Source organism: Peromyscus californicus, unplaced genomic scaffold, assembly GCF_007827085.1.
Source record: "Peromyscus californicus insignis strain IS unplaced genomic scaffold, ASM782708v3 Scaffold_11__1_contigs__length_118956290, whole genome shotgun sequence".
Classification (NCBI taxonomy): domain Eukaryota; kingdom Metazoa; phylum Chordata; class Mammalia; order Rodentia; family Cricetidae; genus Peromyscus; species Peromyscus californicus.
Window position 1 is genome coordinate 37757636 of NW_026294402.1, and position 72089 is coordinate 37829724.

At 47.2% G+C, this 72089-nt stretch overlaps 1 long non-coding RNA gene across 1 annotated transcript; it reads right to left on the bottom strand.

The window, feature by feature from the left end:
* Nucleotides 1–13954: 13954 nt before the first annotated feature.
* Nucleotides 13955–58783, bottom strand: LOC128122254 (uncharacterized). The gene is made up of 3 exons (XR_008222373.1): nucleotides 58567–58783; nucleotides 18048–18152; nucleotides 13955–14131 (listed from the first exon to the last, which is right to left on the bottom strand). It is a non-coding gene; the product is annotated as an uncharacterized LOC128122254 (long non-coding RNA).
* Nucleotides 58784–72089: the final 13306 nt, after the last annotated feature.

The window sequence follows — 72089 nt, forward strand, 5'->3', positions numbered from 1 at the left end:
CTGCCCCAAAGGCATCCTTCAGAGTACAGGCTGAAGGCTACACTCACCAGAAGAGATTGGGGTAGATACTGATGGGGTCCTAGGCATTGAGATCCACATCTTACAGTCTCTTCCTCTGTGAGTATGAACAGTGATTGGGATTTATCTCCCCTAACCCCCTTTTGCTTTTTTCACTATGTAGCCCAGCCCTGAACTCCTGATTCTCCTGCCTTTGTCTCAAATTTTGAGTAGCACAGTCTCCATTGCTCAGCCCTGCTTTCACAACCCTTGGCCATCAGGGTACCTGCCTACTTTTACCTATATGCCCTGTACTCCAACCCCACTCTTCTTTTTACTTCAGACTCTAACCGCAAGAGGCAGTCTCCACTTTCCTGAACACATTCTCTCTTTCCACGTCTGCCTGTCTGTCCATGGTGACTTCCCAGACTGGGTGGAAGCCTGTTCCTCACTTGTTTACCTTTGGGAAACACTTTCTGTGTGCATATGTGCATGAGTGCATATGAGAGATGTGGGGTGTGTGTGTGTGTGTGTGTGTGTGTGTGTGTGTGTGTGTGTGTGTGTGTGTGTGATGTGCAGGTGTGTGTTTGTGCACACGTAGTAGAGGCCAGAGGAGGGCATCTGATGTCTTGATCTATCACTCTCCACCTTGTTTTCTTGAGACAGAGTGTCTCACTGAACCTGGAGCCAGGCTGGCACTGCAGCAATCCTCCTGTCTCTGCCCCTCATGACACTTGGGTAACAGTTGCACTCACTGTGTCACATTCAACTTTTAAGGTGGGTATTGGGGATTTGAACTCAGATTCTCACACTTGTGCAGCAAATGCTCTTGCCAGCTGAGCCATCTCCCCAGCCCCAAGAGAAATACGTTTGCTACACGTGATCCTTGGGAACGATATGGTTGTTGCCTTTCAGTAGGGGGTCTGGAACCCAGAACCACTCAGTGCAATGCTGATTCTTGCATCACCTAAATTCCAAGCCCAGAGCTCTTTCCCCACTGTGGGGGTTCCAGACTCTTAACTTCCCAGGATCCCTTTTATTGTTTTTCCTTCCACAACCCTATGATTTCATCCACAGCCAATCTTAGCTCCCAACTAGCATGAGCTAACCACTGGTAGCATGCTGCTGAGTGGACACAATCCCGGTTTAAAAGCAGAGAAAGATGATGCTTTAGTTCATCTGTGTAGCCTGGGCGCAGATGACAGTACAATTTCCTCGGGACTATTTCAGACATTGTCAGAAGCCCTTGGAACCTTATTACTGCTTCCCCTAGGGGTCCAAACACCTGACATCGTTAGCTACTGTACTCTTTCTGAAGTGGCCGCAATTTTCAAGAGAAAACCGGGACCCATGGTGTGACAGCTCTGAGCACACGTGGGGGATGGGACAGGCTGGACAGCAGCCATGCTGTTTCAGAACCCTGGGGCATACGATGCTGTGGTCTGATCTGTAATGTTCCCCTCCAGGTTCCCAGCATGGTACTCCTAAGCAGTGGTGTCGCTTTTTAGGGGTGGGGCCTAGTGGGAGGCTTGAGGCCACCAAGATGTGCTCTTCAGAGGGATTATGGGATGTGGGTCTCTTTCCTTTCTCTTTTATCAAAGTTTCAGCTATAAAGTGAAGTAGTCTCCACTGCCTATGTCCCCTGCTATGATGTGCTGCACACCCCACACAGATCCAAAGCACTTAAGCCAAGAGGCCATGATATTAAACTCTGAAACCGTGAGCTAAAGTAATCATTTCCTCTTCCTGCAATGACACACTTTTGAAACAACAGTCATTTGTGGCGATATAGTGTGGATCAAATAAAGCTTGCCTGGGGATCAGAGGACAGAGCCAGCCACTAGATTAAACACAGAGGCCAGGTAGTGGTGGCACGCACCTTTAATCCTAGCACTTGGGAGGCAGAGATTTATCTGGATCTCTGTGAGTTCAAAGCCACCCTGGACTATATGAGATTGATTCAGTCTAGGAGAGAAACAGAGTCAGGCAGTGGTGGCACACACCTTTAATCCCAGTACTTGGGAGTCACATGCCTTTAATCCCAGCACTTGAGATCTCATGCTTTTGTTACCAGTATTTGGGAAGCACGCATGCCATTAATCCCAGCACTAGGAAGGAAGAGATATGGCTGGGTGAAGAAAGGCATATACACCGTGAGGAGACAGGAACTGAGAGTCTGGCTGAGGACTCAAGGCCTTTTCGGTGGAGGACTCAGAGGCTTGCAGTCTGAGGATTCATGGAGATAGGATCTCGTCTTCTATTCGGCCTAAGGATTCAGTAGTGGCGAGAAGTTTCTCTAGTGGCTTGTTCCTTTGTCTCTCTGACCTTTCAGCACTTACCCCACTATCTGGCTCTGGGTTTTTATTAAGATGAATTAGAATTCGTGCAGCAGTCATTCATGAACTCACCCATTCACTCATTTATAGGCATCTGCTGTGTGCTAAGTGCTGTGGCAGTTACTATTGGCACAGTGAAGGGTGGGGCCTGGCTTGTTCATAGACTGGCTATGAACTAGGTAGTTTATGAACTACCTTCCTATGCTGCATAGAACAAGAGGAGGAGGGAAACATCCAGGGGACGTTATGAAAGGCCACCAGAGAAAGTGATATCTAGTTTTGGGAAATAAGCAAAAATTCCCCCACAGGTAAGCACATAAGGTAAAGAAGGAAGAACATTAATAACATCTCAGGGATATGAAATAATAAACACCTAAGAGGCACAGCAGCTTCAGGGATACAGGATAGAGACAGAGATGAAGGGAGTTGTTGATAGGATTGAGGGATAGGAGTTAGGTGTGAAAGGTCACAAATGCCAAGAGTCCCCATGAAACTTCTCCAGTCTCCACACATGCACAGCATCTTGACTGACACAGAGAACCCAGTCTTTATGTGTGTGATCATGTGTGTGCAGGTGCATGTGTGTCCGTGTCTGTGTCCGTGTGTGTGTGTCCGTGTGTGTGTGTGTGTGTGTGTGTGTGTGTGTGTGTGTGTGTGTGTGTAGGCCAGAGGTGTCATTTCCCAGGATCCAGCCACCTTGTTTTTTGAGATAAGGTCTCTCATTGGCCTGGAGCTTGTTGATCAGACCAGGCTAGCTGACCAGTGAGCCCCAAGGATCAACCCTTCCCTCCCAAGTCTGGAATCACAAGCAAGTGCCACCACATTCAGATTTTTTATGTGGATTCTGGGGATCAAAATAAATTCCTAGTACCTGAAAGGGAAGCAGTTTACTCATTGGACCATCTCCCCAGGCTCCCCCCACCCTCACCTGTGTTCAGATGTGTGTGGAGCCCAGTGCTGAACAAGTGTCCCAGATGCTCATTCCTGCCCTCAATCACTCTGTGCTATTCTTCCTTTACCTCTGGGATTCCTGATCCTCATTAATTCATTCATTTAATCCATTCATTCCTTCCTTACAGCTTAAAACAAAACAGAAGTGGCCCCTCCCTCATGTAGCTTTTTCAGTCTAAACAAGAAGACAAGCACTCATCTAGTAGTCAATTGTATAAATAACAGCTTCCAAATGTTAAATGCAGATTATAAGTACTAAAAAGGTGAGCTGTGCACCTGGTCGCTGTGACAGACGGACTTAACCTACTCAGAGAAGTGGGCAAGGCTTCTGGAAGAAACGAAAACAAAGCTGGGAACTGTTGGACAAACAGAAGTGACTGTAGCATTGGTTACTTTTATATTGTTGTGATAAAGTACCCAACAGAAAAGAACTTGGGGGAGAGCCGTGGCCAGCATGACTTGGTCCTGGGAACCTGACTAGTGATCAGAAAATAAAAGGCAGACATGCAGACACAGGTACAGAGAAGCTGGGACTGGGTGGCCTGTGCTCACCCTGATGGAGGGCACCAGTTACTACAAAACAACCAGGAACCTCAGCCAGTTTGTTATGTAAGGCACAGGAAGGAGGATTTGGCTAGTTAGAGGAGATGTCTCTGAAGGAAGCAGTCTGATGTGGGATGTCCTTCTGTATTCTGAGAATATGTGTTGTTTTTATTGGTTGATGAATAATAAGGTACAATATTATATCTACTTGTAAACTACATCAGTAACTATCAGCTTTAGATAATTGGTTTTGGTATGGATTCTTGTATATTGATATAAATATAAAATTATTTTTCTATTCCTGTTTAAGATAATTTGTATATTGACACAAATATACAACTATACTTGTCATGTTGTACATATGTTCCTACTCCTGTTTGAAATATTTTGTATATTGCTTCAAATGTAAAATTATATTTGTCATACTGTATGTATGTTCTACCTCTGTTTAGGATATTTTGTATATTTATACATATTAAAGATGTTGTTGTCATATTGCACTATACATTTCTACCTCTGATCAAGATATTTTTGTATATTGTCACAACTTCAAGGTCATTGTCCCTACACTGTACTTCTATTTACAGATTGTTTATTTTTATAAATGTGAAGCCTTAGTCTTTAAGTTATTTAGATTGATAAGAATTACAGGTTAATAGTCACCCATGCTTGTCATATTTATAGTCATGTTAGTTAGGTTTTCTAGATACACAGAAATACATGTCAGAAGAATAGGTAATCTTCAAACACTTCATAGACCTAGAGAATATGGCATTTAAATGTTTTGAGAACTTAGACTTTTCTCCACAGTGAGACACGTCTGCTCCTGGCAGCACCAATTACTTCAAAGAGGATTATTAGCATCAAAGAAACTCCTTATGGAGTTTGTTTTCATTGTGGCAAGATTGGCCATTTGGCAAGAAACTGCTTTTGCCTTGACTGTTTGACTGTATGTTGTATAAACTGGACATGCAGGACCCACAGGAAAGCAACTGCTGAACTTTGCCAAAACAAGGTGGGACAGTCTTTCAGGGTTCCTGCTTCACAGAAGAAACTGCCAGACATTCTGCAGGACACAGAGGAAAGTGACTGATGAAATTTGCCAAAATAAGCAGGACAGTCCTTCAAATTTCCTGCTTCACTAAAAAGTCTGCCAGATACTCTAGGCCTGTAGGCTAAAGACAGATGCTCCAATGTTACAAAAGAACTTTGGGTATCTGTCCATGCAGCCAGATGTCTCTGTCATTTCTAGAGTTTTGGAAGTTGCTTACAATGCACTTCTTGTTTACTCAGATAACATTATATCCTTCTGGGGTCTTTAATGGAGTTGAAGATTAAATAGTTATAATTATAGTTTTCCTTAGTTATGATAAAAGATAAATTAAATATGAAACTTTAGACTCACAAAGTTAGGATAGATGATAGAGTATTTTTTTAATTTTGTAAAATACAAGTAGACTAAATATTCTAACTGTAATTCTTGTTTGATAACTGTTTTGTTATATGTAATTTTACTATGTTGAAGTTAAAACCTTCATTTTTGATTAGACAGAAAAGGGGAAATGATGTAGGATGCCCTTCTGTACACTGTGAATATGTGTTGCTTTTATTGGTTGATGAATAAAGCTGCTTTGACCTATGGCAGGGCAGAATATAGCTAGGTGGGAAAGCCAAACTGAATATAGGGAGAAAGAAAGTCAGAGTCAAGAGAGATGACATCCAGCCACCCAAGGAGCAAGATGCCAGCAGACTGGTAATGCCATGGCCACGTGGCAAAATATAGATTAATATAAATGGGTTAATGCAAGATGTTAGAGCTAGCTAGCAATAAGCCTGAGCCATAGACCAAACAGTTTGTAATTAATAATAAGCCTCTGTATATTTATTTGGGACTGAGTGACTGTGGGACACAGGAAAACTTCCAGCTACAAGTCATCCAATAGGAAGCCACAGTTGTTTACACACTGCCAACATCTGCACACTGACCAGAGGAAGGATTTGCCCATCCTCATGGGTCTGAGGTATTGGTCCTTATCAATAACACACATTCACTGAAACCCTCACAGGCTTTTTAACCATTCACTCGGGGCTTCCTTACCTCCTCACATGGGGGCAAAGGTTTATTTCAGCCCACAGTTTCAGAGGGTCTCAGTCCATCATGGCAGGAGAGGCATGGCAGATTTCATGGAGCAGAGCCTATGGTGGGAGCTCTTCCATCATGGAGGAGCAGGCAACAGAGGGCAGTGATGCAGAGCCAGGGGCTGGGCCATAATCTTTCAAGGCTCACTCCTAGTGACTGACTCACCAGCCAGGCCCTCCTCTTCCAAAAAGTTCCACAGCCTCCCAGAACAACTGAAAACATGAGCCCACAGGAATGTTCCAGATCCAGCTCTCATATTTGCTTTGGGCACTTTTGATGACCAGAATCTGTTTGACTCCCTCCTTTCATTTTGGCCTTTGCTTCCCACTAGGTTCTGGGTTTTATTCAATCCAGACTTTTCCAGTATCCCCAGCCTGGGCTAAGACAGCCCTTTCTCCTGGTGTCCCTGCCACCTTCGCAACCCCAAGGGTAGAGTAATCCTGTGGTAAAGGGGCACAGGAGGGCTTTGAGCAAGACTGCAGTGTCCAACTCATTTCCTCCCTATACGCCTTACTGGGTCTCCAGATACACTCCAGTGGGGTTTGTTCTCACCTCTAACCTGCCATAATCAAACTTCTTCATGGCCCAGCCCCACTCACTGGCTGACCACTGGCCCTTCTTCACCAGCCCTACCCAAACCCTTGCTCAGCCAGAAGCCCTAGCCCAGTGGTTCTCAACCTTCCTAACGCTGTGATCCTTTAATACAGTTCCTCATGTTGTAGTGACCCCCCCAACCATAGAATTATTTTCACTGCTACTTTGTAATTTTGCTACTGTAATGTAAATATCTGAGTTTTCCAATGGCCTTAGGCAACTCCTGCGAAAGTATTGTCTCACCCCAAGGGGTAGCGATGCACAGGTTGAGAACCTTTTCAGAGGTGGAAGCACTTGGAACTACTGAGTTGGAGACAGAAAGAAGAAGGACTGAGTCTCTGACTCAAAAGCCAAGGAGCCAGCGACACCTCTGGCCTAGAAACAGGAGGCAGGTTCAAGAGGTTTGGTTGTGAGATGTCTCAGGGATGCCAAGTTCCTGTGCTTGAAAAGTGGAGGCATGACAAAATGTCAAAGTCAGCCTGGGCTAGGTGAGACCCTGTCACAAGTAACAACAGAAAAGCCAAGCATGCAATGACAATGGACATCCAGGAGGAGGCAGTCAAAAAGGACAAATGGGCCTGGGTCTCAGCCTCATGCTGGAAGTGGAGCTCTGCATCATCAGCACAATGTTGGCATCTCACACACTCTTACAATGGGTACATAATCAATTGTCTAGGAAGATAGCCTGATCCAACCAGCAGCAGCTGGACAAATCCACTGTGTTGTAGGGGACAGAGGAGAGACTGACACTGGCCAGTCCAAGTGGATCAGTGAAGGGAGCCTTTCTGGAGGAAGGGAAACTTAAGAAGAATGTTGAAGAATGCAGAGCTCTAGAAAAGACCTAGTGTTTGGAGCCTTAGAGAGACACAGAGAGGGAGTATAGAAGGAGCACTCAGTGCAGATGATATGAATGTGAGCAATGATGGGAAGATGCCGACTTCACAGCTGGCAGTTACCAACCGAATGTATGACTTGAGCAAGTGACTTAGTGTCTCAGTGCCTTTGCTTCCTCTTTTATAAACCACGGATGATGATGCAGGACAAGTGTTTGGCACTATCACTTTCAGGCACTTGCTGCATGACTCCTGAGTCAGTGGAGGTGTCCCAGTGGATAGACAGACAGCTAGAGTTAGGGTGTGCAAACAATATTTATCACCTAAAACTATTTCCCACTTTAACAGGAAACACAACTTGGCCACTTTTGCCTCTGAAGCAAGAAACTGGTGCAGTTGCTCATTTCTGAAGTCTCCATCCTCAAATGTGGGGCATCCAGGTGGCTGCTTAGCCTGTGGGAACGGAAGGGCTGACAAGAACTTCCAAGTGCTATGTATCTCAACTGTCACCTTCTCTGCAAGCCTTTGGCTCAAAGAAATACAGTAATAAAGGGCTTGGAGATCCAACAGAAAGACATGAGGATCTTGGCCAATCTCTCCTCCTTCCCCACCGCCCTTTACTCCCATGGCAGATGCTGGTTTTCTTTCAGTGTTTATTTTTTTTTCTCCTTCCAAAGCAATAGAACTGTCATAAGCATGTATGATCACCAGACAGTAAAATCTGCCTAAACCGTCTGCATCCCTTGCAGCTAGGTGTGCCTATGGAACCAAGTTCTGGCCAAGGGCATGCAAGCAGATATGTGGAGCAGGCTTTCTGGCTGTTGAAAGCTTTGCCCTTTCTTACTTGGCCATTTCTTCCAGAAGCCATGTGGAACAAGGATGCCTTAAATTTCAGGTCAGAGATTTCAGAAATGAGTAATATTACCAGTTTCCCATCTCAGGGGCAAATGTGGCCAAACTATGTATCCTGGTGATGGTAGCCATCTTGAACACCGAAGACAGAGAGGTACCATGGAGATTCTGGAATAGTTGATTGGCAGAACTATGAATCCCTGAAGAGTGTGTGGGCCATCGCTTCTCTCTTCAATATTCCCTGCTGCTTCCAGATGTTCATGTGAGAGCAATGTAAACTCCCATCTACAGAAGCCACTGCTATTTTGGGTACTTCAGCTGAATCCATTCCTAAATACAGCCCCCAGGCAGCCCACGTTCCCAATTACTTTGTAGAACTATCTCAATTGCTACTAATTTAAACCAAGTGAATGAGAGAGGTTCTACTGCTTCTGACCCCAGTCTCCATCTGGCCAGAAATTCCACCAGAATCATAATAACAACCTGCGTTTATGAAGTACTTTCTTCAAGAGTGAGCTCATCAGAGTCTCATCACAGAAGCTCTGTGATGAAGCCAGGGCTGCTAGCTCCATGCACTCCGTTTGGAAGATAAAGAACCTCGGGGGAAGGGGTGCAGTCATTTTGCAAACATTACACAGGTGCAGAGGCAGAGAGCTGCAGCTTAGGGCTCTTAACAGGACACAGAGCTGCCAGCCTGCAGATGGTCCTGGGGCAAGGAAGGTACAAGGTAGGATGGGGCCGAGGGCCCAGGTTTTTAAAAACAGACAGGTGTGTTTTTAATTCCTTTATAGATGCTGCTATGTTTTTATTGGGACAGAAATCCCTACACATAGCATGAGATATATTGTCTTAATATTTTTTTAGTACACAATGCATTGCCAATGATAAGCACAATGGTGTACAGTGGGCCTCTAGAATTTGAACCATATGTGACAAAATCTAAATCCATTGGACAGCAGCTTCTCATTCCCTCCTCCCTGAGCCCTTGGAACCCACCATTCTGTCCATTTCCATTTCCTGTGAGTTTGACTACTGGAGATACCTCATCCAAGTGGGGCCATGTAGTGCTTGTCTTTCAATGACTGGCTTATTCACTTAGCACAGTGTTCTCAAAGTTCACCCATGTTTTCCCACAGGACAGGACTTCTGTGTGGTGATATTGTGTTCCCCAAAATAAATTGTGCACCATAATAAACTTATCTGGGGTCAGACAACAGAACAGCCACTAGATATAGAGGTCAGAAAATGGTGGCAGTCACACCTTTAATCCTAGCATTCCGAAGACAGAGATCCATCTGGATCTCTGTAAGTTCAAGGCCATACTGGAAACAGCCAGGCATGGTGACTCATGCCTTTAATCCCAGGAAGTGATGACAGGAAGCAGAAAGGTATATAAGGCATGAAAACCAGGAACTAGGCTGGTTAAGCTTTTAGGTTTTTGAGCAGCACAGCTCAGCTGAGATTCATTCTGGATGAGGACTCAGAGGCATCCAGTCTGAGGAAACAGGATCAGCTGAGGAATTGGCAAGGTGAGGTAGCTGTGGCTTGTTCTGCTTCTCTGATCTTATAGCATTCACCCCAATACCTGGTTTCAGGTTTCATTTTATTAATGAGGCCTTTTAAGATTCATGCTACACTTCTGTCTCTTGTTAAGGCTGAACAATAGTCCATTTCAGCATCATTCCCAAGAGCCAGGCTGTAGATGCTACCCACACACCCGTCAGTGTAAGAACGGACAGAAAGCTTGTGGTATTTATGTTTCCTCGGGAGCTGTTGAACTCTGCCCAGGTGGCATGTCCCACTTTGCATTCCTGCTGTGGGTTCCCTTTGCAGACAGACTCCCAAGATGTCTCAAGGCTTCTTCCAGGATCATCGAAATGTTTGGCATTTATAGCAGGTTCCCTGCGAGATGTTGCTGGGGAGACAATACTCTGAGCAGGCTGCAGAGTGAGAATACCATTTATAACACAAGTCAGAAAGCAGCGAACGACACTGAAGAGGAAAAGATGAAGTTCAAAGCAATCTGACTCAGCCAATATCTTCTGTCCTATCTGTGCCAAGTGTGGTACAAGGACCTGAGAACACAAGGACAGTATGGTCCTTGCCTCCTGGATTTTATTTAACTCTGTTAACTTCCCAAGAGTCAACAGGTTCCAGGAGAGTTGCTTCAATGCCTGAGAGACACCTAGACATGTGAAAATGGGTGCAGAGTAGGAAATACAGAAGCAAGCCATGCATCCAAAGAGGAAGGAGGTAGGAAGAAATCTTCTAAGTCCTGCAGGAACTTGGTAACACAACACCAGCAACATGCCGAGTGCCCAGGGATAGTTCAGCTATCGTGCATGTGACCGGAGCCCTAGAAATAGGGGCTGTATTGGAGTGGTCAAAGAGGGCTTCATGGGGGAGGCAAGAGCTCAGCTGGGAACCACAGAGGGGAGAGGGTTTTGAAGAGGTAGAAAAGAGAAGAGAAGTTCATACTATTACGAACAAAAGCTGAAATACACAGAGGGTAGAGAACAAGGAGAAGACCCAGTTGGCCTGAACAAGGGTTTTAGGCTAGAGAGTCAATACCCTGCCTGGTTATTTGGGCTTGAACACTAGGAATCTTGGTCTTCATTCTCTGTGTGATGGGGAGCCACTGGAAATGGATTTGTGTCAGAAGGAATCTAATCAGGATGGTGTGTTTCAAAGAGGCCTCTGACAGGATGAGTAGGCTGGGCTGAGGCAGAACAGTGAGTGACAGTCTAGGGGGCTGGGTGTGTGGCTGGGGTCCTCAAGTGGCTAGCTGTAGGGCTGGGTATGGGAGACAACAGGAATGATAAACCCACAGGCCCCAGGATACTGCCATCAAAGGGGACATCATTGCTGACCAGACAGCTTCCAGGGGAGGATTCTGCGGGACAGAACGCTCCAAAGCTTGGCTTTCAGCAGCTGGCAGCTCCCACCCAGCAGGAATCACAGGAGCTGGTACCTCTGGAGCCACTGTGTTTCCCACGGGACTCAGCTCACCTGTGCACCAGCTGCATCAAGTAGATCCCTACAGGGCTCCTGCAGCAGAGTTCGAGTTCCTCCACCTCAGAGGCCCCGGGGAGTCAGAGGGGAGTAGAGTCTTTTAGGCGCATCCAAGAGAGACACCAACCTCCTCCCTCAAAGTGACACTTCATCGCTCCCACCTACCCATCTGCCTCCTGCCTCCACCCTAGGGGTGTTCACCTCGGCCAGGTCCAAGTTCAGGCTCAAGGAGGCGGGGAGATGCAAACAGCCTGAAAAGCCCTGCCCAGAGTGGTGGCCTGTCCATTCATCTCTGCCAGCATTCGACAGTGGGAGCCCTAAGGAGGGGTCCCCTGTGATGGATGATGTTTCCAGAGCTTATTAACTGAGCTAGACTGGGTCTCTTCCAGCTGATCTATGATCCAGGGACAGTTTTAAAGTATGTGGCTTTCCAGACCTGCATTATCGAAAGGAGTTAAAATTGAAGTCGTCACTCAAGCCACTACCATCTGTCACGCGCTGCCGTCTATGCCAACGCAGGGCCAGATGGGAAGGTAGGTAATGAGCCTTACTCCCATGTCACATCTTAGAACATTAAGAATTTCTGTTGTCCTCCTTGCCCCCCCCCCCCGGGGTATGTGCAGTGGATGGTTCATCCCTGGCAAAGATGGGGTAGAGCCTGGCAAGGTGCAGGAGTGGGCACCTCAAGCCAGCTTTCTGTAAAGCAGTTTCTCATCTGGGCGTCACTGCGGCGCGTTCTGACAGATCATGTGGTATCCATGAGGCAGTCCTGGTTAGCATTTACCGAGAATCTGTTCTTCACCAATGCCTGGATGCTGTCCTTGAATCCCAGGAACCCTGTCATGTGGGTACTATAACTAATATCTTGCGAAGGAGGAACCCAGGGCATAGAGCTGGGGTAAGAGGATACATGTAGGCCACACTGCAGGAAGACACAGTGCACGCACGTGCGCGTGTGCACACAAACACACACACACACACACACACACACACACACACACACACACACACACACACACAAGAGAAGAAAGGAGAGAAGAGACAAGACGAGACGAGACAAGAGTGACTTCTTTCACTGGTCCTCTCCCTCAGGGCTCCAGAAGGCTATCACCTCCCATGCCCAGCTCTGCAGCTTACACACAGCCTCTGCCCCTCTCCCTCCTCTCCCTCCTCTCCCTTCCCTTTCTCCTCTCCCTCCCCTCTACCACACTTCATTCCTGGCCACAGATTTAGCTCTGTGTGTGTTTGTTAAATTTCTGCCTTCCCTACTGGACTGGTACCTCAAACGGTCAGCAGCAGCACACATAGGGCTCACAAAGGTGCAGCCAGACAGCCCAGTTGAACAGAGGTCCCATTGCCACGCCCTGCTCCCTTCTGCCCAGCACAGGGCACGGAGTGAGGAGCAGCAGGTGGGTGGTAGGAGCTGAAGATCCTGGACCCAGGGTGATCCATGGGCAACTCTGTAGCTCATTGTCATTAACAACTGCCCATCCCCTCCAGGCCCCCAGGGGACAGACCCAAGCAATTACAGGCCTCTATGTCACCACACACACACACACACACACACACACACACACACACACACACACTCCAGACACTCCAGCAGAAGCAGGGAATATTAACCAGGGATTAGCACAGTGGGTTGCTCATCTCCACACCAGGCAGAGACCCTGTGATGAGGGGAGGGAGACTCAGGAGCCCACAGGGAACAAAGACCAGGCTGACCACTGGTCACCAACAGTTTGTGCAGGTCAAGTGGCCTTCTGAGGCCACTGTCATGGTTTCTGACACAGGCAGTGCCCTGGGGTGGAGACTGGGTGGCTTTAAGCCCTGAATAAGCTCCATTAGTTGCTCACATCGAAGTGCTAATGTGTGCTCCCTGGTGCTGGCAACTGACACCCACCCCTCAATCTTAGTTGAAGCTGGTGAATACGAGCATTTCTGTGTTTCTTCCTCAGATCCCTTTTGTCTATTTATGACAATCTGTGTTTACAACAGCTGTGTTACCTGGGATGCCAATGCAGCTTTGGGGCAAGATGCGGAGCCCAGCCCTCCCTACCCGCCCCAACCCTCCCCACTCCACTCCCAGCTCGCCCTGCCCGTCTCAGCCTAACCGAGGGGAAGCTGTTCTGGCTCCTCCATTCACTGTGTCCCCGGCTGGTGAAGGACCAGCCAGTACCCCTAGGTACTCACTCTTTGAGGGCAAATGTTCTAGCCACCAGTGACCCTGCCCTCGACATGACAAGAGTCTCATACCTTGTCCCCCTTCCCTCTGATTCCACCATCCCCCCAGTTCCTTCTGCTTCCCCTGCTCTGGTCTCTCTGTTTCCTCTCTCTCTTTCTGCCTCATCTGTTCCCATTCTCTCTCTCACCTCTGCTCCCAAGCCTTCCTCCCAACTCCCTGCTCTATTTGGTTCAGAGATAACTAGTTAGAATGATGAACTGGTTTTGTTTTTTGTTTTTGGGTTTTTTTTTTTTTTTTTTGAAGCCCAACCGCAAGCCGTTGATTGAAATCTTTCATCTAATTAGTTTTAAGCTAATTTTCAAAACAAAAAAATGATAGAAAACATTGCCAAAAAAAGCCAAGTAGAACAAGTTAAGATAAATTGTAAATGTTTTAAAGGGGGGGAAGGACCCCAAATTGAACGTTTTTCAAATCTTTAGAGCTTCTTTCATAGCTTTGTTTTATTTTTTTATCTAGTAATTTTACCGTCTAAATGAACATTACAGAAAGTACATGGGCAAAAATGAGGAACCCACCCACTCACAGCTACTCCGAGCACCTTGAGATCCACTCTTCCAGATTCTTCTCTGTGTATATGTGTGCATTTTATGACTTCCCAAAGAAAGTTCCAGCACGTCAGTCCCTTGAGCTGTAAAACAAGAACACGAAAGAACTTCGGTCCCTCGAGCTGTAAATTAAGAATGCTAATAGCAACAGAAACCTGGTCACATTTTTCAAATTATTATATAGTCCTCATCTTCCTGAGGCTTCAGATATCCATGGTAATGAATATTTATTGTAATATTCATTGTAAATGAATTTACAGCCTTGGAGAGATCGTCAGTTAAGAAACCTGATAACTTTGTTGTTCCTTGGAATAACTGATTCCAAAGCTGTCTGTTCACCTGTCAGGTACTAATGTCCAGAATCATGTTTCTGGAAAAAAAAAAAAACAATTTGCTGAATGCTGAGGGATAAATATCTTTGTCTGTACCTACAGATTTTGTTTACAAAAATGGAATCATCTCAACTATGCTGTCTTGTGACTCTGGTTTCCTCTAATCCCTAGTACTGGATATTTGAAAATGTCCCAATCTTTGCTACCTTTTATATTATCATAACTAGCGAAGACAGGAGCAAGAGGTAGAAGGTGAAGTAGACATTCAAAAACATAAAAGGATGTGGTGGTGGCAGCACGTATCTGTGATCCCAGCACTCGAGAAGCTGAGGTAAGAGGATAGAAAATTTGAGGCTAGTCTGGGCTGAATAAGAAGACCTTATTTCAAGAAAGAAAAAAGGAAGGGAGGGAGGGAGAGAGGGAGAGAGTAAGGGAGGGAGGGAAAGGGAAGGAGAGGGAAGGGAAGGGGAAGGGAAAGGGCACAAAAAAAATTCTGAAAAATAATAATGTTTAAAACCAAATAAAGCTTACAAAAACTATCCCACGGTTCATAAAAATTTATGATCCAAGACAAAAAGAATATCCATTTTGTTTAACAAATATATTTGGAGTGCCCACAATGCACTTGGTTCTACATGAGGTTCAGGGGCACACTAAGTATGAAAGAGAAATCCCTGTTCCCACAGTCCTGACAGGCAGGGAGGAAGCTGTGATAAACTGATTCGATGGGGGAGGGGAAGGAGGACCGAGGGACTGGCTGGTGGGACAAGCTGAGGTGATGCTGCTCACTGATAGCATTTGGGGCAGGAGAGAAGGAGTGGTCCAGACAGGAAGGGCAGGAGCAGAGGCCCTACATGGCAGCCAGGCCCATGCTGTCCCCAACCCCTCCTAAAATCCAGGATCCCTAGAAGGAGGATGGGGAGGAGCTGGTTTGGACCTGCTGCTGTCTGGGAGGGTGTCAGGGTGAGCCTGCTCTTGAGCATCTGTTGTCGGGGCGGGGGAGGCATAAAGGGACACAGCTATTGCATTCCATCCTGTTAATGGAGCCAAAAATAGTGATATTTGACTGATCATTGTTTCAAACCAGACTTTTACTGTTATTATCTTTGACTGAATTCCTTCTTGTGTCTCCCCAGCCCATTACTCCTTTCTTCCCTCCAAAGGCCAAGAATGCTGATTGGTGTGGATGTCACTCCATTAACACTAAATAGCTCTGTGGGCATGGGCTCCATGCTGATGGACCGTGTTGGAAGCCCTTGGCCCCCAGATGAAACAGCGTAGAGACTGCACAGTAGAAGGGTGGGTACCAAGAGGAACAGACTGACCAGGAAGCAAGACGAAGCCAGGAGGAGGGGAGAAAGATCAGGCTGAGGCTGGATGCTGGGTCCACGTGGGCCAGGAGGAGAGACTGGGCCAAATGCAGGTGACCCAGAGGCTGAGAAGAACGGCAGCTCCAGGAACCACTGAGCTGCTGCCCTCGGTCCTTCCTCTACCGTCCCAGCCCCCAGCAACCTCCTTCAGGGAAGGGGAGACCTGGGGCCTGGGGTGGGAGAGCTGGTGTGCAGGAAGCCAAGCTCTACAGACGCTGGGGAAGGATTCAGTGGCACCGTAAGACCATCTGCAAATGGGAAGTCTAAAGAGCCCAGGGATCTTCCTTCATCAAAGCCAACATGAGGAGCGGACTAAGGCTTCATGCCAGGCCTAGGCTGCCTGGGTTCATACCCTGGTGTTATGTTCACATCCTGGTTCATCTCCTTCAAAACTGTGTGACCTTAGGCCGGTTTCCTCAGCTCTCTGTGTGCCATCTCCTCTTTAAACAGGGCACAGTAGTTGTTGCATGGCTCAAATACAACCAAGCACCAAGTACTCAAGAGGCATGCAAGGCACGTCATGATACCAGCAGCTGAAGACGGGGAGACACATGGCTCTCCCCAACTGTGGAGCCTCATCTTTTTCCAAACGTGAGAGCGCCGGGGAGATCTGGATGCCCCTCCTCTGTCAGCTCTCTCGTACTCTCTACTGGCACCAGCACCAAGGCCAGCTTCCAGGAGGACCCTGCGGACGTGCTGGTCTTGAGCCCCTGCCCAAAGAGTCCTGCCCCTGATGCCGAAGCCCTCTGGTCCTAAGCTGCCTGTGCCCCTCCATCACACAGGATAATCCCCTCTTCAATATCCTATAAAGGATGCCGTCATGAGTTCAAGCCCCCTTCCTGAGACTTGACAGAGCCTCTCTCCCTCCACTGCTCAGTGGACTGAGTCTGTTTCTCCAGCTGAGTAAGAGGAAGGCTCCCCCGTGCCTGAGGATGGCTAGCAAAGGAGGACCCTGGGTGCCTGGGTTACATCTACGGCTTGCTGTTTCTGACTCTTCTTCCTCCGTGTTCGGATAGGGTGGCCAGTTGGGGCCTGCTCAGCACTCAGGCCCCCTACATGAAGACCTAAGTTCTCATCTGCTCAGCACTCGGCCCCCTCCATGAAGACCTAAGTTCTCATCTGCTCAGCACTCAGGCCCCTCCATGAAGACCTAAGTTCTCATCTGCTCAGCACTCGGCCCCCTCCATGAAGACCTAAGTTCTCATCTGTTCAGCATTCAGCCAGCATTGTCCTGTGTATCTGTCTTCCTTTCCTTTCACTTCCCAACAACCCTAGGTTCGTCCCAGCTCTCCGGGAACAAGAAGTCAGTGTCCCTTCACACAGCCAGCAGGAGAACCCCAGACTGAAGTAAATTAGGACTCCAGCTTACGTCGTCTGTTGGTCTGTGTGTCCATCCGGCCCCCTGGTGCTTCTCAAAGCTTCACTGTTCCTCCTGGACTCCACTCGTCCCCATCTCGGTCTCCCGCCATCCTCCACACCCCCTCTCCTGGACTCCACTCATCCCCATCTCGGTCTCCCGCCATCCTCCACACCCCCTCTCCCCGAGTCGCGGTTGTCAAGTATTTCCACCGTCAGCACTTGTCGAGTGGAACTGGAAGTTCTTCCACTTGCGCAGCGAGCCGCGTGGGCAGGTGGGTAATGTCTGTTTTACTCTCTGTAATGAATCCCATCTTCTCCTCTTCGCTGTGATGGTTATTGATTCTGTCTTGACACCTTGGTTTGTTTTCCGCCAGCTCCTGCCTTCCCTTCATCTTGCTGTGGCCATTTCTCCACTCTTATCTGTAATTTCCTCTCTTGTTGCGGCTGCCTCCCTCCTGGGCAGCCGCTGCACCGAGACGGGGGCTGTGTATTAACTCTGCACTGAGGTCCGGCGGCCCTGCTCAGACAGGCGAGTTGGGGAGGTTATTACGAATGGGCAAAAGACGGCAGGAGGAGGGAGGCAGAGGCTAGGGACAGGCTTGCTTGTGCTGAAGTAGAGTCGGGGCCACTACGTAGAAACTCTCCACAAGCCCTCTCAGTTCCCACACCCAGAGAGTGATGCTCAATGGTTACATAAGGCCCTTAGCAGCCTCGCTTCATTCTGCCTCATCCCTAGCCTCAACTCTCCAAACCAGGGACTTCACACTCCAGCTGCACAGGGCTGTTCCTGTGGACATCCCCAAGCTCACAGTGTTCTCCCTGATGGTTGTGCCCTTCCCCATCTCTCATTCCACCTTTCACCTGGAAAACTCCTATTCGTTCGTCAAAGCCCAGTTCTGATCTCGTCGAGCAATCCATTCATGCCAAGCCACACTAACCTGAAGCTGACTTAAGTCTTCTCTTCATTGACCTCCTACAACTCTTCATGGTCCTTCTCTGCTTCTCTGGCTCCCTCATGCTGGATCTTCTTCACAGAGTAGAGACTAAGGAAAATGAAGGGCAGAACTGAACCAAGTCTCTGAGTCACCACAAATGTTCTCCTGCAGTAGGCTCTGGTAGACATGAATGTGCTGAGTCACAGATGTGGACCAAGGGGACATAGATGAGACTTCAGCCAGGGCCTGGAAGCCCACTAGGAGCTCTGCTCCAGGGCACCTGCAGAAACTAACAGCTCATGCAGAGGCTGGCATTGTTTGGGGCTGGATCCTACAGCCAGAGGGAAGAGTGACCAGTTCTGAGTCCTTTGTAAGTTCCAAGAGCCTGTGGCAGACAGCGTTAGATGGAGGTACTAAGAAAGAACTTGATCCCTCAGTCCCTAAAGTCAAAATCCAGCAAGTCTCCTAGCTCTACTTCTGGAACAAGACCCTCAGGCCTGGGGTCTGCCTCCACTATTTCCAGTCTCCTTCCATTGTCCTGACACTTCTTTCATCCCCCACCCACAGCCTCTGCAACCTCACTGGGCCTCTGCCCAGTGGAGTCTTCCTGGAAGTGTGTTGCAGTTGTCTGGAGGCCTTGGTGTTGCATGCATGGAGGTGAACTTGTAGTTATCAGGGTCCCCCTCCCCCCGCCTTGAAGATAGAAGGTTTGGAATCTGGGATCCTGGAGTACTTCAGGGCACAGTCACCACACCTGTGCCTGCTCCCAGTTCCTGGGACCTCTGTGGGTGGCTACAGAAGCTAGTGAATCTCTTTCTCCCAGCCAGGGGCCCCAGAAGGTAGAAGACATATGTAAGAGAACTGTGGGTTCCTCTAGGTACTGGAACGGGAGGGCCCTGGGCAGAAGAGGTGGCTGCCCTCACAAGGGCAGGCAGGGCATCACAGGGCATGTATCCCGTGTAGCAGACAACAAAGCTGAGGCTAAAAAGGGTGGCATTCAGTCCCAGGTCTCTGTACCACTAGAATCAGGCATGAGGTTCCACATCGGGGATGACAAAATGCGTGGGAAGGCATCAGGAAAAAGGCTTCCAGTAAGACTGGAAAGAGCACCCATCTTATAGTCAAAAGGAGGCTGGTGACCTAATGTCATCTCTAAGGCCACAACCCAACGATCTAACTTACTTAGGCCCCATCTCTTACAGGTTTACCACCTCTCAATTACATCACAGTCTGGGGACCAAGCCATCAACATGTAAGTGGCACTAATGTTTCCAGAACCTCCCATGCAGAGCCCAGGCTGAGGAGTGGTTAGTCCCTGGGTTCTACTGGGGTTTCCTTGTCTAGTACAAGAAAGCTTCAGGCTGGACACTGAAGCCAGATCCCCTTGGCCTGGGAATGCCTTTGTCAAGATCTTTTCTCTTAGTGAGGGACAAGGACTCAAATGTTCCCAGGGTCTCAGTCAAACACCTGCCCACTGCTGCCGCTCCGGGGTGAGAGAGAGTGAGGTGACATTGTCCCTCAGACCTCGTCTGGGGAAAAGTCTCACTAGGTCTCTAATGAAGACAAATCCCACGCCGAAGGTTGTCAATGGATACAGATGAGCCAGCAGTGCTGTCGGGTGGATGGATGCCCTTCTCCAGATCTACAGCCAATGGCATATGGATGCCTGCCTCTGCCAACACCCGGCTACCTTCCCCAGACATGTCCTCCAAAGGCCAGTGGCTCTCCCTGGGGAACTCACCTTCAAGAGGCTCTGCCCACTGATTCCTGGTCTAGCTGGAACCCTAAGGCATGGCTTGGGCCACTATGCCACCCACTGTAATACCAAACTTGAAGGCGCACATGGGCTGGTCCTCGGTCTGCACCCTGCATGCCATTAAGTTCCTATGGTTTCCACCAGGCAGAGAAGACAAACCTCATTATTTTGACCCCCTTGCTCTCAGAAGGAGACTCTTGTAGACTAGTAAGTTTGGTTCTTAGTTTCAAGGCTCCCTTAGAAAGAAATCATCCAGCATGCCCCTTGCCTCCTGGTTGGTCGGTCACTGTTCCAGTCAGCTCTCTATTCCTGTGATAAACACCACAACCAAAAGCAACTTCCTGAGGTCAAGGATTATTTGGCTCCCAATCCTTGGGGGAAGTCAGGGCAGGAACTCAAACAGGAGCAGAGGCAGGAACCATGGAGAGAAGCTGCTTAGTGGTTGGTTCTCAGGCTTAAGTTCAACTATCCTTCTTAAAGCTCCCAGGACCACCTACCCCAGGGGTGGCCCCACCCACAGTGACCTGGGCCCTCCCACCTCCATCAACACTCAAGACAATGCCTTACAGACATGCCTGCAGGCCAGTCTGATGAGGACCATTTCCTAAGCTGACTCCCCTCTTCCCAGGTGGCTGTAGTTTGTGTCCAGCTGACCAAAGCTAACAGAACCATCACAGACTTTGCGTCAGCCTTTAAGTGATGAAGTCTGTGTTTGTCTTGTGACAGGGGAGTTCTGGGTACACAAAGACTCTACCTCAGCTCCTCGGGAGAAGATGCTCTTCTCCAGTCGTGGGCCCTTTCAGAACAAAGAGGCACCCCCTTCGTCTCACAGTAGAAAGAAAGCTCACTGCTTCTCTTCTACACCCAGTCTCCCCAACAGTACCGTTCTCAACAGCACACGCCTAAGCTGCGCGTGTTCCCTGGCACCGTGCTCAACACCTGCCTCCTTATGGATCCTCTTGTTTCTTTGCTTTACAGCCACCCCGACCAATGCATTCTTTTTCCTTGCTCAGATTTGTCCACACTGCTGTCCAGCATCCAGCTTGTCTCGCTAGCCCTTTGCCCTTCTAGAGGGACAGCAGGGCTTCCCGGAAGTTTGTTCTTTGACATCTCCCATCATCGCACCTGTGTCTCTGGAAACACATGGAGCCTAGGCCAATGGTCCTGGAAAAGTCCAAGGTCACTGCTGGCCTTGTTTTCAAAAGTGTCTGGGGAAGGACCGTCCCTCAGTCTGGACTGTCTCCACCACTGTCTGCAATCCCTGTGGATCATCGATGCATAGTTCGGCCTCACAGTGGGGACCTGGACAGGACAAAAGGCTTGCTTTGTGGGGTGGGGAATCCTGGTCACGTCCAGCATCACATCTCTGCAGCTCAATTTCATCCTCTGAAAAGTGGAGTCTTCCCACTGCACAGAGCACTATGGCTGGGCATAGCAAGAGTGGTTCTGGGACTATGTGTAGCCATGGTGACGGGGGTGGGAGGTTGCTGTTGGGTTGAGCTTAGCCTGGCCTGCATTGAGAAGCAGAGACTGGAAGAAGCTGAGGATCCCACACGGTACAAATGCAGCTAAGAAAGCCATGCACAGGGAATGGATGAACTTTGGTTTCCCAAGCCAGACAGAATCCTGGGACCTCTGCTTCTAGTCCCCCCTTGGCCATCAGACAGGTTTGAGACCGACCCCAGTGAGGTGAGGACTGGTGTGAAGTCGCACATCCAGGTGGAAGCTTATGTGACCACCTAGTCTCAGGCTACAGTACAAGCATCAATACAAACTCTGGCAGAGGTCAGCAGAACAGGGCCATCACTGCCATCAAGAGTGGAATGGGGTTCTGTGATAATGCTTCCTAAGTTGCTCTGCCTTCCTAGGCCATTTGCTGGAGTTACTGCTTAGCTGAGACACTATGGCTCCAAGATGAGGTCATTTGAAAAGAAAGTTGCTCCCAGGTCCTTGGCTTCCGGCCTGCCTAATGTAGTGTTGTGAGACTATCCCTGGTCTAAAATTCACTTTCTCTCATAAAGGAGAGAGGGTCAGAGAAGTAACCTTGGGAGGAGAGGGACTGTGTCTCCACTCAGCGCCTCTGCTTCTTAAGAAACCCCAGGCTGCAACTCCAGGATCTGATGCCACCCAAGAAAGGGTGCCCCCCCCAGCATCCTCTTCTCCCTGCCAGCACTGTTTAATGTATAGCCCCTGGTGTCTGTGCTGTGAAAGCACGATGGCCCCCAGAGTCATGCCCGGAGCACCCCCTCTCACACTCAGGCAACAGGAAGGAATGCTCGATGGAGCTAGGACTAAACAGAGGACATCAGACATACACTCCCCGGGGCTTAGAAAATGCCATGCCAATCCTTGGTTCTAGCCAGGACAGGGAGGGGCACAGATGGCACTCTTGGGACCAAGAACAAAGGCATGATCATCAGAAAGTGACCCTTGCCTTCCATACCCAGTCACACTCCCAGTGTTTGCCCAGTGATGATCCCGCCTGGGGACAGAGCACATCTTCTGTCTTGTGATGTATGTAGGTCAAACAGTGGGTCTTATTTTGCAAACAAGGAGACCAAAGTCCAAGCTGATTAAATGGCTAGCCCAAGGTCACCCAGATGTTCAGTCTCTCTGCTGATTAGTTGTATTTCCCTCTGGTCTCATAAAAAATTTGAGGAGTTTTGTTCTAAAATACACGCCAGTAATCAAGTACTTTGAACATGCTCCTGCTGTAGATATTTGGTATTCTCTCTGTGCCTGGCATTATCCTAGATTCACAGGTAGATGAAGAGGGACTCCCAGCTTCCGTGGGGCTTTGGCCCAGCATATTGTAACCTCATGCTAAGTCCTGTGAAGGAAGTCAGGGTCTGAGACAGTTATGAGAGTCCAGAATCAAGGCTCTACAGAGCTAGCATTTAAGCAGGGTGAAGCCTTCAGGGCTCTGAACTGGGTGTGTGCACACTGCAGAAAGGCAACCAGAATGGCTAGAGGGAAGAAGACTGGATAGGACCCAGCAAGCTGAGAGGGGGGAGGGGCTCGGCCTGGAAACCCTCCAGGATAGGAGTAAGACTTCAGACCTAGCAGAAGGGAAGCCACTGGGCACTTGAGAGTGGCAAGATCCAAGGACATGCTGGAAGGACTTCTCTTGCTGCCTTAGAGAGAATAGGACACTGAGAGGCAAGAGTGGCGAGCATGGTACAAGCCAAGAAGGACATGTACGCGTTACCCCCACCAACCCCTGCCCATGGCAGACATTAATAATCAATCCTGATATTCCTTAGTGAGCACACTTGCTGCCTCAATGTGGCTCTGCAGGCAGCTACTCCCAGTCCACTGGTAATGAGGAGTTAAGCCACTTCTCATTCCACGTACAGAAAAATGAATACTGAGTTTGGTGCCCCAAAGTTTCCAGGTTCAGCCCAGCTTTCCGCTGTGTGGCTGCATTAGTGTATCTGTGGCTGACTTATTGTGCTTTCCCACTTGTTAAAGTGAATTGTTATCCCAGTGTCATGTGTTTACTGTGAGGATTAAATGAGACAGTATAGGAAAGCAGTTAACTAGCTGGTTTCTGATGTAAGTAGACATCCGTAAATGTATAAAATAAATGAAATAGTCATAGTCAGTCCCCTTCCCCCTACCCACAATTATACTCCCAGAAGAACACGTACACTACGTAATCTTACACGGTCTCAGACACTGTGTGTGCAAATGCACACTTACATAACACACACTCACACACATGCCTCAGAGGATAGAAAAACGTATCCTAACAGCTGGCGCTGGAATTGATCTCAGAGAAGGAACTGTCTTCTGTTCGAGAAATTACCTTGATAACTCTCTAAGGATATGAATTCAGAGAAGTCAAGGAAACAAAAAGATAGCTGGCCCGCTCTGCATTAAAATGAGACAAAATGGGGAGGGGACTGAACAAAGTAGAGAATCCCAGGAGAGTGGTCACAGCAGAGCATGGGGTGTGCGTGTGTGTGTGCGCGTGTGAGTGTGTGTGTGTGTGTACATGCGTGTGTGTGTTTGTGTGTGTGTGTGTGCGTGCGCATGTGAAAGAGGTGGGGGCGGGACACAGAGGACTTAGGAATGAGCACTTTGAACAAGCAACACGAAGCTGTTATGTTTTTTGCTATGAGAAACCTCTCTGTCTTCCAAGAGCCCATATAGCATGATTCATTTATACAAAAAGTCCAGACACCAACCTATCTCAGTGATCAACAGTTGCTCAGGCTGGTGGGGGGAGGGAAGGAACCTTCTGGGGCCTTGCACTTGTCACAGTCTTGACTGAGGTGATGGTCTCCCAGGTGTGTGTCTGTGTCTCTATACAGTTATAAGTCTATATGTCAAAACTCATCAGTGGGAACACTTCAAACATGTCGCTTTTTGTATGTTAATTACACCTTTAAGAGCTGGTAGGGTGTTTTAAAGAGAGGTTTATATCAATTTGATCCAAATATTTTTCTCTCTCCTGGTTTCAGATGTGCTCATTTTCCAACCTTTCTGCAGATACTGACCCCTTCCAAACACTACTTTTTATCTCCCCATAGTTTGGTCAAGTTTAACACAGGGAGCCTCAGGGTATCGGTTAGGAGTAGAAGCATATACGCACGCAGAGTCCAAAAGTTGACACTGGGCGGTGTTCCTCAAATGCCATCCTTTTTCAAAAGACAAGGTTTCTCACTGGAACTTGCCAATTAGGCTACACTGGCTGGGCCAGCAATCCCCAGGGATCCGCCTGTCTCTCCCTCCCCAGTACTGGAATTACAAGTATGCTTCCCATGCCTGATTTTCTTTTGTAGGTTCTAGGGATCAAACGTAGGCCCTCATGCTGGGGTGACAATCACTTTACTGACTGAGCTTTCTTTTCAAATCAGGTTTGAAGCTAAATTTGAAGGGAAAAGTTGAATCCCACATCTACAGTAAAACCACAGAGCCCTTGTGGGGTTGGGGGATGACACACATGACGTGTAGAGCGGGTTCCAAGGTCAAGCGCCCACAGACACACAAATCACACACTCACATGCACAGTACCTTTGGTCATGCTCCTTTGTATTACTAAGCTACCTCTTAGGACTGTGACCAACATGTTTGAGAGAGGAGGTGGCTCGTGATTGAACCAAAATGGAACAGAGATGGGAAGACATGACAAGGCTGAGGAGATTAGCCTCCTCAGAGCACTGAGCCTCCTTTAGAGATGTTCCCCTCCCCCGCCCTTTTATGTATGTGTGTGTGTGTGTGTGTGTGTGTGTGTGTGTGTGTGTGTGTGTGTGTGTGTGTGTTTCTGTGCAGGTGCGTGTCTGGGCACACAGGTATGTGAGTGTAGAGGTTTGAGGACAATCTCAGCTGTCATTCAGTGGGTGCCATCTACCTTGTGTTTTAAAAACTCAGTCTCCCGTTGAGGTGCCACTCACAGATTAGGTTAGGCTGGCTGCCCAGCCAGCCCCAGGGATCCACTTCTCCGCCTTCTTAGTGCTGGGATTACAACATGCACAACCACGTCAGCTTTTCTTAAAAATACGTGCTCTGGGGATCAAAATTAGTTCCTCGAACTTGCATGGCAAAGACTTTACCGACAGCGCCATCACCTCAGCCTCTGGCTCCTTCTTTAGGCCCACCGAGGCCGTCCATTCTAACCAGCTAGCAAGAGCCCCTCCAAGCAGGCACACAACATCCAAACCAGGGGTCAGTTTTCTCCTGGAAGAACCTGGCACAGAGCTTCCTCTGCTCAGCCAGGTGTTCCTCTCCCGATAGGCAAAGCTTCCTGCCGTCCTTGGCCTCTCCCCGCTCCACCTCCCCTGCCTCTACCGGGAACACCACTAACCAAATCAGCCATTCTGCTCCTTCCAAGGGGATAATCAAAGTGCAGCGTCTCCGGAGAGGACCTGGCTCGCAGAACAAGTCTTTAATTTCAAGCTGACAAGGTTGGGAGCATGTGCTGCAGGCCCTCAGATAGGCAAGATGGATGGATGGCCAGGGAGTGCAGATGGTGAGCTGGAGGGTGGAGGGGGAGAGGGTGGAGGAGGCCCTAGGAAGCTTCCCAGTGGCAGGCAGAAGGGGTCTGTCTAGTGCTTGCAGAGTGAAGATGTGGGCATTTTCGTCCCACCCAGATCCCCACTCAGCATGGGCACCCCTACCTGCCCCCTGCTGACTCAGGAGCAGATTCCACAATCTGGAGGGCAACAAGTCACCCAGAGGATAGAGGTGGGACCTCAATATGGACTTGGACAGAGCTTCTGTCCCTCTTGTGTCCCTTAGGACTTGCACTCAAAATGTAAAGGCGCTTGGAATATTGTCCCTGCTGAGAAAAACAAGCAAACACCAACAAAAACAACCCTAAGCCTGGGTGGGAAAGCTCCAGGTGCTTTGAAGTCAGTGCCATCCTGTCCCCAAGAGAAAGCAGGCTCAGAAAGAGTGCGGGTCCTGCTCATGGTCAGAAAACAAGTCTTCAACAAGCCAATGAGAGAGTACAAAAGACCCTCTGGCATTCATAAATAGTGCAACCCACAGCCTCAGTGCAATCTCTGTTTCCTAAAAGCAACATGGAGTCAGACGACACATCGGAGTCCCTGGCCACGGTAGCAGAGTGGCAGCAAGCCCTCCAGCCTGTTTGGTGACTTGCACACATCAATCAATGGTTCAACCCAGTGGCTCGGTGGCCAGACAGAGGTTTTCAGGCTGGTCACTACGAGGAGCCGAAGTGATAGCAGCTTCCAGAAAGCCAGCAAATGAGCAAGAACAGAAGGTAGGTCCGCCTTTAGGGAGGCCGGCTCCAGCTCGCAGCCCTGCAATTCACAGCCACCCTGACCCTTGCTCCATTTACCACACTGGCCCTGGGCCCAGTACACCAGCAAACCACAAGTACGGTGTGGTGCCCAGCCCTTAGTGGGTGCCTAGACATATATTAAACTAAGCAAAGACTGAAAATATTTGAGAAACTGTCTATAGGGGACATGCACAGACTTTCCCCCTCCATGGCTATTTTCTAAATAATAGAGTCTAGCAACCACTGGTACTCTGTTTCAACTGGAGATCAGACTCAAGACCTGGCACGTGATAGGAAAGTACTCTACCACTGGGCTACACCGCAGTCCACCATCTACTGTATTAGGTGTTACAAGTAACAGATGCTTCAAACTATGTAGGAAGAAGCCCAAAGATTCTCCACAAACATTATACCACTTTAATAGTTTTTTTTTTTTACATTTATTTGGTTTTTGTATGTGTCTGTGCTTATGTGTATGTGATTGTACATGCCACAGCATGCATGTGAAAGTGAGGGGCAACTTGAAGGGACTGGTTCTTTCCTTCCATCCTGTGAGTTCCGGGGCTCAGACTCCAGCCTCCTAACTTGGCAGCAAGTGTCTCTCTCCACTCAGCCATCTCACCAGCCCAATAAACCATTTCATATAAGGAACATGAGTGTTCAGAGATTTGGGTACTCATGAGGGTCCCGGGCCCCCCCTGCAGCCCTAGGTGCCAAACAATGACCATGTTTCATAATAGATCGAGCTGACAAAGGTGTGGATAACAGGCTAGCTAGCCTTTACCACACGAGCACCCTAGGCCACAAGCACGGATAGACACAACCCTGTCTTTCCACAGTGTCGAAATTTATTGAATAACGAACCAATGTGTCATCTAATATGTAAGTTAAAGCAGGGTACAGACTGATCTCAACACTTCAAATTCCTTCTGACACACCCCAGAACCTGGCTCAGTACACCCCTGTTTTACCAGTCACAGTACTACCTAAAACAAGGATGTACTGAGCCAGCCAGGTACCTGGGACCTGCCTTCTAGACCCAATGTTCCTATTGACAAATTCCACGACTGCCGGCAAAATATGGACCTGGGCTGACGCCCACAGTCTCCTTTTCCCACTTGCAAAATGGAAGCAGAAGGCCGCCCCTGTTGCACCCCTTTCTTGGAGATGCTATGAGTGAGGCTCCTGTGGGCTGATGGGAAGGAGAATGTCTGGGGAGATTTGTGCTTTGTAGGATTGTTGCAGGAGAGGTCTGCTTGCTATCAACTGCTGAGCTGCCCAAGGAGGGTCCTGAGGTGGCGAGAAAGTCATCCCCACAATGGCCAGCTACCAGCCCTGTGTCGTTTTTTAGCAGCCATTCCCTGTCTGCTCACATTCCTCAGACCCAAGAATCCAGCCCTGTCTACGGCATGTTCTGGCCTGTGCACTTAACCTGCCAATGGACTCTGGAGGGCCTGTCTGTCTCCCCACAGGGCAGATTAAGGCTCATCTTTGCGCCCTTTTGTGCCATCTTGGCCCATCAGCCCCTGCTCTAGAAGGTGGTCAAGCTGGGCCCCATTTAGAAGAGAGGCTACTTGGCATTTGACACTCCCAGGGTGGCGAGAACAAGAAAGGAGATTCAGAGGTGGGTCTCCAGTGCCCTGCTCCGGGCTGGCCCCTCTGCTGTTGCCTGTGCCCTAGCCACACTGTGGAGCGGGATGATGCCCAGTTGATGAACAGTGACTTTCAGGGATGTAGGGCTGATGGGACTGCAGCTGCAGTGGATCCCCTACCCAGGGACCCCAGATGCCCTCATCCTGTGCCCACGTGCCTAGTCCCCAGGGAACCAGGCAGGGTATGAGCTGGCCCTCTCCTGCTTCTTGCCTCCATCCTTGGCCTTTAATATTCATGAGCCCTCCCTGCAGGGGAGCTAAAAATGTTCCACTCCTAAATCTAACTGCTTCTCGGAAGCCTAATTAAATTCTTTGGTGGAAAGGGGGAAAAATGACCTTCAGAACTGCTGAAACTAGTCAGAGTGGTGTGTCCCACAATCTTTTCCCCTCCTCTGCCCTCCTCATCAGGGGTCTCACCTGTGATAAGGTTCTCCACCACTCCCTCGGGCTAAGTGTCCAAGGGACACTCTAGAGGGATGCCACAGTGGCCGACTGTTTTCAGCAAGAGAATATAGAAAAGTGGTGGTCCAGGGTGGCCTTGGTGGGTGAATGCACTTAGCTGACAACCTGAGTTGGCTCTCACATGGTGGAAGGAGAGAACTGTGGAAGGTCGTCTTCTGACATCCACAAACAAACCATGGCATGCTCACAGTGGCTTGTGTGTTTTTGGTGTGCGAGTGGCCCCACATAGACACACACGAATAAATACATGTCATAGAGAAAAGCAATGGTCCTGAGACCTCAGGAGACTGGACGACATTAGTGCTCACTAGAAATATCAATCTTAGCCAAAGGCTGGGATTAGAAAGAAGAGGGATGGCCACAGGGAAAGGCCGGTGCTAACGTAGAAGGAAAAATACAGCCGTCCTTCCTACACAGAGACTCTGTTGTTGAATGCTCTGGAACTTTCTGAATATCTCATTTATGCATCCTGGAAAACCCGTATAGACACAGGGTAAAGAAGAGCCCTGGGCACATTTATTACCAAGAGCCTGGTGTTGGAGCTCAAACTCCAGCTGGCTCTTTCATTTACAAGGGGCAGTAGCGATCTCCCTAGAGCAACAGTTCTCAATATGTGGGTCAAATACCACTTTTACAGGGGTCGCATATCAGATATCCTACATATCAGATATTTACATTACAATTTATAACAGTAGCAAAATTGCAGCTATGAAGCAGCAACAAAAATAATTGTATGGTTGGGAGTCACCACAATATGAGGAACTGTATTAAGGGGTTGCAGCATCAGGAAAGTTGAGAATCACTGTGGTAGAGGCTGTTGGGGGCTGCCACTTTTGGGGGTTGCTGACCCAGCCTCCAGAGAAGGTAGAGGAGACAGTAAAGCCCCTTGTTTGAACAGGACTAGGGTGCACATCCTGGGAAAGGTGTGAGACCCAGAGAAGGTTTTGCAGGCTTGGCTAGGAATAGTAGTCAGCTTTGTGCCACTGTGACATACCAGAGAGAAATGATTCAAGTTCAGATGGATCCATTGTTTTGGGCCTGAGGTGAGGCAGGACATCATGGTAGAAGGAGCATATGACAGAAACTGCTCACCTCATGGCATCCAGAAGCAGGGAAATAATAGGAAGGGTCTAGGACCAGATAAGCCTTCAAAGGTGTGCCCCTAAAGAACCATTTTCTCCAGCCATGTTTTGTCCTTAAAATAGTGGTTTGATAACTGTGTCAAATGTGAAAAAGTGACTGATGAGGTACAATCCTTAGAAAGACCTACTAATAAAACTAAGAAAAATATTCACACAAAGACAGAGGAGTTTAGAGCAGAACCTACTGCACCATTGCATTATGAAACCGAAGAGGAGCATCCCAAGGTTATTAGAAACTCAACCTTCATTTATCCAATTACCATTTAAGAATAGCCACCAGATGACAGGCACCCCCAAGGCTATAAAGAAGTTAACAGAAATCCTGTGGATATGCTAGATTTGAGGAGATTTAAGGAAGCAATAGTTTCATATGGTATTCATTCATCTTTTGTGAAGCAGATGCTAAAGTCATGGGCAACTCGGAACAGAATTATTCCATAAGACTGGAAAGATTTAGCTACAGCAATATTGGAAGCTGGTCCTCAGTTACAATGAAAAACATAATGGAGAGCGGAAGCTAGGGTCATAGAACAACAAAGTAGGGCTAGAGTTATGCAAATTTCCCAAGATCAGCTTCTCGATGGAGGCTAGTATGCTGATTTGCAAAGACAGTTTAGATTTGATAATCACACCTGGGCCCTGTGCCATATAGCACCTTTTAATGCTTGGGACCAGCATTGAAAAATCAGGAAAGAGGACTGAGTCATTTACGAAAATTATACATGGCCCAAAAGAAGCCTTCACTGATTTTTTACAAAGATTGACTTCAGCTATAAATAGAATCATATCAGATCCAGAAGTTAGACAAATATTAAGTGAATCTTTGGCTTTTTAAAGTGCGAATTCAGAATTCAAAAAGGTGATTAGGCCTTTAAAGGCAAGATCAGTACCAATAGATGAATTGATTAGAAATATATCTGATACTGGATCTCACACTTATGATCTCAAACTTGGATAGAAGTGATTTCTAAAAATTTCAAGAAAAATCAAAAGGTTAGATGTTTTAATTGTGGTAAACCAGATCATCTGAAAATGGACTGCAGGCATGGTATTCCTAGAAACAATGTTTTTTTCTAGAAATAATTGAAACAGAAGGCCCCAGTCTTCTGGAGTATGCAGAAGGTGTGGCAAAGGCCAGCTTTGAACTAATAAATGAAGATCAATAAGGGATAGACAAGGTAAGCCTTTGCCATCAAGAAATGCCTTAGGGGGCCTCTCACAGCCCCAATATCAAATTTGGCTCAATCATTCCCTGTCAGCATTGGGGAAAACCCACCACAGAGCAATTAAAAGACTTAATGCCTATTGTTAAAAGCCATACTTCTCCGGATGACATAACAGCTTCACTAGATAAAATGAAAATTTTAAGCAAGACCACAAAACAAGTATTTTGGCAAACTGCTGTAAATGATCAGAGACCAAAGCTAAAAATACAAATAAATGGAATTGAAGTTGAGGATTTGGTAGATACAGGAGCAGATGTAACAATAATTTTACCAAAATCTTGGTATCTAAATTGGCCTCTTCAGGAGGTAAATGTTAGCTTCTAGGGATTGAAACTTTATATCAGGTAAAACAAAGTGCAAGATGTGTCAAGTGTATAGGGACAGGACAGATAGGAAAATTAAAACCATATGTGGCTAACATAGAAATGAATTTAAGGGGATATGATTTGTTGCTGAAATGAAAAACACAGATTAATATTCCTCTATTCTCAGAAACAAACCATAAACTAGCATATGCTACTGAGAAAAATGGTAAAAGGTATTATCAAAAGCAGTCACCAACCATTTAGGTTGTACATAAACGGGGCACAATAGCTACTGATCTTTCAAAGGTACCGACAGCCCTACCTTTAAAATGGTTAACTGACAAATCTATTGGGATGAAACAATGGCCTTTGACATCAGAAAAATTATAAGCACTGGAACAGCTTGTACAGGAGCAGATAAATGCTCAATATATTGAACAATCAACCAGTCCTTGGAACTTTCCTATATTTGTCATTAAAGAGAAATCTGGAAAATGGAGAATGTTAACAGATTTGAGTGCCATAAATAAGGTGATTCAGCCAATGGGATCTTACAGCCTAGAATTCCCTCTTTTTTTTTTTTTTTTTTTTTTTTGTCAAAACAGGGCTTCTCTGTGCAATAGTCCTGGCTATCTTGGAACTTACTTTGTAGACCAGGCTGGCCTGGAACTCACTAAGATCCTCCTGCCTCTGCCCCCCAAGTGCTAGGATTAAAGGCATGTGCCACCACTGCCTGGCCCCCTTGCCTTCTTTATTACCTAAAGGATGGTCTATTGTAGTGATTTGTGGTGGTATTGTGTTCCCCAAAATATTGTGTACCTTAATAAACTTATCTGGGGTCAGAGAACAGAAAAGTCATAAGATACTTAGGCTAGAAAATGTTAGCACACGCCTTTAATCCTAGCATTCCAGAGACAGAAATCCCTCTGGATCTCTGAGTTCAAGGCCGCATTGGAAACAGCCAGGCATGGTGACTCACGCCTTTAATCCCAGAAAGCAGCCTTTAATCCCAGGGAGTGGTGGTAGAAAGCAGAAAGGTTTATAAGGTGTGAGGACCAGAAACTAGCAGCATTTGGCTGGTTAAGCATTGGGCTGGTTAAGCGTTCAGGCTTTCGAGCAGCAATTCAGCTGAGAGCCATTGGGATGAGGACACAGAAGCTTCCAGTCTGAGGAAACAAGACCAGCTGAGGAATTGGTAAGGTGAGATAGCTGTGACTTGTTCTGTCTCTCTGATCATCCAGTGTTCACCCCAATAACTGGCTTCAGGTTTGATTTTATTAATAAGAACTTTTAAGATTCATGCTACAGTGATTAATTTAAAAGATTGCTGTTTTACTAAAGCTTTACAAAAACAGGATAGAGAAAAATTTGCCTTCACAGTGACTACTACTAATATTTCCCAGTCTGTTAAAAAATAGCAGTAGGAAATTCTTCCACAAGGGATGTTAAACAGCCCTACTTTGTGTCAATATTTTGAATAACAACCATTGGAAATAATTTATAAACAGTTTCCTCAATCTATAATTTACCATTATATGGTTGATATCTTACTAGCTGATTCAGATGCAGATACCTTAGAAAAAATGTTTGAAGAAGTAAAGAATATCTTGCCTTCTTGCAGATTACAAATTGCTTCTGAAAAAATACAAAGAGGAGATTCTATTAATTACCTAGGATATAAGGTAAGTTTACAAAAATTCAACCACAGGAAGTACAAATCAGGAGAGATCAATTATGAACTCTTAATAGTTTTCAAATTGCTGGGAGATATTAACTGGCTATAGGCCACAACTGGTCAACTCAAGAACTAAGTAATTTATTTCAAACCTTACAAGGTGATAAGGACTTAAATAGTCCAAGAAAATTATCAGCTGAGGCTGAGAGAGAGTTGGATTTGGTAGAAAAGAAATTACAGGATGCACATGTGGATCATTTGGATCTAGAGCTTGATTGCATTCTGGTTATTTTACCTTCTACAATTCTCCCACAGGAATTCTTATGCAGAGAGAAGATAATATCTTAGAATGGATATTTTTACCACACAAACAGAATAAAAAATTAAAGACATATGTGGAAAAGGTTTATTATTGATTCTGAAAGGAAAATTGAGATGTCAATTAGCAAGAATAGACTCAACAGAAATTGTGGTACCTTTTACCAATGCTGAAATTGCCTCATTAAGGTCAGAAAATGAACATTGGCAAAGAATTTGCAGTAATTTCTTGGGAGAGATTAGAAACAAATATCCCCAAAGCAAGAGACTTCAGTTTATAAAAAGAACTAATTGGATTCTTCCTCATATTGTATGGGGGGCACCAATTTCTGGAGCCCTTACATTTTATACTGGTGCAAATAAATCAAGAAATGCAGGTTATAAGTCAGGAAATTTAAATAAAGTGGCTTAATGCCTTTATGACTCCATTCAAAAGTCAGAATTATATGCTATTCTTATGGTATTATTAGGTTTTCCAGAACCTCTTAATATACTTACTGACTCTCAATATGCAGAAAGAGTTATTTTACACAGTGAAACCACTGAACTTATTCTACATGATTCAGAATTAACTTTGTTGTTTATTCAATTACAAGAAATAATCAGAAATAGAAATAATCCCTTATATATAACACATTATTAGATCCCATATGGGTCTACCAGGCTCTCTAGCACAAGGTAAAGATGAAATAGATCAGCTATTGGTAGGAAATGTGCTAGAAGCCTCAGAATTTTATTAAAAAACACCATGTTAATAGCAAAGGTTTGAAGAAAGATTTTTCTATCACTTGGTAATATGCCAAGGAAATTATAAGGAACTGTCGGACTTGTTCTTTGTATAACCAAACTCCATTATGTACAGGAAGTAACCCAAAAGGTACTCAAAGAAATTAAATTTGGCAAACGGTTGTGTTTTATTTTGCAGCATTTAGAAAATTTAAATATGTTTACCATATCATAGATACATATTCAGGATTTCAATGGGCAAATGCTTTGTGTTTTGGAAAGGCTGATTCTGTAATTACACATTTATTAGAAGTTATGGCCATTATGGGAATACTTATACAAATTAAGAATGACAACATTCCAGGATAATGTCTCTAGTAAAATGAAACAGGTTTTTTTTGCATATTATAACATAAAGCAAGTTACTATACAATCCTACAGGACAAACAGTTATAAAAGATCTAATTGCACTTTAAAGGGTATGCTTAATAAACAGAAATAGGTAATAAAGACCCCTAGAGATAGATTACACAATGCTTTATTAACTTCAAATTTTTTAAATGCTAATGAGAAAGGATTAACAGCTATGGAGAGACATTGGATAGAAGAAAAAAACTGCTGAATTAAATCAGCCTATATACTTTAAAGACCTCAGAATGGAAATCAGTACATGTGTTACATTGGGGAAGAGGTTTTGCTTTTGTTTCCACAGGAGAAGAAAAGCTATGGATACCATCAAGATTGATAAAGATTAGATTAGAACAAGAGAGACCTCTTGATTAACAGAGGCAATAGTTCATCAAACAGAGTGGCCATTTAATCTAAACCAACTTATAAGACTAACAAATGCCTTTCATTTGATCAGATATAACCAGCCAAAAAGGGAAATCTAGGGTTGGGGTAGGGTTTTGTTTACGTCTTTTCAGAATAATAGCATCCAACTAAGGAATCTGAAGACTACTGGACAAATGAGATATTTGAAGGACAAATCATCCAGAGAAAATGTCCCAAGAAAAAAAAGTAAATTGGCCTAATGGTATAGCACATTTACAACAAGATAAAATTTCAAAAATCTTCCCAAATGTTTGTTTCTGCTGTTCTCTATAGATTTATAAGGCAAATGGTCTTGTTGTAGTCCCAATTCAATTAAAAATTAAAGCTGACTTTGGAGTTGGAGTGTGGCTCTCTCTTTCTCTAAACCCAAGCATGCTCGTTAAAGGAAAACCCAAAATCTCTATCTCATATCAAAAGAGCCACCTGGTATGGGATAGAAGAGAAAGCAAAATTAATGGATTATTCTATTGCCACTAATCTCATAATCCTTTGGTTTTATTTTGACTCTTTAAAATTTTTCTTAAGATATAAATATTATCTCTAAATTTATAAGATTTATATATATACATATTTAAACTTTCTGTTGAGATATTAATAGTCATATAGAGCACTAACTAATTTTAGAAATAGGCTTCATCTAGCTTCTTATATGTTATTTCAGGCTTGAGTATGAAGCAGGTAACTAGGAATTAAGTTTGTGTACCCATATGTACTTAACAAATTGTGGTCCTGTAAGCTCTCTGAGATCTGCTGCATATAACATTTAAAATGGTTATGTTTTCTGCAGTGAACCATGACCACTGCTAATATCGAACTTTGAAGTCTCCAAAAGGATAATGGGGGCCCCACAACGATGATTCCACCTGGATTGTAGAAATACCATTAAGCTGACAAACATCACCCAAAGATCAGTTTTGAACCACAAATTGATCAGGACAACTTCAAAGCTGCTAGCTGAGAGGGTCCATCCCACAGACTACTCTAGTCAGGACTTCAGATAAGTCCTGAACTTTCCCACTGCACAGAGACTGGACAACAAATGTTACAGCTAGTTTTCCCAGGATTTGACTGTTTTCTCAATTTTCTCAGGGTTCCCTAAAAATTGTCTCAAGACAGCAAGAAGTAATTTTAAGAATACAACACCCACATTTCCAGGAGGTGGGGTATGTGGTTTTTGATCATTCAGTGGGTTATGGATGTTTGTCATCTGTTAGGGGTTGGTTGCAAATTGTTACTGGTCATGGTAAGGGAGGAAACTAAGCAAGGGAAGTTAGATTCAAGGATCTCTTTCTGAAAAGAAAAAAGGAGAATATAGGAATCATAGGCTACAAGGGTAATTATTGAATCTACTTTTAAACTAAAAAAAGCCTCTACTAGTCTTAAATATTTTACATTGGTATGGAATTTGTATATTAATACAAATTTAAGGTTATTTTTGTTATACTGTATATATGTTTCTACTCTTGTTTAAGGCATTTTTGTATATTGATACAAATTTAAGGTTGTTTTTGTTATACTGTATATATGTTTCTACTCTTGGTTAAGATATTGTATCTATGTAGCTCATTTAACAATGTAATGTAAATTTCTAGTCCTTGAAAGTTATTATCACAAACTATTTAGGATAATTAAGAAATATAGGTTAGTAATTAGTCATCTACAATAATCACACTTGTAGTAATGTTAGGTATGTTTTCAAAGTCAAACAGAAATAGACAGGTGGTCTTCAAACATTTCAGAGATCTATGGAATATGGCACTTAAGTTATTTTAGTAACATAAGGCTTTTCATGACAGTGAGACACATCTGCTACTGGCAGCACCAGTCTACTTCAGAGGAGATGATGGACATCAAAGAACCTCCTTCTTTGTGGCAAAAGTTAGTCACTGGGCAAGAAACTGCCCTTGCCTTGACTGCTGATGGTATGCTGTCCAAATTGAACAATGAGAACACAAAAGAAAACAACTGACAAACTTTGCCAAGACAAGGTAGGACAGGCCTTCAAAATTCCTGCTTCACAGAAAAGTCTGTCAGATATTCTAGGCCTGTAGGCCAAAGATGGGTGCCCAACGTTGCAGAGGAACCTTGAGTGACTGTCCAGGCAGCCAGATGTCTCTCTCTCTGTCATTTCTATAGTTTTGGAAGCTGTTTGCTCTGCACTTCCTGTTTACTCAGGTAATATTATAACCTTCTTGGGTCTCTGATGGGGTTATAGTTATATTGTTTTCTTTGTTACCAAATTCAAAAAGAAATTAAAAAAGAGGTGCAAAGTGTATAAGGTTGAGAGACGTAAGAGCTTAAGTTATCAATCTGAAAAAATGTTCTAAGGTCTAAAAGGATATTTTTAGGTTGGTAATACAAGTTATGACACAAAATGGTTTAGATATAAAACTTTGGACCCATCAAGATAGGATAGATAATAGAGTAATTTCTATAAATTTGCCAAACACAAGTGGACTGGGCATTGTGAATGTAATTCTTACTTGGTAATTGTTTTTATTGTGTATAATTTTACTGTACTGGAGTTAAAAACCTTTCCTTTTTATTTAGACAAAAAGGGGGGAATGTTGTGGGATATTTGCTCACTGTGTAAAGATGTATTACTGTGACTGGTGTAATTAAAAAGCTGAACAGTCAATAGCTGGGCAGGAGGTATAGGCAGGACTTCTGGACAGAGAGAGCTCTGGGAAGAAGAAAGGCAGAGTCGCCAGCCAGACTCGGAGGAAGCAAGACGGACAATACAGAGATGAGGTAACGCCATGTGACAGAACATAGATTAATATAAATGGGTTAATTTAAGTTATAAGAGCTAGTTGGGGACAAGCCTAAGCTGAGGCTGAGCATTCATAATTAATAATAAGTTTCAGTGTCATTATTTGTGGACTGGCAGTCCCGACAAAAAAGTATGACTCTAGACTCCTTTACTGATTGTTCTTGGCCTGAGAAGCTCCATCCACCCCCACCCCCACACCCCTACTCACATCCCCCCTCATAGCTTCATTAAAGGACCATTGCCAGGCCAGCTCACAGTACCTTCTCTAGATCTGGTTCTTAGAGAGGCTGGACTCTTCATTCTATCCCTGAACCCCACAGTCTGGGGCTAATTCAAACACTTCTATGTGTTGGAATCTTAACTCCACAACTGACTTTTAATCCCCAAGAGGCCAATGTCCCTGGTTTCAATGCCTTTGGGACCTCCAGTGAATGGTGAGAAGCCTCGGATGCTTTCTGAAGAGTGAACAAGAGACAGCCAGCTGAATGAACAGGAACTGGTTGGATAAATAAGGAAACCCATTCATTCTACTGATGCCAGGCAGATATGGGTGGCAAGGATGATGCCAGGTGACAGAGACGAATCTGATTCTCCACCTTCACACTCCTCAGTCTGGGCCAGTTCAAGTGAAGGAGTAAAAAATGGAGAAGATGAGGGTGGTTGGGTGGATACATATCTGCACAGACTGGCACAGACATTCCCAACAGTGGTCCTGCGACCAAAGAATTTCTCACCCTGCCCATGGCACCCCTAGGCCCAGTTCTTTCTGCCGTGGCTTCTGCAGAGCTGCTTCCCCCAGGGAGAGCTCTATTCCCTCCCCAGCCTTGCTTCCACCAGCCACACATATATTTAGTATTGTCCCTGCACCTTGGAAGCTGAGGCCACACGATGCTCACACTTGATTCCCTCCCTGTGTCACTTTTGAAAGCCTAAAGCAAAGATGAACACACAGTGCCATCCCCCCCCCCCCCCACACACACACACACACTATCTCAGAATGAGACCCAGCCATCTCTGGTCCGTTCACAGGGAAAGACCAGGGTGATAGATAACATGTCTTCATCCTTGGAAAACAAAGGCACATGGATGACAATCCTGTTGGTCTGTACAGCTGTCCTCATGCCAGGGTGCATGGAGGTGTCCTAGAGCAAACGAGCATCCTAGTCCCCTCGTCAGTTGGAAACAGAGGCATCATCTTCTTCAGAAGACCCTTCAAATGCTCTTGGACATGGCCTAACAGCTGCCTAGATGTTAAAGCATGTTACTCTAAAGAATGAAAATAAACCATGTTTCCGATGTATGGATTAAGACAAAAGGGTGCATACTTTGTATTCTATTACAACAAATTTAATATTGGAACAAAACTTTCACATGTTATGTAGCCCAAGCTGGTCTCAAACTTGTGAACTTCCTTCCTCTGCCTTCCAAGTGCTGAGATTACAGAGATGGGACAGCAGACCTGGCATGTCTTAATATTGCTGCCATGGCCCATCCAGTCTCTGCAGAAAGTTATTTCTGTAAACCTAGGCTTGGCTCTCCCACTGTCCCTTTACTGCATTCTCTGTGGTGGGCCGCCTAGAACTCTCCAGAAATCAGGCCACTCCTCCAACTGCCTGGGCACTGCCAACTTCTGGCACCCAGCTCAGTTCTTCTTCACAAATGCCCTTGGGAGCAAAGAACCACCCTTCCCTATGACAGGCACCCTCCATCAAGATAGGTACCATCTTCCAGGGCAGCATGTAGCCAGTCTGGTCAAGATAGGTACCATCTTCCAGGGCAGCATGTAGCCAGTCTGGTCCATGGGGGAGGAAGGACAGAGGCTCACTCCTCTGCCTCTGTCAGCCACCTCAAGAGCCCTTAAAGATCTCCCCTGCCCAACTTCACCTCCCTGTCTCCCTTACAGGTGTTCACTGTCCATAGTTCTCTACTTTGGAGTCATTTCCTTTGGACCCCAAACTGAGACAGCTACCAAGATGTATTCAGCAAAACATCATATGGCACAGTGCCCTAATGTATAGAACTCAATTAGTAAGAGCTGCTGCAATTCTCCTTGGAGGTCATTGTTACCTAGCCCTGGCTGAACATCAAAATCGGATGCGAAATTTAGAAAGAAGAGAAAGCTCCCAAAGCCAAAGCCATTTCCCCCTGTTCTGATTCAGTATGTATTTCTGCAGTTTACAGACTCCATGGTGTTTCTGATAGACAGCCAGGCCTGGGAACCGCTAACTGGGGAGGCTATCGTTCTTCACTGCCATCAGCCCTAAAATGTGCAATTTCAGAACCACAAACCCTCAAAGGGCAAAGGTGAGTGTCCCCGGGCAGACGACAGCTTAGTTACCCAGAGAGGGTTCAACTTGGTAGTCTTGACTTGACCGGCAGGGTCATTGCCTCAGTGAGGTTGCAAAGACCTTGATACCAGCTCTCTCTCACATAGGCACAAGGTCATCACATTTGTCAGCCACATACAGGAACATCTGGCAGGTGTGAAAAGGTGTTCCATTCATGGTACAGCTGTGAGTATATGGGGAAGTCCTCAGTTCACTGTGGCAGTCTGGGAGGACTTCCAGGAGGTGGATGGTTCTGTACTAGATGGTGAAAATAGGAAGGCTTCAGATGGAGAACACTTAGTAAAGATGCCAGACCCCGGGATGGTCGTCTCACTCAGTGTTCAGCCTGTTTCTAAGGAAACCGGTCCTGATCTGTATTCTCATCCTCTTTCTGGCACAACTGGGGCATTTCAGGGGCTCTCAGACTCATGGACCAGCAGGCAGTGATTGCCTGGTTTTTACAAGAGCACATTTTGTTCTAAAGATTACAACGCAGGATAGGGTTTGTTGGAAATTTGTTTAATCTGCACTTCATTAGCCCCACTGTTCTCTAAGGCAGGAGTCTCATAGCCAGGTGGCTTTGCTACTTACGAGCTATACAACCTCAACCAAGTTACTTGACCACTCTGAACCTCTATAGGTTAAACCTTAAAGTGGGCACAAGAAGTCTTATCTTTCTTCCCCCTCTGGAGTTTTTTAAATGATGGAGCGGGATTGCAGTCACAGTGAGGCTCTCTGTAAAGAGCAGAACACGTTCCCAGCACAGGCTGCTGCAACTTTCCTCATTTCCCCTTTGAAAGCCCCAGATGCCAAAGCTAGCAAGGTTCCTGCCACTGCCCAGAGCACTCAGCCAGCTCCACACCACTACCACCACCCTCGGAGGAGTAACAAGACAGGGTTCCCCACACTCCACTCAAAGAAATCGCTTTCTCCAATACAGTGCTCCCTCTTCTCCAACGTCTTCTCTCTCTCTCATTTCTCAGGGCCTGAGAAGGAATGCTGCGCTTTCCCCTCAGGTACTCTGTGATGCACTGTCATCCTCCGTTCCCTCTGCAGCAGCCTGCCGGCTGTGCCCTCCCTATCCCCATGCCAATCGTCAGGCCTTTGTCTCTGCTCTTAGTTCTCCTGCTCTTAGCCCTTGAGAGGTCCTAAACTCAGCTTGAGGTCAGACCTCCCAGCTGACTGTCACCTGCTAAAACCAGGGCTTGGGGGTGAGGCTGCTCCTCCTGCCTTCCTCCTGCTCTGGAGGAACACCCCTTCCTGATGCATCTGGAGCAAGGCATTTAGCCCAACACTGGGGATAAAGTCAAGTACACACTGTAGAAGAACCCTTGATCATAACCACTGTACCTACCAGTCACGGTGGAGGGGATGGGCCCGCTCATGGAAGCTGGGGCTGGGACTAACTCTTGATTCTCAGCCTCTGCTCCTTTTCTCTATCCTCATTTCTTCACCTATAAACTAACTCCCATGCCCCCAGAATCCTTCTGCTGGGCTGTGGTAGTCACTGCGTCCCCAATGCCAAGCCCTAGGAGACCCTTACGCTTCCCATCCCCACCTCTACCCCATTCCCTCTTGAAGCACTCTTCTCCAGGTCCAAAAGCCCAGCTTAGGCTCTCTGGATTCCGGGAGACAGGTCACGTCTACCACCCGGGGGGTGCAGTGCGAGGCAAACTAATCAATGGCAGAGTGGTAGATTAAGGGGCCTTGCTCAAAGCCATCCATCACTGTCGTTTACCCGGGCCTGTCGGGCTGCAAATGGAAAAGGAGATGATGTGAAACAACCCATCTGCAGGTTCTTAACGCTCTTTACAAATTGCTGTAGTGAATAACTTGTTGCCTGTATTTATCCCTTTTCAAATTGTCTCTTAGCTACAGTCATCTGTCTTCATTCTACACCCCGATGGCACGCGCACTGTCAGTGGGGCAGCCTCATTATTTTGCTGATGGTGTTGCCTGGAGGGGGAAGGGGAAGGAGTGGGAGAAGAAGGAAAGAGGGAGAGAGAGGAGAGAGAGGAAGGGAGACACAGAGAAGGAGGAAGAGAAAAAAGTGAGGGGAGAGGGAGGGAGGGAGGGAGGGAGGGAGGGTAAGGGAGAGAAGGAGTCAGTGGAGTGTGAGCAGTACTAATGGAGAAAGGGCCTCAGTGGCAGAGCTAGCTTGGGCAGCGACTCGGCCAGCTCAGGCCGGTCCTCCAGGGGCCCCACTCCCCTAGGCTCATAGTGAGAGAACTGCTTCCTCCTCCAGGGAGTTTGTGAACAGTAATGGTCTCCGCACCAGCTCCCTGGTAGCTTGATCAGTGTTTATAGTCTAGGTCAAGGTCACAGAGTGTGACCGTTTGTTGTCCTGCTCTCAAAAAAGCAGAGCCCCTCTGCAGTGTGATAGGAAGCGGTTTTCATCTTTTGTTGTTGTTGTTGTTGTTTGTTTTTCTGGGTTTTTTATTTGTTTGTTTATTTTGATAGGGTCTCACTCTGTAGCTCTGGCTTACCTAGACGTCTTTGTGTAGCCCAGGTTGGCCTTGCCCATGATGAGTCTCACTTTGCCTTTGTTTTACTAATGCTAAGATTCCAGGTAAGTCACACACCCCACTCCAATGGTAAACTTTATACATTATGTCATCTTTAACATTTCTCCCCCTTCATCCTCCATGTTAAGACTCGGGACAGTTTGGACTTTCCAATGACTCCCTGCAGCAGGCTTTGATTCCTCTGCCCTGAGTCTGGTTGCCATTCCTTCTCCTCCAGCTCTGGGCAGCTGCTCTCTGCAACATGAAGAAGGTCTGCAACCCCCTCTTTCTATGTTGGAACCCACCCCAGGTGATAGCATTAGGAAACAGAGCCTGTGACAGGTTCTTAGGTCATGAGGATGGAACCCTTACAAACAGAATTAGTGCCCTCACAAAAAGGATCCCAGGGAAATATTTCCTCCTGTCAGCCCGTGAGAACACAGCAAGAAGCCATTGTCTCTGAACCATAAACCCTCATCAAACATAGACTCTGGCAGCTCCTTGAACTTTGACTCCCCAGCCTCCAGAACATCAAGAAATAAGTTATTATGGTCTGTATGCCCCTCAGCCTGAACCAAGTAAGATTGCCACATCCTCCTCCTTGTCCATCCTCCTCCTCACCACAGTAAATTGAAATTTCTGTGAAGGGCCTCTGTATTGCTCCCCTCTGTTAGGACTCTCTTCAGTGACCACTGGATCAGAACCACTCCACCACCCTGCCCAGGTGCTGGGGCAGAAACGTGCTCCCATTAATTAGTGGTCACCGTAAAGGTCAACAGCGGTGCTGTGGAGATTCCTATTGAGCTGGAGATATGGCTGGTAGAGGACTTGCCTGGCATTCATGAAGCCCTGGGTTCCATCTCTAGCACCACACAAGCCAGGTGCAATGGCTCACACCTAGAATCCCTGCTCTCGGGAAGTAGGGACAGGAAGATCTTAAGTTCAAGGTCATTCTCAGCTATATTGCAAACTTGAACTTCATGTATATGAGACCGTATCAAAAAACAAACTAAGTAACTCATGTCTGACACAGGGCGTTGTGGAGCACAGAAATCAGCCATCATTTACCCTGCAGAGTCACACAGCTCCTTATCCTGCAGTGAGCAGACTCTGGCCTTGCAGTCCCATGCTGTCCCTCTTAGGCAGTAGAAGCCATGCATCTATTCAGGGGTCCAAATCTCTGACTCTGAAAAGAGCTTCTTAAGGCGAGGGTCCTGGATTGTGTCCCTGTATCCTCCTTCAGGCTCAGCACAGGACCGGGCTCATTTATGATGAGCAGAAAAGAGCAGATCTCTGTACTCGGTTCTTCTTGGGGAGGAAACCTCACAGGCAGAAGGCAGCTGGCCCCACAGGGCTCCCAACTTGCCCTTCTTTTTACTGGTTACTATGGCTCACACCGAAATCGGCCCCACTATCAAGCATTGCATTTCTAACATGCTGCTAGTATTTCCGTTCAATCTTCCACAGGAGACCTTTAAATATTTGAAAAAAAACTGTCCGGATCCACTTAGCTATTCTGTCCCCTAGGTTTGCATTCCTTAGCAATCTCAGCCACTCCCCACATGGCATGGTATGGTGACCTTGGGCCATCCCATTTCCCTCCTCTAACCGCCACACCATTTCTCAACATCCGCACTCAACCGTTGCTCCTGGAATGAAATACAAGGCTCCAGATGTGGTCCAGCCACTGCCAAGCTTAGAGGAAGCTCACGATCACCTCTCCTCTTCTCACTTTGATTAATTTAGCCCCAAACTGTGTCGTCGTCCCCACACCCCCGGGCAGCTCCCCACATGGTTGGCTCACATGGCATTTTGTCTGCTAATTCATCTAACTCCATTACTGTCTTCCCCACAAATCTCTACCTTGTCCCAGAGGATGATATCATAGTCTTCACAAAACACCTGCCGAATCCCAGATTTGCCACATTCGTGGTCTACTGTCTGTCTAGAAGCGAAGAAATCCATCAGCTGGAGGGAGGAATTTGTTTCAGTTGAACTTGCACTTGGTGAACCCAGGATAACTCTTAAGGATTACTCCTTTTTTTTTTTCTTACAGGCCCATGAACCATCTACTCAATAATCTTTTTTCACTGCCCTCTATGGAGCCTTCTTCACCCAAGGTGCTTGCTCAGTGTCTGGACTGAGCAACGGTGACAGGCTGCCTGATCGATCACTGTGGCGTGAGCTTTATGGTGGTGTACAGAGGCCGCCCAGGGAAAAGCAGAGAGGGAGTGCATCCAAGTACCGAAGACTCGGGGATGCCCAGCGAGGCTGTAAATAGTGTGGCAGAGGGACTTTGAGTCCCTGGGTTGGGAAATTTATTAACAATGAAACTCTATTTCACTCCCTCACACAATGTTTGATTCAAAGAAAATAGGAAAACATCACTGGAATCCCAATTCCGCCGAAGCACTTCCTTTCTCCTACAATTAGGCATTCTGGATTTTTAGTATCATTTTTGAATGTGTTTGTTTCTTCTGATTTCCACAGGCTATTTTTAGGCCAATCATGACTCACTTTTTGAAATGTTTAAAAGAAAAAAAAAGGCATTTTCTTCAGCAATCAAATGTTCCTGTCCTCTGGGTGACATGCATTTAGGTAAGTCATAGCCGAATAACAGATGTGGGGGACCCAGAAGGCACTCAGGAGGAAGGCTCTGCCATGGGAGGAAGGACAATGAGGTGAAAGATCCATATGGGGACCTGCCATCCCTTGTCAGTCCTACTGATAATCCCTACTCAGTCTTTCAAAGAAGAGTTAGATTGAGGTCTGGGCCCAGTCACTGGAAGAGCCTGGACGATTCTAGAGAGCTATTTCACCCCTGGGAGAACTGTCAGGCCTGGTATTCTGTGGGCAGAGCCCAGGAAACAGTAACTAGGAGATAGAATGGGCTCAAGACAGGAGATGATTCCTTCAGAGCTGTTTTTCGGTGTAGGAAGTCCAGACCAGATAGCAATGTTGTGTTCAACATCTCTCACAATTCTGACCGTGAAATCAGCAAAGAAACACACTGGAAGAATCCCAGCTCCAAAAGGGAAACCGAGTCACAATTTTCAAGGTCTCCTCCAACATCAGAACTCTGGGAAAAGAGGTAACATCTGGACCACATCTGTGCTTGTTCCCAAAGCGGAGAACAAAAAGGAGCAGGGTCCTTCCAGGAGGGATCAATCCTCCTGAGCCCCTACCAGGGTAACCTACATTCTCTCCCACCTTCCACACCAAAGGGACTCTGAGTGCCACGGAGAGCTAGATATGGAGTCCTTGCCCACTTTCCTTAAGTACCTAGACCCCCAGCTCCCGCCAGAGTCTTTCACAGACCCAGTTCCTTCTTTCTGGGAATTTAGGCCCTAAGATAAGCATGAGGTTATTGACACATGTATATAACATATGCTGACATACAATAATAATCTGCATAGAGAGAGGGAGGGTGAATGAGCACATGACTCAGGAGGAGAAAGGTCTCAGATCTACTTTGAGCCACCTCTGAACTACATATGCCCACCAATTCTGTGTTCCAGTCCCTCGTCTCTGTGTCACCAGGACACTTCAGAATCAGTTCCCACGCAGGGACCTATGTGATACACTAAAGAGGTCCCAGAAAGGTGGAGAACCTTTGGAACAATGTCACAGTTTTCCAGTCCTAGCCCCCTGCATTCATTCCCAGAAGCTCCTGCTGAACTCTGGACACAGAGAGCAGGTGTGGGTACTGCCTTAGTCCCCAACTCGCGTGGGCCTCATAGCTCTAAGAGGCAGCAGACATTAGCAGACAATTAGAAAAGTGTGTGTTCACACTCCTCGGGTGGATCACACAATACTTTTCTGGGTGTGTGATTCGGGGATTGAGGACTCCTGGAGGAGTTGACATATGGCAAGGAATCTGAGGGATGAGGGTCAGGTGGGTGGGTAAGAGGTGGGGACATGGGGGAAGGTAAGAGTATTCTGGAGGACTGAAAGATGAACGCCTTGAGTGGGGGTGGGGTGGGGAGCAATAGTTCGATAGGCACTGGAGACATGTGGTTCCCCAGGCAGCCCTGCCATCCTGACCCTACTGTCTAGAGGGGAGCGGGCAGACAGCTCAAGACTCCACAAATAACCACACGGTGACATTCAGGAGAGCCCTTCCAAGGACATTTTTCAGTATTGGTGGAAATAGAAACAGGACTGACCTGGGGCATTCTTAGGAGTTGGAACTGATTGGACTTGGTGGTTGGCTGAATGGTGGGACTGAGAAACCCTGGGGACGCCATGGGAGGCGTTTTGACTTTGGACACCAGATGTGTCGGGGAGCCATTCACAGACACGGGGAAATGGGGAATGTTGAGTGTGGCCCTTGAGTGTGACTTGGGAGTGCCAGCTTGTCCAGCAGTTTCCCTTGGATAGAGTGGAGAGAGTTAAGGAAGGTCCCAGGAGAACCTGCTCCTGAAGTGTGTGACCTTGGAGGAACCAGGAAAGGCCATGAGTCAGTGCAGGCCTGAGGCACTTAGGGTGGTTTGCTTACAGGACTACAGTGGGCTGTGCTTGGTGGGGTAGGGTGGTATCCAGATGTGATCAGAAAGAAGGACGGAGAGCCAGGCAGAGGCAGGAATGCCAAGGGAACTCAATTTGTCGGAAGCATAAAAGGAGTAATTAAAGAATTTGAAAAGGAATGTTACATGGTTTGATTTGTTTTCTGAAGAAAAGTTGAGTGGGTCTGTGGAGCAGACGATGGCTTGATAAGAGTGGGAGAGGACCATGAAGGGGCTCAGAACTTAGGAGCTTGAACCAATGGCACTGTAGGACTCGGGGTGCGGCACAGGGAAGGAGGAAGGATCATCCAGGGTTGATTTTCAGGTTGACTAACTCACTTACAGACATCCAGGAGGTGGTCAGAGGAGTGCATCTGAAGCTCAGGAGTTCAGCAAGGGCCAGGCACAGGCTGGAGGCACTTCAACCTTGGGGCATTACAAAAGCAGGTTGGAGCATCTGTGTGTAGCTCTCCAGGGACAGCTCTGTGCCCTGCTCTGTGTGTCGTAGGCCGAGTTCTGTTGCATGAAGAAGATCCAGAAGTGTTCCCTGACCTTGATTTTCCTTTACATTCCACTCCTCACAACCAAGCCACAGTTGGACCTGTCCACCTTTCCTCCCAGGCCTCCGTAGTTCCCACGCTGCAATAGCCCCTTTGCATTCTGGTCCTATGCTTATCCACCCTGCATCCTCCTGCCCATCTCCCCACCAAAGCTTGAGTGCACAGACCATGTCTTTGTGGGGTATAACAGTCCCTGGGAGATCCTAGTCACATCAGAAGAAGAAGCCAGCTTCTGGCCCAGGTGGTTGACTCTGCATAAAGCTCTCCCATGTCCCATCTTCTTACTTCTGTTCTCTCCGGCTCCCTCTGCTTCCTCAGCCTTACAGCCTTGGGCTGTGCTAATCTCTGAGTCAAAATTCCGGTGCCAAAAAGCCTCCTAAGGTTTGACTCGTAGGGCATGGAAGTCACCTTCTTGCAGAAGCTCCCCTGACCGCCCTGGGAAGCAATCACTGTCCTTGCTTTTCAACATCACGGGCTACCCTTCAACACAGTGCTTCCCTGCTGGATGTCTGATGTCTCTGAAAACCTGTTTATTGTGTGCTGAGTGCTCTCTCTCTCTGTCTCTCTGTGTCTCTGTCTGTCCGTCTCTCTCTGTCTCTGTCTATCTCCCTCCCTCTCTCTCTGCTTGTAAGCTGAGATCTCTCCATCATGATACCACAGGGACTACATCCTGCTGGTTCTAGGTGCCCACAGTATCTGCCAAATGAATAAAGAAATAAGGGAACAAATTGACATGAGGTGGGTCCTCAGTGCTTGGACTCTCTAGCACCAAGCTATAGAGAGAATATGCAATCATGAAGAGAGAGATGGCTAGAAGAGAAGAAGGAGAATGAGAGCCAACTTAAAGAACAAATCAAGGGCAAAGGGAGTTTCGGAAGGGATGTGTTCTCGTCTCATATCTACTGCTGTGCTAAAAGACCCCAGTGAAAAGCAACTCAGAGGAGGAAGGCTTTAATTTAGCCCAGAGTTCTAGGTTACAGTCCATCACTGCTGGGTTGGCACAGAGGCAGGAGCTTGAGACTTCTGAAGTCAAGAACAGAGAGAGAGCTGGGTGTGGTGGCGCACGCCTTTAATACTTGGGAAGCAGAGGCAGGTGGACCTCTGTGAGTTCAAGGCCAGCCTGGTCTACATAGCGAGTTCCAAGTAAGACCCTTTCTGAGTGGACAGGGCAAAGAGAGACTAAATATATGCACGCTTTGTGACCGGCTAGCTTTCTCCACCCTTACATAGTCCAAGGCTCCAACTGGGGAATGGTGTTACCCACTTTTAGGTTTAATCTTCCCATATCAATTCAGACAGTTAAGACAATTCCCCACAGGAATACCCACAGACCAACCTGATCTAGACAATTCTTCCCTGAGACTCTCTTCTCAATGATTCTAGGTTGTGTTTAAGTTGACAATTAAAGCTAAGTATCACAGAGGTATTTAAGCATCAAATGCTGCCTGCCAGAGACTGGAAAAGATAGAGTCTAAAGTCATCACTGCATCCCAAAAGAAAGTGGTTGCTAAGGACCTCAGTATGGGCAGACGAACAAGGGTGCCAAGGGTGTGTGGTGGGGACATGGGGACCACACAGGAAACTGAGCTGGACAAGAGGAAGGTGGAGCAGCTGAGAAGCCAAGGCCAGAGCACACAGTAGGGATTCCGAAATGGATCTTCAGATGTATAGAAAGGATTGTAACCCTAGCCTGGCTCACAGTTTAGCCCTCACTAAAATTTGCATTTACTAATTCTACACAAACTTGAAGGTGACATCAAAGGCTCCTGGGGATGGGGTGTGTGAGAGAGAGAGAGAGAGAGAGCAGCTATAGGTGATATGTATGCCTTACCAGTAGGTTCTGAGCAGCTTAGATTAGTCCCCAAAGTGTACCATACTCAACCTTTAAGGCCCTCTGACACAGAGGCTTCATAGGCCACTATTCTAAAAGGTGGCTGGGGGATCAGCCATTGCTGCCTGAACCTGGACCCCAGGCAGCTGCCCACCCTCCCCTTGAGCGATACCCTCAGCCACAAGAGAGACACAAAGCATGGTTCTTTCCAGGTGCTACACTTCTGCCATCTTCGGGTGCCAGCTGAGATGGCCATCCCAGCAGCTGCTTGTCTTGGCTCAGATCCAGGGAGGTCTTTGACATGAGCCTAACACTCTGTGAAACCCTAAGCATCCAGTGGACAGAGGGGTTAGGAGAGGCTAGCATGGGAAGGAAAGAGAAAAGACACGATTTTCTAAGACCAGAGAAGCAGAGATTCAGCAGCTAGGGCTCCTCTTAGTGCCTCTGACATCACACTTCTCTGCAGGAATTTGCTGCATTAAGATGCAAAGAAAACAGGTCTAAATCCGGGCACTGTCCTTCACCACCTCTGTGACTTAAGTAGGTCATTCACCACCTCTGGGTCAATAAAATGAGGGGGGCAGAGGGAACCGACTCCGAACTCTCAGTCAAAACAGTTCCACCTTTCTCCAAGATATTCCGAATGCCTGGGTCTGAGAAATTCTTGTGTCTCTCCAGTTCAGCTGCTACCTCTCAAGAGTGGTTGCTTGCTCTGGTGTAGCTCCATTGCTAGAGCGCTTGCGTAGTACACAGCAAGTCTTGGCTCCAATCCCCAGCACCACGTAACGAAGTGCAATGGAACAGTCCTATAATCTCTGCACTCAAGAGCAGTAGATGTTCAAGGTCATCCTTGAATACATAGGGAGCTAAGGCCGGTGTGGAGTACATGAAATTCTCTCTTAAAATAAAATGTCTGATTGGTAGGGTGACAAAGAAGTATCCTTGAGAGGTGCTTGGGCCAATTTAAACCTTTGAGTTGGGGCAATGTGAACCTTTGAGTTGGAACACAGTGACAGAGGTCTAAGAGTACCTACTAAGAAACATTTGTTGTCAGATCAAGGGCATCTAGGCACTAGAATCAAATATTACCTGAGAAAGGAATTGTGGGTTTTTTCTTCAGTTTGGTTGAGATGGGTTATTTTGTTAGTGGTTTGGATTTTTTGTTTGTTTTTTGTTGTTGTTGTTGTTCTTGTTTGGTTGGTTTTAGATGTGTTGTTTGTTTGTTCAGACAGAGTCTCCCTCTGTAGTCCAGGTTGGTCTTAAATTTGCTATCTAGCTCAGCCCGGAATGGCCTTAAGCTCCTCATTCTTCACTTCCCCAGGGCTGGGATGATAGGTGTATGCTGCCATGCCCAGCTAGGAATCATGTCCTGAGCACAGGAGGAAAGAGACGGGGCAAATCTATACCCCTAGAAGAAAGAAGACACCCAGAAATCAAAACCCCATCAACAATGGGGCTACTGGGGTGATGGGAGGTGCCAGCAGCCTCCATGCTGCACACAGCTGATCCCAAATAATTCTAAAAAGGTCCACTTTGGACCAGATTTAAGGCAACTGAGGCTATGAATTGGCCCCAAGGCAGCAGGGGCTTATCCAGATTGTCAACAGTAGCCAGAAACTCACCCCCAATAGTGGACACTGGGGGCAAGAGCGAGCCTGATCTAGTGTGTGTGGATTGCCTCTGGAATCTTCATGGGGTGGGTGGGAGGCTGCGGCCTGTCACCTCGTTCATTTCAGAGCAGATGGGCCAGGGTCCTTTCTCATGTGGCCAGCAGCACTGGGGTAGAAACTGGATTTACATGCATCTGGGGCGACACTGTGATGTTCAGTGAATTCTGGAATCTGTCATTGTTCTACGCGCCAGCCAGCCCTCATCAGCCAAACCAGGACCCCCCCAAACACTGGCTCACAGGCTCATTGGTCTTTCTTCATGACTGTTCATTCTTTGTCTGGCTCACCCCAAGCCATGGCTCAGGGTCATGAGGTGATTTTGGGATTCTGGTCATGAGGTGACTTTTGAGATTCTAGCTGATTCTGCTCAATGCCTTCCTTATATAGTCATGATGTAGAAATTCCACCCCTTGCTGGGCTCCGGTGGGCAAGAGGGACAAGGAATCCGTCACACCGTATACAGTGCTGCCTGTGTTCCCAGGAGAGCCTGGGCCATGGCCTCAGCTCCACATCCACAACAGAAAGCATCCACATGGCACTATCCCCTAAGAGCCCCATAAGGCTTGTGGTCAAGCTCATGACCAGGGCCACCCTAGCCGCAAGAGGCCAAGTCAGGCTTCAGAACTCTCTATCCCACCTGTGAGCCAGCCTAAGCAAGTCAGCTCTACCCTGCCTGCTGACTGGAGTTCATCTGCCTTACCCTGTAGGAGCCCAGAGGCATTCAATGAAAGAGAACTTCCGCTCCTGTGGTTTTGATTCCAATCTGAATCATTTACTTTCAAAGCAAGAATGAGGAGGAAGTGAATATCTGCCTGCCTTCTCCTTGGCCCCCTAACATGCTATTTGTCCTTTACCCACAGTTCTCTGCTGCATCAACACTAGCCTTTGCAAGGACCCCAGAACACTGAAAGAAGTGTGCCCCCCATGCTGGGCAGCAGCGCTTCTTGCCCACCCTGTCCTTTTGCTCTTGCTCCAGCTAATTGAGGTTGGCGAGCGTGTGCAGCTGCTAATGGGTTTCCTCTGTGTGTGCTCGGATAGAAGGTACATGATTGCCTCCTTTCTGGGCCATTGAGTAGCCAGCATCATGTCCTAGCTCCTGACCAAACAGCAGGGCATATGGACCAGAGAGGTTTGGGGCCACAAATCCCCATTCACCCCTGCTCAGATGAGAAAGGTCTGGAAGCCTTTATCATCTAAAGGGCAGGGCTGTTGCTTGCTGAGAGACCAAAGGACCAATCCCCAGGGAGAACAAACTGTCAAGAAGCCTGGCCAGGAGAGAGGATAGCCCACTCTGAGGAACTCTGGAGGAGTCTTCATATAGGATGAGGAAGCTAAAGTCACCCCCTATACACACATCCTGAGAGAACACTGTCCTCTCCTGCATCCCACTAATGTCTGCCTATGTCTCAGATTCCACCTAAATATTGCCTCCTCTGGGGAGCCTTCCTTGATCTCGCAAACCAGGCCAGATCTCCAAATATATATACATATATATATATATATATATATATATATATATATATATATATCCACAACACAGACTTCATCAAAGACATAACTACCACAGTACGGGAATCTTTACACCCCATATCTCCAATGGGTAAGATAAAATCACGTTTTATAGCTCATCACCCCCATCCAGGCTCCCCATGCCTTCAGAGCTCAACTAGAACGGGTGTTTACTGCATTATCAGTAAACAGGAAACCTTGTCTTCCCTCGTAACAGCCATATTTGTGCCCCAGGAACAGAGCTGAAACCTTCCTCCTATAGAAGATTCCAGAGGAACACTCCCTGTCCCCAAGCAAAGTCCCTATTGGAGCTATTTCTTCCATTTTCCTTCCTTGGATGACCTTGGGAAGGCCTGGGCCTCTAAGCCTGATGCAACTCTCTGGGTAAATTGTTAGCCTCCAGGAAATAGCCACAAACCACCTGTTCCTGGGTGTCCAACCTGGCATCTTCTAGCCCTCCCTGACCTTTCCTGGGGTCCCAGTAGCACCACCAGATGAAGCCCCAGACACTGCCACCATCTCCTGTCATACAACTGCCTTGTTTTGACCCCAGGGCACTTCTAGTATTTGTATATCCCTGCCTGGGGGCCACAAGGGACCATCCAGACCCTAGTGTATCTGCAGGCACAAGAGCTAGACTAGAGTGTAGCACGGATTGTTAGAAGGTCTTATTAATAAAAACAAACCTGGGGCCAGGTATTGGAGTGAATGCTGGAAAATCAGAGAAGCAGAACAAGCCACAGCTACCTCACCTTGCCAGTTCCTCAGCTGATCCTGTTTCCTCAGACTGGAAACCCTGTGTCCTCAACTGGAATGAATCTCAGGTGAACTGATGCTAAAAGCCTAAAAGCTTAACCAGGCCAAAAGCTTAACCAGCCTGGTTCCTGGTCCTCATATACCTTTCTGCTTCCTGCCATCACTTCCTGGGATTAAAGGCGTGAGTCACCATGCCTGGCTGTTTCCAATGGGGCTTTAAACTCACAGAGATGCGGATGGATTTCTGCCTCCCAAGTGATAGGATTAAAGGTGTGAGTGCCACCATTTTCTGGTCTCTATGTCTGTCGAGTGGCTGTTCTGTTCTCCGACCCCAGATAAGTTTATTAGAGTGCACAATATTTCAGGGAACACAATACCACCACACTAGAAACCCTGATTCAGACCCCTCTATACCTTCCCTAGGCAGGTCTGCACCAGGTCTAATCCTGGGCCACACCAAACTGCAGGCTTGTTCGAGCCACTGGCCATGCTCAGAAAGCAGGCCCCAGGCCCAGTATGCCCAGGTTTCAGAAGCCCCAGGTGTGGGGATTGAATAAGAATGGTCCCATAAACTCAAGTGTTGGAATGCTTGGCTCGTAGGGAGTGGCACTATTAGGGGGCGTGGCCTTGTTAGAGGAAGTGTGTCACTGTGGAGGTGGGCTTTCAGGTCTCATATGCTCAAGCCACTCCCACTGTGACAGTTCACTTCCTGTTGTCTGCAGATCCAGATGTAGAACTCTCAGCTCCCTCTCGAGCACCATGTCTGCCTGCATGCCGCCATGCTTCCCGCCATGTTGATAATGGACTAAACCTCTGAACTGTGAGCCAGCCCCAATTAAATGGTTTCCTTTCTAAGTGTTGCCGTGGTCATGGTGTCTCTTCACAGGAACAGAAACCCTAACTAAGACACTAGGGAACCAAGCTCTCACTCACTCTACTCTGAACTTGACCCCAGTGGTGGTGACACGGAAGAAGGACATCGCCATCCAATCAGAAAAGCTCCCCAGTCTGGGCCAAAGGTTGACTTGTGTGTCTCCTCACTACCTGTGCTCTGTGCTCAGACTCCCAGCTTGGTCATTCACAGTGCTGCCTCATCAAGGTGGAGATGCATTTTATCTACAAATTAGCCTGACAGGACCATGTTTCCACAGCAGTCTTCAAAAAAGCAGACCATGACCTCTTTTTAGTTCCACAGCCATACACTTTCTTTTATGCTTTCCTGAGTCTAAAAGAAGGTGAAGGTGGCAGCCTTCAGAGCCGGACTTCTCAATAACCCCACCAGCAACTCTGCAAAGGTGAGCCCCACTTAGGTGGATCCCAGAGGCTGCCCATCTCCTTAGTCCCGCCTATCCGTCTCCCTCAGGCTCCTCCCACTTTGCTGGGCTGCCTATCAGCTCTGGCAGGGAGTGGTTCCCTGACCCAACCAGCAAGTCACATTAATATATAAATAACTGCTGCAAAAGAGGAGACCCGGAGAGTGCCACAGAAAAGGTGCAAGGGCCCCAAGAAGGTCACGCAGGAAACAGGGCTCATCAATTAGAGTGCAAGTTCTCCATGTGTCTTTTAGCCCTTGGCCCCTCACACTGCTGTCTCTTTTCATCCACTATATAATTTTACTAGTCAAGAACAGTTCATTAACTTTGCTCTTGGTAGTTTGATGTCCAGCAAGGACACGCAGGTTATTGAGTATTTTCAAGCTACGTATTCTCCGGCCATATCCCCAATCCTCACCCCTGGCCACACCTCCCACCCTTAGTTCCGGCAGCTCTCTGATGAGCCTTGGCGGGATAAAAAGACATTGGAAAATTAAATCAAAATCCAGGATGTTTTATGGGTGTAACTGAGGCTGGCACTTGAGGCTGGGCTAGGACCAATGGACAAAATTGAGAAAACCCCAACCAATCAGGGCAAGGTGGCACAGGCCTGTAATCCCAATACTTGGAAAGTAGAGGCAAGAGAATCAATTGGTGGTTCAAGGTCAGCTATAACCACATAAGGAGTTCCAAATGAGACACGTGACCCTGTCTCAAAATAGTAGCAGCAGCAGCAGTAGCAGCAGCAGCAGTAGTAGTAGTAATGGGTGAGAGGATCCTGAGAAGATGTGCAGAGGGGGAGGATGGGTGTGGTCAGAGGGGCCAACACTGTGTCTGCTGCAGTAGGTGATAGGTCTGAGAGGCCAGTCTTGGGTATGGGCTCGGGGGTCAGCACTTGGAGTTGAAAAGGGCTGATCAGGAAAGAGCTTGCACAGCCGCATAGAGTGACCATCCAGGATGCTTATTTGCTGGCCTTTGCAACTCTCTCCATCCCTCCTACCGCCCATATCCGTGCCCTCGGGATAGAACTGAGCTTCCAGGAGAACAATCTTTCCACCTGGAACCATGTCTACCATGGCCTGTAGACACATTCCGAGAGCGTTTTCATGAGACCTCTAATTGGAAGGACAGAGATCTTAAATGTAAAGAATACCACTGACTATATATAGAACAGAAAAACCTAACTCAAAATCCTTAAGCACCTTGGCTACCTACGAGAGCTAATAGGATCCTGTTTCTAAAGCCATCATACACTTTGGTGGCAGGACATAGATAAATCAAGCTGGAAGTGACCTGGAAACTTCCTCCCTGCTGGCTAGCTTTTATAGTGCCAGAAAGTGTTACACGGGTTGCTCATGGCAAAAAGTCATTATGAGTTTTACCCAGCTGGGAGCCCTGCAAACTGCAGTAACGACCTGGCAGACCAGAGGTGCTTAGTGCGGCAGTAGTGGCATGGTTATCAGAGGAGTAAACCATCACTTCCTGATTAGATTTGGGGCCTGCTCCACAGGAGAGAATTTGTGCCTAGTTCCACAAACTTGATGAGGAGCCTGTGGCCGAGGATGTCAGAGACTCTAAGACTCAGCCACTGTTGTTTTGCTAGAGGGATTTGGTGTCAAACTGTCTTCTAAACGTTTAAGTTTGTACCATAGATGAGTGTTGCTCTTAGCCTTGGTCAGACAAGTTTGGGGTTTATTTGTTTATTTGTTTGCTTGCTTGCTTGGTTAGTTTTGTTTTTTGTTTGTTTGTTTGTTTGTTTTTTACAGTAGGGAGTGGTTAATGAAGACACTAGTTTGTCAAAGTGCTAATAAATGACTATTGAGTACCTGTCCCTAAACAGAACATCTATATTCTCTCAATGGTTCAGGGAACATTGTAGAAGAGGAAGCAGAAAAAATAGACCAGAAGATGAAGAAGAAGGCTGTGAAAGGCTGTCTTCTGGACATACTGTGGTCATTGAACTTGTGAACACACAGTTCACAAGTAGCTAGGGTTACCTATATAGAACTTACACAAGATAGGGCACATCAACATTGCGTCATAGATGGGGGAGGGTCTTACAAAGTCCCACCCCCTCCTGGGGGACTACTGACAGTTAATGGTTCCAGAGAAAGTGGGCAGGGTCCATTTTCTTCACTGTTGAGATGCTCATATTCCATTAAATCACCCTCAACCATGTTCTTGCACACAACACTGGCTAAACTCAGTGGGCCACATGTACATACACACCAAGTCAGGAAAGTAGCAGGGGGTCTCCTGGGAAGAAAGGGTGAGAGAGAGTGGGGGGATTGAGAGAAGATAGTGGGGTGTGTGTGAAAACAACCAAAACTCTTTATATATGAGTATGACACTGAAAAGAAAAAAAAAAATTAGTAATGTGAACTATTGACTCATGTAATTGGAATGTCCAGAGGAAATGTGGGTTTCAGGGCAAGTTTGATCCAGACGTTTCTGCTGTCAGGAAGACATCAGGAAGATGCAACTCCATCTTTTGTGATTCTCTCTGCTCTACCCTCATAGATTGGCCTCATTCCCATGCTGCCTCCCCCATGCAAGCAGCTCCGGGCTCTATGCTTCCTTTTTCACAACCAGAGGGCTTTACACAACTTTGAACAAAAATCTCTCTCTGACTGAGCCGGTCCTTCCCTAATTGGACCAGCTTACATCACAAGGTATCTCTTGAACCAAAGGCCATGGACAAATCCTAGGCACTGATTGGCTTGGTCCTAGGCTGTATGCCTTCTCCTTAACCAATCACTGGAGCTGGGACAAAGAGGGATAGGAATTCTGGGATTGTTTCATGCCAGCTTGGGACCAACCTAGGAGTTGTCCTGCTCATAAAACATGCCTGTTGCACATTGAGAGACAGGGATGTGGACACATGTTCTCTAACATCTTGCCTCCTTCATAAAAGCTTAGGTGAGAAAAGAGAAGTGTATTAATTGCTATTCTCATTGCCATGATCAAGTACCCAACAAGAGATGATTTAAGGGGATCGGAGCATACGTGTGCTCCCAGTTTAAGGGGTCAGAGCCCATCATGGAGAAGGTGTGGTGACTGGTGGCAGGGAAGCAACTAGAACTCCTCACATCTTGGCAGGACAGGAAACTAAGAAAACCAAGAAGTACAGTAAAACTTAGGATCTGCCCCCAGTGGCCCACTTCCTGAAGCAAGGGTCTGCCCCTTTATCCCCCATAACAGTTCTGCTACCTTTCAAACTAGTACCATCGAGCTGGGAACTAAGTGTTGGAACATTCCACATTCCAACCACAACTGAAGGTCACTCCCAGACTTAACCCCCAAATGAGCCCAGGTCGCATAAACTTGTTAGTGGCTGTACTAGAGCCATTTGCCTGCCTCCTTCCTTCCTTCCTTCCTTCCTTCCTTCCTTCCTTCCTTCCTTCCTTCCTTCCTTCCTCCCTCCCTCCCTCCCTCCCTCCCTCCCTCCCTCCCTCCCTCCCTCCTTCCTTCCTTCTTTCTTTCTTTTTTTCTGCCTTCCCTCCCTCATTCCCTCCCTCCCTCATTCCCTCCTTCCCTCCCTCCCTTTCCCGTCTTCCTTCCCCCTCCCTCCATGCCTCTGTGTTTTCCTCTCTCCTCCCTTGCCTGCCTTCTTTTCCTCCCTTCTCTCCATCCCTCTATACCCACAAGGCTCTTTTGCTCTGGCACGCTGCCCCTCCCTACCTCCTACTCTTTCATCTGGAGCCCATTCCTCCTCTGGCTCGCATCTCCAGCCACCCTCTCCCCATGCCTCTCAGTTCAATTTCATCTCATCCAAATTGCTTTATTGCTTCTGCAGAAAAACAAGGCTAGCTAGAGCCATTACGGGCACATACGGTGTGCATTAGACTCAAAAAATATTTAAGGAAAATACTTTAGCAAATGGAATCAATAAACTCCAAACCAAACATTCCCTAGGAAGAAGTGTACCTTATAGTTCAGTGTGCCGGGAAACAGCTTGCCTCTCTGCAGTACAGGCGGAGGACACCTCACCACCCCACCAGAGCCAGCCCTGGATGCCACATGCCTCCACCTCCCTCCTTCCAGCTGCACTTCCCTTCATCCTGTTTCTTCTCTCAGGTGATGAAGAGTCCAGTGCCTTCCACATCTATCTGCAGTGTGATGATCAGCAATGCCAACTGAGGACAGAGAGATGATGAGAGAGAGAGAGAGAGAGAGAGAGAGAGAGAGAGAGAGAGAGAGAGAGAGAGAGATCGGAAACATTTGCACTGTGATATTTTTAGACCCAAAGATTAAATCTTTAATAATCATAATTTTTTCTTGAAGAAAATGAGAGTTCGGTGTGTGGCGCCCGTGTCTCCGCCTCCTCTTTGTACTCTCCCTGAAGCTGAGGGGGGAAGGCAAGATGGAGGAGGAACACAGAAGAGGTGGGGGAGAGGAAAATCCCAGATCAGAATCAATGTCATCAAACCCAGTCAGCTTCTGTCTGGGCCCCCAAGGAGCCTAGAGGATCACTGGAAGGACAAGCCAGTCTGAGGCACGCTGTCAAGTCAGGACTTTCCCAGGCCCTGGGTGGCTCTGGAGACCTGAGGGTGTGGAAGAGAAGGGAACACGGCCCCAGCAACCAGCAGCCCACTAAAGCATCATCCTGTCAGGTCAGGAACAATCACTGTTTCCTGCTGATTTGGTTGCTAATAACAGCTAGTATTGACCCCCTGCCCCAGGGGTGGGGTTCCTTCATTAGAAGGGTTTCCCTCCATGGACCCTCCACTCACTGAAGTTCCTCCTAAAGACCCCAGGAGTCCCATTCCTCACCAAGCAACTTCTCGGAGGCTCTTTACCACACACAGCTCAATGCAAGAGCTGTCTTTCTCATACAGAAACCCAGTAGACCCTCTCCACCCAGAGAATTTCATGGAGAAAGTTGTTTGCCTAGACACTCTCTCAGTGGAGATCTTCGTCACGTCCCCAAAGGCATCTGAGAGCTGCAAAGGCTGAGCACCAGAAGGGAAGCCAGTGGCCATGTTTGCTCAAGTGTCCCAAACCTTCCTAACCTCTCGGTAGGACAACAAGGACAGTCCTAGCTCTGCCCTCCCTGGTGCTCACTGTCTCCTCACATGTGGTCTCCAGAGGGCTGCTATGCTCACACAGGGCTCACAGAGGGCTTCTCTGCAGCTCACACCATCACACAAAAACCTTTGCCTTTTCCTATAGCAGGGTGAGGCAGCCCCCCACTGGCACATTAGCTTTTATGAATAAAATATAAACACTGGGTAGGTCTGGTTCTTGTATACTCTGCAAAACCTGCTTAGATTATCAGAATTTTCAGCCTGCTTTCTGACCCTCTGATCTGAGCCAGTGTGTGATTGATCCCTCCTGTGTCTGGAACAACCCACTTTTGGAGCTTTATGACTTGTAGACCAACATCTTCCCTCTACAACAGAAAATTCAAATATCTCTCCTACCCTGTTCTATCTCTCCTCTGTCCTCCTTTCCTCTGAGACTTCAGTGAAGCGCAAACCAAGCCTCTTTGTGTCTGTCCTGTCTTCTCATTTCTGTACTTTACATCATTTTATCTCAGGACAGCACTCTGAACAGTTTCCTCCAATCTGCATTCTAGTTCAGTAATTTCCTCTGTGACTGTGTCTAATCTGTTATTAAATCAGTTCATTACGTTCTTAATTTCAGCAAACATATTTTAGTTCTGGAGTCCCACTCCCAGGTCTAGGTTTATTTATTCTATTTTATGTGTGCAAGTGTTGTGCTTGCCTGTGTGTGCCCCATGTATGATTGGTGTCCAAGGAGATCAGAAGAGGTTATCAGATCCCCTAGACTAGTTAAGGATGATGGTGAGCTACCAAGTGGGAGAGGGGAACTGAACCCAGGAGCAAGAGCAGCCAGTGTTCTTAACTGCTGAGCTACCTCTCCGCCCCTTTGTAATGCCTTTTTAAAGATTTACTTGTGTGTGTGTGTGTGTGTGTGTGTGTGTGTGTGTGTGTGTGTGTGTGTGTGAATATATACGTGTGTGAATATATACGTGTGTGCAGGTGCCCTTAGGGATCAGCAGAGGGCAGATGCCTGGGAGCTGGGGTTACAGGCCGTTGTGAATTTCCTGATGTGAGTTATGGGTACTGAACTGGTGTCCACTGGAAGAAAGCAAACATTCTTAATCACTTGAGCCATCTCTCTGGCCCATTTTAAAAATGTTTAAATTTTCATTTATGTGTTTGTGTATGTGTGTGTGTGTGTGTGTGTGTGTGTGTGTGTGTGTGTGTGTGTGTGCGCGCGCGCGCGCGCGCGCACGCGCGCGCCCATGGAGATCAGAAAAGAAACTTATAGAAACTTATATCCCTTAGAGGTAAAGTTACAGGCATTTATGAGCTGCCTGGTGTGGGGCGCTGGAATCCAGGCTCTGGTGCCCTGATAGGGTAGTAGGGACTCTTTAACTGCTGAGCCATCCCTCTGGGCCCCTGGAACTCCTCTTTTAAAAGCTATCATGTGTTTTTAGTTTCTGTTTCCATGATGAAGTTTTCAAGCTGGAAGTTTTTGTTTGTTTACTTGTGTCTTTGGGCATGGGAAACACCTGTTTTGTAGCCAGTGTCTGATAACTCAGAACTGGAAGTCACGTGACTGTCTTGCTTGTCGATTTTACTGTCTCTATCTGGCTCATGACAACTGGTTCCTGCTTGTTGCTCATATTTAAATGCGGTGGACATACCCTTGTCCAGCTACTAGCTCTCCCATCTTCTTGGAGACATTTGGGGACAAAGGATATTCATGAGGGGCTACTGTCCCTAATACGGTGACATCTCACACTGCTGTTCAAAGTCCAGTTAGAAAACAACTCAGAGAGGTCTGAAGTTGGAGCTCATTCCCACCTACACCCACCCCATCCTTGGATATGCTGAAGTGTATTGGGGAGATGGTGGGGAGGCAGGGGGGAGGAGAGGAGCTCTGGGAATCCTCCATCTTACTCTAGAGAGCCATGACCTCACTTAGGAACCAATGTTGCATCCCACAACTATGGCATGGGCGACTTTCACCCCAGCTTGCCTGGACCTTGGCAAGGATGAGGCCTCTCACGGTTTATTCTATTTATTTGTCCACATGCTGTTTCAAAGCGCTGCTGAGAACAAATAGGTTTGGACTGATGTCTTAGAAATCAAGAAATACTTAGCTTCTCTTAAAAGACCAGAGCCCCTGACCACACTGAGCCCCAACTCCAGGGATGCCGCCGACTGACCGGAGCCAAGAAGCAGCTGCTTCCAGAGCAGTCTGGGCTCTGCAGGAGCTCTGGCATTGCTGTCGCTCTGGCAGCGGATGTGTTTGCACTGGCTTGGTCACTTCCCACTCCACTTAATGACCCCCCAGCCCTGTGGGGATTTAATGCTTTGGTCCTTGACCTAGAGAAAACACAGTGTGCAGTTCTGAACCCTGAGATTTCCCAGGGCCAAAAGAGCTAGAGCCAGAGAGAGCTGAACCAGAGATCAGAGAGGCCAGGGCACCTTCCAGAGGTTCCTGTGAGGATGTGCAGCTGGGTTCCCTACTCCCACACCCAAGTAAGGTAGCTGTCAACAACTCCCAGGTTCCCACAAGACATCTTCACGTGACTCATTCACTGCCCAATAAGCCTCCACTTCTCCATTTGTCAAGGGGGGGCGGTGCTAGTTCCTGGAATTGTTGCAGTGTTCATACAGAAAGGGTGTATCAGAACACCCTGCAGACTGCAGCTTCTTGCCACACTGGCAGGGTTGACTGCTGCCCTCACTGGCCTACCAGCTCCCACAAGTCCCTCTGCACTCCAAGAACCACAGTTACCCTCAGCCTTTTTGACCTGTAGGTGAGGAAACCAAGTCTCAAAGAGGACCACCCCAGCCAGCTTGGGCTTGGAGCATGGCCTGATGACAGCCCACAGGAAGGGTGAGAGAGAGGGCTTCTGGGGCAACAGCAGACTTCAAATGGAGTTTGGCAGAAAAAGTTCCACACACACTGGGAGGAAGAGAGGTTTTTCTTTTGTGCTGTGACCTCATGTATGAAAAATGAAGACATTTTATTGTCTTTGAGCCCCAAATAATAGTCTTGACCTTATCCTTACCGTACTATCTTATCTACATGAACCATCTCAGAGGAGAGGCCCTGGGTTCCTGGGTTCCTTTGTCTGCCCCGCAAAAACACACACACATACACACACACACACACACACACACACACACACACACACACACACACACACCCCTGCATGTACACTCATGCACACAGTGCTGTGCCATCCCCATTCATGGGACTCTCTGGACTCCCTAGCCAGTCTGGCTACTTTCCTATCCCTCTCTGGAACCTGTGGCCAAAGCTATGTTCTATTTTCCAACCTTATATTATATTCCTCTCTCTAAGGACCCTTTATCAGACTCCTGGTCATACATCTGTCCTGGGCCTTAGCATACTGGAGCAGCAAGAAGTTCCTAGACTCATGATCCACTGGAAGATTTCCCTGGAAGCCATGGTGTGGTGATATTTTATTTGTATGTTAATAAATAAAGTTTGCCTGGAGATCAGAGGAAACAGCAAGCCATTAACACAAAAGTCAGGCAGCGGTAGCACACACCCTTAATCTGATCACTTATAAGGCAGGATCTCTGTGTGTGTTCAAGGCCACACTAGGGAACAGAGCCAAGCATGATGACATACGCCTTTAATCCCAGTACCAACCATAGAGACCTGGAGGTCTGTATAGACACACATTGACAAGGAAGTGAGGTAGCTGGGCTAAGAGCCAATGAGAGGGCAGAACAGCAAGGCAATAAAGGCATGGGTAAGACAGGAAGTAGCTTACTTTTGGGAGCTGCAGAGTTGGTGAGGTAAGGTTGGCTGGTGGCTCTCACTAGTTCCCTGATCTCTAAGGCTTTCACTCCTCTATTTGGCTCCATGTTTTTTATTTACTAAGACCATTTAGAAATTCGTCTACACCATGGTACAGAGTTGCCTTAGGAGTGACGTAGTCTAATGCTCATGTCAATAAGGCCCTCTGGCTGGGGAGAAGAAGCTATGCTGATAGGAGACAAAAGTTGAGACCATGGTAGCCACACCAATAATACATGGCTGGCACTCTGGGGTTTCCCCAACTACAGGCAGGTACTGAGAGTGGCCCATTTCACAGCTGAGATCACTGAATCAAGGAGAGATGTGCTGGAGCCCAGAGTCCAACCCACATAGTCTAGACAGACCCTCTGCTTCTAGGAGCCACACTCAGGCCCTCTGCTGAAGAAGGATGAGCATTCAAAGACAGGGGAGGGATCAGAGAGAACCCTGGGGTGGGAAGAGATGCCACAGAGCCTGGGTATCCACACACCTCAGTCCCCAGGAGATTGCCACAGGCCTGTGCCTAACCCAGAGGCCAGGGTTCCCCAAAGTCCTGTGCCAGGAGTGGAATCCTTACTGCAACAGTGTTAAGACCTTTAAGAATTGATCATGCCACGAGGGCTCTGCTCTCATAGACAGATTAACACTGCTCGTACAAAGGCTGTAGCTATGAGTTTGATCTCTTACTCTTTCACATCATGCCCTCTAGAACTTCTGCTTTCTGTCATGGGATGGAGCTGCACAGAGGCCCTTGCCAGAGGCAGGCTCCTCAACCTTGAACTTCTCAACTTCCAGCATGGTTTAAAAAGATGATTTTTTTCCCCGTTAAAATTGTCCAGTCTGTACTATTCTGTTGTGGCAGTGTAAAACAGGCTACAACACCTTGTTGTCACTAATGTCCGTCACTGTGTTGAGCCTGAAGGAAGTGACTTAGGGAAGACTGACTTTGGCTCACATTCTCAGAGGTTTTGCAACCGTCAACTGGCACCATTGCTTTGAGGCTACAGAAGGCAGAAGCGTAATGATGGGGGGAAACTGCTCACCGCACAGAGGTCATGACGTAGAGGGAGACACAGGAAGAATCCAACAACAAGACACCCTCTTCCAAGACATGTTCCCAGTTACCTTCCTCCAGCCAAGCTCTTCAGCTCTGAAGTCATCGGTGGATGAGCTCATGGTGGCACACATGATCTAGTTACCTCTAAAGTTGGTGGCTAAGCCTCCACACATGAGTCTTTTAGAAGGATGTTTCACATTCAAACTCCAACACACAAGGTTAGGTATTTTTTCTCGTTGTGATAAAAATCACTGACCAATGCAAATAACATGGAAGAAGTTTATTGTGGCTTGAGGTTCAAGAGGACACAGTCCACTCTGATAGGAAGGCGTGGTGATGGCCGGCTTGCAGCTGTGGCTATGGAAGTGTCTCCACATCTGGGCAGATCAAGAAGCAGAGTGGGTAGGAAACATCCCCAGGACCAGGATGTAAATCTTAGGACCTATACCCACAGCCACCAGTTCCTCCAGGGAGGCTCAACCTCTGATGGTTCCACAATCTCCAACTGCAGCATCACCACCCAGAGAAACACTTGAGCCTGTGGACGGACGACATTTCACATTCCAACCCTAATGCATGCCTTATTACTGAGGCCCAGGGAACACACGCAAAGAGAAGATTGACAGGCGTGAGAGAACCGAGCGAGCCTCGGGATGCACCTTGCAGGGCAGAAGGGTCTGGGCTAAGAGGGGTCAGCGCTCAGGTCCCTTGGCTGGAGAGGCTCGTGTGGAGCTTGCTGCACCCCACTCTTCCCCCTCCGTCACCCGTGTCTCTTTTCCACTTGCGCTCCTACCTCTCCCATCTTAAGAATGATTTACTTACTGTTTTTAAATGGTTCTTTTTTTCTGTTTTTTTTCTCCATTGTAAAATGGTGCCTATTATAAGACATTTGGAAAATGCTGAAATGCGGAGAAAAATTAAATGGCACGTAGGTCACCCCAAGAGTTACCAGTGACATTTCGGTGTTTATTTTAGATATAAAGAAAAAACATTAGCTTTTCCTTCAAATAGCTGGTGAGGCTAAGAAGTTAGCTCTGTCAGTAAAGTGCTTGCCACCCAAGCATGAAGGCCTGACAACCCTAGTGCGTGTACACATAGACACACGTGCACACACACACACACATACACACACGCACACACACACACTCCACATATGCACAGAGGCATGGTGCCTTGTGGTTATAATCCCAGCAACTGGAGAAGCAGAGACAGTCAGATCCCTGGAGCCGGCTGGCCGGCCAGCTAGCCTAATGGGTGAGCCTCGGGTCCCAATTAGAGACTCTCTCGAAGTAATAGGTGGGGCTAGGGATACAGCTCAGTAGAGTGCTTGCTTGGGGCTGGCATTGATTCCTAGGAACAGTAAGGGGGGTGTGGTGGTATACACCTGTAACTTCTAGTGGGGCAAGAGCAGGAGGGTCACAAGTTTAAAGTCATCTTTGGCTAGGTAGTGAGTTCGAGGTCAGCCTGAGTTACCTGAGACCCTGTCTCAAAAAAAAATAAACAAAAGCTGAGCTGATGGTTCCTGAGGAGCCAGACCTGAGGTTGACCCCTGGCTTCCACACACATGCACATGAATACACACACACACACACACACACACACACACACACACACACACACACACACGGGCACACACACCAACACCATTTCAGTTTTCTATCTGATTTTATCACTCTAGAGACAATATAAACTTTCCCCCACATCCTTAAATATCTGTTTTCTAAAGCAGTGCTTCTCTGAGCTGTGTGGCCGTGAACATGGCTTGCCTTCTCATTGTCAATATTGATGCTGTTTGCAGCTTTTTGTCTCTGTGACAGAGCCCTCAAGAGCATATGTGTACACAAGCTTCTCTGTGTGTGTCCCGTCACCTCCCAGAGCAGCGTAGCTAGTCCAAGTGGCTCACACCTGTGTAAGGTCTGTGTCCACAGCCCCTTGCTAAAGCCCTGGCCTCTGCCACTGTCATTTCTCATAGTCATTGCTTCTCTAAGTCCCTAATTGTTCTTCCTGATTTCTCTGTGATTGCCCCTGAACACTATCATAGCAGTCTCAGTGACCTCTGAACAGTAGTGGCATAGTGTATATAAAATGCTTGCCATGAATTCACGAAGTCAGCAGAAGACAATAGTGACCCTGTGGGGCTCCCCTGGCCCATGACTAGCCAGCACCCATGGAACAGCATCCCCTGACAGCCCACCCACCCTTCCAGTCCTCCAGCTGCTGCCCATCCATTCCCCTCCTCTTCTGTATCCGCCCTGGCTTCTGCTCAGTTCACCTACAGATCTCTTGCCACAGGACCTTGGCACATGCTGTTCCATATTCCAGGACCACATCCCCCTCTTCCTGTGGCTGGGTCCTTTGTACTTCCTCCTGACACTTTTCAGTGCTACCACCTGGGAAAAGCTTTCTCTGACCACTGTTTCCCACCCAATTCCCATTTTCTCTCTTTTCAAGCTCTTCACATTTCATGAATATTTAGCTGTATTTTCAATTTCTTTTTCTAAATGGTGTGTTATTCAAGGGTCAGGACTGACTTTTGCTCCATACTCTCTACCCAGGTCTCAATCCAGGACTTGGCAGGAAGTACCATCACCTTGTCTTCTGAAAAACGTAAATTCAGAAGCATCCTGTGTTCCATCATTCCGTCACACGACTCTGTTCCAATTTTTAAATGAATTTAAATTTTTTTAAAAGTAAATATTTCAAAAAGAAAGGATTGTCCTCTTCGGTATCCATACATGGCTCCAGGGAACACACACACACACACACACACACACACACACACACACACACACACGCACGCACGCACGCACAGAGGCACACACGCACAGGCATGCTGGAAGGGGGCAGAAGGGTGGAGCAAGCTGGGATCAGGTGTCTGGGTTCTCTGCTGGAGAAACCTCAGAAGCTCAGTGTGTTTATTATAGCGAGTTCAACAGGGAGGCAGGGTTATTGCATACAGCTGAAGGAGGAGGCGGGGTTTATGGTTTAGAGCTGAATCAAGGAGACAGGTTTAGATAGTCTCTGTAGATGTGGGGGCTCAGTCTTCAGTCTGTAAATATTCAGTGGGAGAAAGCTATGCTGGACGTAGTCTGCACACACTGGCAGTCCCCTGAGGAAGGTTTTGTCATGCCTCTGAACCTCACCCCAGGGGCATCCGTGGGCCCAAGGCTCTGAGGTCCTTGACATGGCCGTGCCCGTGTCAACAGCGCACACCCACTCAGGACTTTACTCATGCAGGGCTTTCACAGCTCCCTCCAGTCCTCACTTCCATTCCCAGCAGGAACACACGACAACCGGAGCTATCTTGTCAGCCAGGCGAGCACTGGCTGTCGGCACTTTTTTAAAAGATTGCTTGCCAATCTGACGGCAACTTTTTTCATTGTTTAAACTTAAACTTGCACTGTTTTGATTGCTGACATTTATTTATTTGCTTGTTTGTTTGTTTGTTTATATTTGTTTGCTATTGCTATGCCCAAGGAGCAAAAACCAGGATCTTTTGCATGCTAGACAAGCCATCTAGCTCAGCCCAAGGGCAAACTTTTCTTTTTGTTCATCCTGTTCTGTGTTGTTTTTTTTTTTTTTTTTGAGACCGATGTCATGGTGCAGTCTAGGCTGGCCTCAAACTTGCAGAGATCCACCTGCCTCTATCTCTCTGGTCCTGAGAGTAAAGGCGTGTGCCACCTTGTGTCAAGGACAAGCATGTTTAATGTTTCCTGTTTTCTCTGAGCGTTGGCAATAACAAGGCCTGTTTGTGACTTTTGGTTCTTCTGTGTTCTTTAGCTGTCCCACTCCAGCAGGTGCTCAGGCCCCAGCTTCCGGACTCCCACCGTGGAGCACTGTTCCCAAAGCCTAGCCTCCATGCTTTCCGCTGCTGTTGTCTTTCTAGATGGTCCCTCTCTGAGCCCCGTGTGCAGCTGCAGAGAAAGAAAGTTAAGTGCCTCTTAGCCCTTCTCAGCTGGCACCCCTCTCCTGCCCACTGCCCAGCGTGAAGGCTCAAAGCCCTCCTGTGCCTCCCCCCCACCCCAACACACCCCCGTGTTGAGCGCAGATTAAACGATTCGGCTCAGGAAGGAAGGCTGCTGTGGTGAGATGCAATCATCTCTGACTAAAATCTCTTTTTCAGATATATAATGGTCTAATCAATATTAATAGAGAGGCTTATCTGTTTTCCTCATCTCCCATGTCCTTAAGAGTAGATAAAATGCTTGTAAAATGGGATCCTATTCAGCATATACTGATTGCTTCCAAAACGCATTTGCTCGAGATCTGTCATCAAGAGCGAGTCATTACTGGGCAGCCAGGCCCCGTACCACCGTTGACGAATTTGGGAAAGAGTCTTTGATTATTTGGCCCAACATGTGATTTAAGAACTGCAGCTTCTCTTGCTCCTGAATCGGTTCTTGCCTGTCCCGCAGGGGCATCTTGGAAAACTGGAAGTGTTTTAAACAAATGAATGCTTCAGGCAGGCTGGGGAAGTGACTCCTCCAAAGGAGAATGAGGGATTTCAGAGCAGGAATCAGGTGCTTTTGCCTTGGCAATGGGGGGGGTGGAGGAGTGGACAGGGATTGAGCAAAGCACTAGTTAGCTCAGGGGGAGGTGGGGCAGAAGCCCTGGGCAGTACGAGGAATTTGGTGGCCTGGGTGGTCAGTTGTGGCCTGGGCAGGACATAGGCCCGGGTTTGGCAACTGAGGACCTGGCTTCACCCTCCTCCTCTTGACCATTCACTAGCTATGTGAGTCTTCAGAGGACCAGCCTCTTACAGCCATTGCTTGACCTCAGGCCAAGAAGAGACTGAGCCTTCGAGACTCTCAATGGTCTCACATTCCTTTGCATCTGAGGCATTCCTCAGAGTCTCTGTGTTGGACCGCCTCAATATGCATGATGGCACAGTCCAGCAACGAAGGAGTCCTACAACCATCCTGGAGCAAAACAGCAATTAGAACCAACGTGAAAACTAGACGAGCTGTCGTAAGCCTGCGCTCCACCTGTTCACCACATGTGACGTAGGTGACAAGTGATCCTTCAGTGGTTTAGTAATGGAGGACTGTGCACCAGCCCAGGGAGGGATCTGAGATAGTCTGTAGAGTGAAGAGAGCATGAGTCACACTGTATGAACAGGGATGAAAACAGGTCAGAGTTCCAGGATGTACATGATTGTTTAGGAACACGAAAGGACACATAATTGACTGGCGACAAGATGTTTGGGGGCTGATCCCTTCAATACCACACACAAGGACCCAGAGGAGACTTCAGGATTGGCTAGAGTGCCTTTGAATCTTTTCTGGGTTTGTTTGTTTGTTTTTTCATGTATACGTGGCCATTTGTACACAAGTAAGTAGAGACCAAAGATCAATATCTCAATCACTTTTTACCTTCTTTAAAAATTGTTTTATGCTGGGCGGTGGTGGCGCACGCCTTTAATCACAGCACTCAGGAGGCAGAGCCAGGCGGATCTCTGTGAGTTCGAGGCCATTCTGATCTACAGAGTGAGTTCCAGGAAAGGTGCAAAGCTACACAGAGAAACCCTGTCTCGAAAAACCAAAAAAAAAAAAAAAAGTTTCACATCTATTTATTTATTTATTTATTTATTTATTTATTTATTTGTGTGTGTGTGTGTGTGTGTGTGTGTGTGTGTGTGTGTGTGTGTACACATGTGCCACAGTGCACACATGGAAGTCAGAAGACAACCTATGGGAACCAGTTCTTTCCAATTCTCTCCTAGCAGGTCTATCCCAGAGATCAAGCTCAGGTCATCATGCTTGGAAGGCAGCAGCTGAGGCGTCTCACTGGCTGGCCATATTATTTTTGGAGACAGTCTTTCATTGAACCTGGAGCTCTGGAATTATGCTGGAGTGATTGTCCAGCAACCCCTAAGGATGTTCCTTGTCTGCCTCCCCAGCTGTGGGATTACAGACACATGTCACTGTACCCGTGTTTCAATGTGGGTTCTAGGAGATCCAACTCAGGTCCATACTTTACCAACTGAGCCATCTTCTTACCCTCCCTTTGGGTTGTTTTAAGTTCAGAGTGTGTGTGTGTGTGTGTGTGTGTGTGTGTGTGTGTGTGTGTGTGTGTGTGTCTGTGTGTGTCTGTGTGTGTCTGTGTCTGTGTGTGTGTGTGTGTCTGTGTGTGTGTGTGCACGTGTGCACACGACCTGAGGAAAACACAGGTTGTTCTCGTCTACTGCTCACCACCTTATTCTCTCGTGACAAGGTCTCTCACTGAACCCGGGGCTAGGCCAGTAGCCAGCAAGCCCCGTTAGTCATCTGTCTCTGCCCTGTACAACACTCGGGTTACAGATGCACAAAGCCATGCCAGTTTTTTATGTGGGCTCTAGGATTTTAATGTAGGTTCTCCTACTTGCCCAGCCTGCTGGGACAGCTCCCTGGTTTTGGACCCTCCTGCCAAAGATCTAACCCTTAATCTTTTAGAAGAAAACATGGGGTGGGTTTCAAGAGGGCAAGGAAGGCAAAGCTTCTTAGAACTGTACACAAAAAGCTTCATAAAAGAAAATATAGCAAAAAGGAAAAAAATATAAAGGAAAATTCTACCAAGTTAGATTTACTAAAATTCAGATGCTTTCAGAGCTAAGTATGGTGGCTCACGCCTGGAATCCCAGCCCTTGGGAGGCAGAGGCAAGAGGATCATGAGTTCTTGGCCAGTCAAGGACACAATAGAGAGACCCTGCCTCAAAAAATCCATAGACAAATAGATAGGTGATAGATAGATGGATAGATGGATGGGTGGATAGATAAATAGATAGATAGATAGATAGATAGATAGATAGATAGATAGATAGATAGATAGATAGATGGATAGGAGAAAGAGAGAGATGACAGAAGAAATTAAGCTACTTCAAAGGGAGAATTTCTGCTCGTGTGTGTAGCTCACAGGCTGCGGGCAACCGTGGAGGGAGTTCTGGCTTAGAGAATATCAGCCTTCTGAAAGCATCACGGTGAAGACTGAACCAAACAGGAAAGACCAACAGATGCTAAGCTGGGAGACACTTCAGTGAGAAGCAAAATATTTACATGGTCTCAGCCTGCAAAACCCTGGAGTTTGTTTATTCATTTCAAGGAGAGAAAAATGTCCCCATTCGAAGGACATCGCCTTAGCCAGGTGACCAAACTCGGCATCACTTGCAAGGGGCATTGACTAGTTCCAGGTGTGTGGCTCCAAGAGGACACAAGTCTGTTTGCATGCAACTCCAGACAACAATGCAGGATTTCCTCTAGTCATAATAAAATATCACGTGAATAATGAGGAATATTCTATCTAAGAGGGAAGAGGGGGAAGAACTGTATGCTTCAAAATGTCAATGTCATAAATGACAAAGAAAGGCTATGGGAATGTTCTCAATTATAAGATACTGAAGAGACATGTCAGCTGAATACAATGCCTGATCCTAGACACTGGAGGGGAAAATGTCACAGGCATGTTATTAGATCAACTAAAAAAATCAGTACGCAGGTAGTAGATTAGTTTGGGGTAGTATATGTATGCTACACTGACTGATGCTGATGATTCTAGGGTCTCGTGGAGACCAGATCCTGAGACAGACTCTTGGACACTCACCTGT